The sequence below is a fragment of the Cricetulus griseus genome, chromosome 3 (assembly GCF_003668045.3).
Source record: "Cricetulus griseus strain 17A/GY chromosome 3, alternate assembly CriGri-PICRH-1.0, whole genome shotgun sequence".
Lineage (NCBI taxonomy): Eukaryota > Metazoa > Chordata > Mammalia > Rodentia > Cricetidae > Cricetulus > Cricetulus griseus.
In genome coordinates, this window is record NC_048596.1 from 6483263 (window position 1) to 6555351 (window position 72089).

The window sequence follows — 72089 nt, forward strand, 5'->3', positions numbered from 1 at the left end:
AGAAGAGCAAAGTCCCGTGGGCATGTCCCATTTACCTGGGAACTTCAACACGCCTGAGGAATGGGGGCCATTGTGAGGCAGTGAAGGACGATGGCGGGCCCAGCCTTCGCGGCAAAGACTTCTCCCCACATTCTGAACGGCACTTTGCACACTGCATAAGAAGTTCAATTTGTAAGAATCTGTCTAAAAGATGTCACCACACACGCCAGGCAAAAGTATTCACCTGGGGAAGGAGCTAGTCATGTTTCACATTACAGACAATTTGGAGGACTCGATTTCATATTGCCGGACATGAGTGCAATACGAATGTAATTGTTTGGAGGCAATTTGAAGGAAAATCAAGTGTGCTTGCCTTGGAGTTCAAGGTCATGGAGCACCTTTATGAGCTGGAGTCTGGGGAGGAAGTTCTCTTGGAAATTACATCTGAGTTTTGAGTTGTCACTCTGGAACTGGGCGCCTCATTCTGGGTGAGCTGACAGCTCTCTAGAGGGAAAGTGGCCGCTCTGAAAAATCTCTCATCGTTCAAGAGTTACCTCTTGCAGTGTCACAAAAGACACCTTATTGCTCAGCACTTGACAGTGCTGTGGCCCAGAGCTCTTCAGACTTTTCGTGTGACAGTTGCACTGGTTAATTCTTAATTGTCAACTAGGAACAACCTAGAATTGCCCAAGAAGAAAGCCTCCGCTGTGGAAGTGTTTAGATTAGGTTGGTCTGTGGGCATGTCTGGACTGTGAACTGGTGTGAGAAGACCCAGTCCACTGGAGGTGACATCACTCCCTGCATTCGTTCCTGAGTTATACAGGACAGCCGAAGACTAGATGTGAGCAGAAGCAAGTGGACAGCTGGGTTCATTTGTTTCTCTCTGCTCTTGACTGCACATGTTATGTGACTTGCTGCTTGAATCCCTTGGTGATGGGCTGTCACCTAGAAGTGTAACTTAAATCATCTTCCTTCCTCTCCTAAGTCAATTTTGGTCAGGGTGTTTTATCCTAGCAACAGAAACGAAGGCAGGATGATAGTGTTGGTGACAGAGCATACAACAATGATGGAATCTAGTGGTAGTTTATTAAAATAAAAACTATCCCCCCAATCCTGTTGCCATTGTCATGTGTCTTGGCTTCTTTCACTTAGGAGTGGAGCCTCTATCTTACTACAAGAAGCAGTCTAGTTTTTGACCCACTCTACCCAACAGAATGTAGACAGAGCATGATGTCTTCCCAGTTCCAAGGTTAGACCTCAAGAGTCTTGTATAGGTCTGCCTTCTCTTGCAGCACCACTTCTGTCTTGTGAAAAATCCAGAGCTAGTTCTCTGGAGTGGGAAAGCCCACGTGCACTCTCAGAGACTCTTGGTCAGCAGGCTAATATCCAGCAGCAGGGATGCCTTGCCAATCCATGGTTAATATGTGAAGAATGTCAGTGTTAATCAGCTGTTTGTGATTATGGTAAATGCTTGAGACACTCAACCTACAGGATGAAGGATTTATCTTGGCTCATGTTTGTAGTCCATGATAGCTTGGCTCCATATTTTTCTGGGATGGTAGTGAGAAGTACATTGTAGCAAAGAGGTAGGATATTTAAAATCCAAACTATAACACAGAAAGGACCGGGGGGGGGGGGGAAGCATAACTGAATTTAGCTTTAAATCTCTAAAAGTGCAGAGTAGTTTTAAACTCAGCCATCAGTCCTGTGACCCACGCAAGTTCCCTACCCCATATGATGTGCGTGGTACCCTGAGAGCCACATCTGTGAAGCACTGGCCTAGTGCCACATGATCGCTGGGTAGCTTTGTGGCTTCAGGGTGAGTCACAGCGAAGCTCTGGCTAAGCTTCATCTGACTCAGAGCCCTCCAGACTCTGATTGCCTTGCTCTGGAAGATAAAGGAACACGGGGAGTCAGAAGAAGTCAGGACCCTCCTTCCACTCCTAGAAAAGCAAGATGAAGGGAAGGGACAGCTGTTATTCGGGGGGGGGGGTTGTCTGCATAGTTTGCAGAGGGTGAGGCCCAGGAGCAGTGACAGATGGAGGGAAGGTGGCCCATGTCCTTCTGGCTGGCTCTCTGCAGTGTGGACTTTCTTGCAGTGTGGGGTGTGAGCTTATAGAGTTGCCTGTGGAAATGTTGAATGTGTGGATTTGCAGGAGTCCTGTGGCCGGTGCTTCCAGTTTCACAACTATCAGGAAGGTTGGCTTGCTGTCCTTGTATCCCATAGCGGTCTGTTCTCTGGGGCTGATGTCTGGGTTCCAGGGCAGATCAGCACAGGATCTTGGCTCGTGACTGAGGTAAGGCTATACCTAAAACTCTTCTCAGATCCCCTGCAGCTGGGTTGAAACTGCTGACTTGAGTGGTAGATAGTTTTCAGACAACTAACTCAGCAAAGCACAGTTGTGAGAGTTGCTTGGTTGGCTTATGGCTCATGAGTTATTTCAAGAACTCACACGCTTTCCTTCTGTCTTCCCTGCCATTCTCACCAGGTAGACTCTGCCCTTAGCCTTAGAGCTGCACGTGTGTAGGGGACCATGTTGGAGAAAGCCTTTCCTGAAATTACCAAGAAAAAGTTATTTCTCCCTGTTCAGAGGTAGATCAGCTGCCAGAGCCTTCTGAACCTGCCAAGGACCATGATTGGCTGAGATCAACTCAGGACTCATCTTCTTGGTGCTGGAGAGGAAGTCACCCTGAGGATGTACACACATGGAGAAGGAACTGTGAGCAATTGGGACTTTGCCAGTAATAACTGCTGAGGCAAGAATGGCTGATGGATTGTGTATGGCAGGATAGGAAGAGCTGTGCTGACAGTAAACCTTGCTACCCGAGTGGCTTAGCACAGCACATTAATTCCACATACAGAGTCTGAGGAATGCTAGGTAGAATCTGTTACCCAGCTGGTGACTGGGGCTCTTGCTCCTCTTGGTCCTGCTCTTTGTGAATCTCCCAGGTCTCCTGTGGCCTCTCAGGTCTCCATATGACCTCCCAGGTCTCATGTGACTTCTTGGGTCTCCATGTGACTTCTTTGGTCTCCATGTATGTGGTCTTCAAGTTCTCCATAGCAATGGTAGAATATTTAGTTTATTTTAACAGATTATTTCCTTTTATATTTTGTATCTGTGTCTGCCTGTGTGTGTCTGTGGTGACCATGTCCACATGAGTGCAGGTGCCCGTGCATTCATGGAGGCCAGCAGAGGGCATAGGATCCCCTAGAGCTGCTGTGGTAGGAGGCTATGACCTGCCTGCTACAGGAGCTGAGAACAGAGCTTGGCTTCCCTGCAAGAGTAGTATTTGCTCTTAACGACCGAGGTATCCCTTCAGCCTGGAATCGTAAATTGCCCAGGAGTGACACAGTTCACGTTTGTCATTATGCATCTGTTAGACATAGTCCAGTGGCTCCAACCTAACTCAGGGGCTGATTGTGTGGTATTAGTGGCCACTTGAGAATCTCTTGAACATTGACTGTTTTTCCATAGCAGGCAATCAAGATGCAGAGGCGATAAATAAATCAACAAACAAGCAAGCAAATAAGTATATAAAGGGGAGCTGAACCTAGGGTAACTAAAGGATGCTGTTAGCATTGCAAACACTTGCTGGCTGTGTGTGAGACCCTGCTTCCCATCTTATTGGACTCTCACTGTGTCTGCTCTGGAGATGGTATGTTACATGTTACAGAAAATTCTTGTTTATAGTTTAAAACTATGTAAAGCGCCTCTGAGCACACCGGGGGCAGAGACTATGTAAATATTGGTGTCACTGTCACAGTGTTCTGATGCCCCTCCCATGATCTCCAGTTATTACCCAGCTGCACGTCTGCATTCTAACAAAGCAATAAATAATAACACTTAAATTTGGAGAGAAAAATGACTCTCCACAGAATTGCCTATTTTCCGCATGCCTTGAGTCAATAGCCCTGAAGACCCTTTGGTCTCTGTGAGATTAGTCACTTCCCTCCAAGTCCTGAAATGGTCTGCACAGTGCCATCACAATGACTCATCTGACTTCACAGATGGAGGGTGAGGTTTCTTGATGGATGCAGGCCTGTTTGTACCTTTAAGGGGCTGTGGATTGGATTTGGGATGCAGAGCTTTGGGTATGAATATCCTGTCAGTACAAAAATATAAGCTCTCCTGGAGCAAGAAGTTCTATTTACCCTCTCCACAGGGCCTAGTACAGTTCCCAGCTTACAATCAGAGCCCTGCGAACCTGATTTGATGGGAGACATGCAGACTGTATGGCCTCTGGGCTAGAATGTTCTCAGTTTCTAGGGAACTCTGTGCAGCCGAAGTCAGGGCATGGGTTCTGTATTTCATGTTGTCTTCTAAAAAGTCAATGTCATAGAAACATCTTTCCCCTGGGCAAAGGTCCAGTGTACAGGGCCTCACTCACTAACTTTAAAACAATGTACTCCATAGCCAAAGCCTATAAGGTCACAAAACCAACCATTAAAATGTAGTTACCTCACTGTGAACTTGTAACTTTTCTCTTGGTGTGGCCAAAAGCAACTCAAGGAAGAGAGTTTATTTGGCTTATGTATTCCAGGGAGCTACAGTCCACAATGGTGAGGAGGGTGTTGCAGGGAGAGAGACAGGAGAGAGAAAGAGAGAGAGAGAGAGAGAGAGAGAGAGAGAGAGAGAGAGAGAGAATGGGCACAAGAGTATGGCTAAACTATAAATCTTCAAGGCCCTCCTCCAGTGACGTATCCCTCCAACAAGGGCTCTTCTTCCACGGGTTCCACAACCTCCCCAAACAGATCACCAATAGGTGATCCAGTGTTCAAACACACAAGCCTCCGAGGAGCATTTCCCATTCACCCACAAAACATACTACGCAAGGAAAGACCCTGGGAGCAGATAGAATATTTAAGGAATTTCCTACATTAAAGTTCTTGGTAACAGAGCTATTTCATTCTTACTCAGAGCCCAGTGACTTCAACTGTACCGAGTGTTCTAAAATAGTCCTATAGCATGCCAGAGCAATGGTCAGTGCAAACTTGCAAACCTGATTGAAGGTTTGAGAATTTCCATGCCATAGAAGCAGCTGTTTCAAATGACAACGGACTTCTGTCTTGGGTAACATGGCAATATGCCCACTGTCTAGGCTGAAAAATATAAGACAGTTTACAGAATAGTGTGCAGAGTTTCTCTGTGCTCGAGAGAATGTGAGCAGATAGGTACGGGGCACTTATCACAACGGCAAGTTATGTAGAGCTGCTCTCTGCTTCCAGAGTGTGGAGTCCTGAGGGAGAAAGGGGAGGGAACTTTAGTCACATGGTCAGGGCAGGGAGAGGTGGGAATGTTTGTGTTTGGTCCATGAGAGCACATGGTAAGATCAACTACCCTAGGAATGAGGATGTCGGGGGGGGGGGGGGAAAGGATGTCAGGGCGCTTCCTGGAAGGAAGTAGTTCATTAATTACCATCTAGTGAACCAGGGTTCCATGTAGTTTTCTGTGAGGTGAACACACCAGCGTGTGTGGTGTCATCCAGTGTGGTGTGTGGCAGGTAGAACCGGAGAAGGGGCAGGAAGTGGGCACATGTGTGGAAGAAAGAGGACCCTGCAAAGACAGAGGAATCTGCTTTCGGAACCTTGAGCGTTCAATGATGTCAAGACAGAACCAGCTTGTCCTGATCTGCAGGGTCAGTGTTGCCAAAAGGTAGCTGGTACTCCAGGGTATTGACATTTGCAGTTTTATTTGCTTTTTTCTTAATATATACCAACATTTTTTGGGCACATACATTGAATATACTTCTTTTTGGTTTTTCATTTTTTTATTTTAAATTTCTTTTTATTTTTAGAAGCACTCTTATTTACATACCAATCCCCCCATTCTCTTGCTCTCCCATCCTCCCATGCTCCCCATGGACCCCCAAACCCACCCCCACCCACTCCCCAGGGATAGTGAGGCCCTCCATGGGGGACCATCAAAGTCTGTCATATCATTTGAGGAAGGACCCATGCCCTCTTTCCTGTATCTGGGCTACAATAGTATCCCTCCATAGGGAATGGGCTCCCAAAGTCCATTTGTGCTCTAAGGATAAACACTGGCTCCGCTGTTAGAGATCCCATAGACTGTCTTGGCCTCCTAGCTGACACCACATTCAGAGGGCTTGGTTCGGTCTAATGCTGTTTCCCCAGCTTTACGACTAGGGTCTCTGTGCTCTCACTAGGTCAGGTCAACTGTTTCTGTGGGTTTCTCCAGCACAGTTTTGGCTCATTTGCTCATCCCTCCTCCCTCTCTGCAATTGGATTCCAGGAGTATGGTTCAGTGCTTAGCTGTGGGTGACTGTTTCTGCTTCAATCAGCTACTGGATGAAGGCTCTAGGATGGCAAGCAATCTCATTATAGGGGAAGGGCATCAAAGGCATCCTCTCTACCACTGCCTGCATGCTTAGTTGGGGTCATCCCTGTGGATCCTCTAGCATTTCCCCTGTGCCAGACCTCTCTCCAAACCTATACTGGCTCCCTCTATCAAGGCATCTCCTTTCTTGCTCTCCTCTATTCCTTTCCTGTCTCAGTTCTACTGTTCTTTCTCCCCTCTCCCCTTCTCCCCATCATCCCTTCCCACCTCCTTCCTCCCCCCCTCCCCCCGTGCTCCCAATTTGCTCAGGGGTTCTTGTCCCCCTCCCCTTCTTCAGGAGACCATGCTTTCTTCTCTTGGGGTCCTCCTTGCTTCCTAGTTTCTCTGGTGGTATGGATTGTAGGCTGGTAATCCTTTGCTCTATGTCTAATATCCATACATGAGTGAGTACATACCCTAGCTTGTCTTCCTGTGACTGGATTACCTCACTCAGGATGTTTTCTTCCAGTTCCATCCATTTGCCTGTGAATTTCAAGATTTCATTGTTTTTTCCTCCATTGTGTAAACCACATTTTCTCCATCCATTCTTTGGTAGATGGGAATCTAGGTTGCTTCCAGGTTCTGGCTATTACAAACAATGCTGCTATGAACATAGTTGAACATATGTCCTTATTGTATGGGTGTGCATTCTTTGGGTGTATGCCCAAGAGAGGAATTGCTGGATCTTGAGTTGGACTGATAGCCATTTTCCTGAGAAACTGCCATACTGATTTCCAAAGTGGTCGTACAAGTTTGCACTTCCATTAGCAGTGGAGGAGAGTTCCCCTTTTCCCACATCCCCTCGGCATAAACTGTCATTGGTGTTTTTAATTTTAGCCATTCTGAGCAGTATAAGATGGTCTCTCAGAGTTGTTTTGAGTTGCATTTCCCTGATGGCTAAGAATATTGAACACTTTTTCAAGTGTCTTTCAGCCGTTTTAGATTCCTCTATTGAGAATTCTCTATTTAGTTCTGCACCCCACTTTTTAAATGGATTGTTTGGTGTTTTGGTGGCTAACTTCTTGAGTTCACTGTGTATTTTGGAAATCAGCCCTCTGGCAGATGTGGGATTGGTGAAGATCTATTCCCATTCTGTGGGCTGCCGTTTTGACTTGCTGACTGTGTCCTTTGCCTTACAAAGGCTTCTCAGTTTCAGGAGGTCCCATTTATTAATTGTCAATCTCAATGTCTGTGCTACTGGTGTTATGTTCAGGAATGGGTCTCCTGTACCAATTCATTCAAGGGTAATTTCCACTTTCTCTTCTAAGAGGTTCAGTGTGCCTGTATTTATGTTGAGGTCTTAGATCCATTTGGACTTAAGTTTTGTGCATGGTGATAGACATGGACCTATCTGCAATCTTCTACATGTTTGCATCCAGTTATGCCAATACCATTTGTTGAAGATGCTTTCTTTTTTCCATTTTTTTTGCCCAAAATCATGTGTTTGTAGGTGTGTGGGACCCTATCAAGGTTTTCAATTTGATTCCATTGGTCTGCCTGTCTACTTTTGTGCCAATACCAAGCTGTTTTCAGGACTATAGCTCTATAATAGAGCTTGAAGTCAGGGATGGTGTTGCCTCCGGAAGTTCCTTTATTGTACAGGGTTGTTTTGGCTATCCTGGGTCTTTTGTTTTTCCATATAAAGTTGAGTATTATTCTTTCAAGGTCTGGGAAGAATTGTGGTGGTATTTTCATGGGGATTGCATTGAATCTGTAGATTGCTTTTGGCAAGATTGCCATTTTTACTATGTTGATCCTACCTATCCAAGAGCATGGGAGATCTTTCCATTTTCTGGTATCTTCTTTAATTTCTTTCTTTAAAGACTCAAAGTTCTTACTGTACAGGTCTTTCACTTTTTTGGTTAGCATTACCCCAAGATATTTTATGTTGTTTGTGGCTACTGTAGAGGGTGATGTTTCTGTGATTTCTTTCTCAACCCATTTATCGTCTGTATATAGTAGGGCTACTGATTTTTTTTGAGTTAATTTTGTATTCTGCCACTGCTGAAGGTGTTTATCAGCTGTAGCAGTTCCTTGGTAGAGTTTTTTGGGTCACTTATGTAAACTTTCATATCATCTGCAAATAGTGAAAGTTTGGCTTCTTCCTTTCCAGTTTATATCCCCTTGATCTCCTTTTGTTGTCTCATTGCTCTAGCTAGGACTTCAAGTACAATATTGAAGAGATATGGAGAGAGTGGACAGCCTTGTTTTGTTTTTGATTTTAGAAGAATTGCATTGAGTTTCTCTCCATTTAGTTTGATGTTGGCTGTTGGTTTGCTGTATATTGTTTTTATTATGTTTAGGTATGTTCCTGCTATTCCTGTTCTCTCCAAGACCTTTATCATGAAGGGGTGTTGGATTTTGTCAAAGGCTTTTTCAGCATTTAGTGAGATGATCATGTGGTTTTTCTTCTTCAGTTTGTTTATATGATGGATTACATTGATGGATTTTCATATGTTGAACCATCCCTGCATCCCTGGGATGAAGCCTACTTGATCATAGTGGATGATTTTTCTGATGTGTTCTTGGATTCGATTCGCCAATAATTTGTTGAGTATTTTTGCATTGATGTTCATGAGGGATATTGCTCTCTATTTTAGTTGTATCTTTGTGTGGCTTGAGTATCAAAGTGATTGTAGCCTCATAAAAAGAGTTTGGCAATGTCCCTTCTGCTACTGTTGTTTGGAACAATTTTAGGAGTACTGGTGTTAGCTCTTCTTCTAATTCCTGGTAGAATTCTGCACTGAAACCCTTTTGCTCCTGGGCTGTTTTTGGTTGGAAGACTTTCGATGACTGCTTCTATGTCATTAGGGGTTATAGGTCCATTTAAATTGCTTATCTGTTCTTGATTTAATTTTGGTAAGTGATATCTATCTAGAAAATTGTCCATTTCCTTTAGATTTTCAAATTTTTTGGAGTACAGGTTTTCAAAGTATGACTTGATGATTCTCTGGATTTCCTCAGTGTCCATTGTTCTGTCCCTCTTTTCATTTTTGATTTTGTTTACTTCATGTTCTCTCTCTGCCTTTTGACTAGTTTGGATAAAGGCTTGTCTATCTTGTTGATTTTCTTGAAGAACAAACTCTTTGTTTCATTGATTCTTTGTAATGTTTTCCTAGTTTCTACTTTATTGATTTCAGCCCTCAATTTGATTATGTCCTGTTGTCTACTCCTCCGGGGTGAGTTTGCTTCCTTTTTTTTCTAGAGCTTTCAGTACAGGGTTTCTCTGTATAGCTCTGGATGTCCTGGAATTTGCTTTGTAGATCTGAATGGCCTCAAACTCATAGAGATCTGCCTGCTTCTGCCTCCTGAGTGTTGGGATTAAAGGCATGCATCATATTGTCCAGCAAACATATTTTGTTTTAAAGGGAAAACAGTTCTATGCATGTTATTTTGTTCTGGAAAGAAAAACATGGTATATTTTGTTGTTCAAATGTGAGGGATCCTGGACCAGGGAGATGGTTCAGTTGTCACAGTGCCTGCCATGTTAGCATGAGCCCACCTGAAATACCAGTTGCAGTGGCACGTGCCTATTACCTTAGTTCAGGGCAAGTGAAGTCAGGGGAATGCCTGGCACTCACTGGCTGCTTATATTAGATGAATCAGTGAGCTAGGAGTCAGTGACAGAGCCTGTCTCAAAAATTAAGTTGATACTAGAGGTTGACCTGTGGCCTCCAAATGTGTGTGTGGGCACCTACATGTGAGCACGAATGCACAAACAAGTGTGTGTGCACACGGAGAGAGGGAATAGTGCAGGGTAATGTGGACAGGAATCCAGGTACCTTTTGTAAACCCCACAGGATGCCTGGTCATGGAGAGGTGGCTCCAGTGCTTGGACTGGTAGTAGATGAGTTGTAAATGACACTACGGGGCCTGGAATTCACCTTTCTGCCAAGTACTGCCCCTAGGCTGAAGAAAAAATTGCTTCCTATGTATGTAGGCATATTCAAATGCACTTGACATGTTTCATGCATACTAATCTCTAAGTGAAATAAATTCAGAGTAATTCTTTGTAGATTTTCTCAATCAAACAACACAAAAAGCGTTATTGCCTACAAATGGGACTCTGAAAAGTATATTGTCACTAGAAATACCCACAAGACATAGAAGTTAAGAAGTACATTATTGCAAGGACACAGAAGACACACCACCTGGCCCTGACTCATAACCTGAGCACAACCCAAACTGTTGGTGTTGAGTGGATATCTGTGAAGATCAGGGACATGGCGGGCAGGTGGACTGAACCAAGGCTTGGATGCCAGGTCCCTTGATTCTGCAGGGTCTCTCCATTTAGCTCTTGCATTTCCTCCAGATATTGCAGGTGACTGCCTGGGAAGCCCCTCAGCTAGAGAGGCAGACATCCAGGGAGATTCTCACAGTAAGCCCGTAAAATCTCCTGATTTGATGATATGATGATTCCAGCAGTGGTAACTAACACAAAAGCAATATGAGAAACAAGAAGCTTGACATTTAGGAGCCTTTGAAAATGAGATGGTGGCTGTGGCAAGCTGGCCTGTCTGTTAAGGGCGGAGCATGCAGATAGATCAAGGGAAGACCCAGCTGCTTGTGTGCAGGAAGACGGGCAGGTGGGCAGGAAGTGAACACAGCGTTGTGCTGGAAATCATCAGGACCCTTGAGTCCTGTCTCTTTCAGTCGCTAACTGTGGGCTCACCCTGGGAACTAGGTATTGTCCTTCTTCCTTCCTTATTTTAGTCATTTATACATGTTATATAATATATAACTGTATATATTATATAACATGACATATAATTACACATGACATGCATATATTTATTATAACATATATTAATTACATATATAATTGCACATACACATATAAAGTATTGACCATACTCCCCCATTGTCCTCTATGATCGCCCCCTCCCTCCGCCACTAAACCCCTTCCTTCCAACAACTACCCTTCCTGACTTAATCTCTTTTTTGTGCCCCGATACATTAGAGTGTTTGCATAAGCATGGTTCTGGGGTTATTTGTTGGAGTATGGGGAATTTACCAGTGACTACAGCACAGATGACCATGACTCTCTCCTAGCAACCATTAGCGGCTGCTCAGGAAGGGCGGGACCGCAGAAGCTCCGCCTCCACTCACAAGAACACGTTGGCGGTGCCCCATCTTGTGCCCGTCTTATGCAGGTAACAACTGCAACTCTGAGTTCATGGGTCCAACAGCCATGTCATGTCTACACAACAGCGTTTCGGGATGCTCTTCTTATCTTGTAGCCGTTCCATTTTTTTCTGCCCCCCCCCTTTTGGTGATGTTCCCTGAGCATTGGAATGTGTACTATAGATGCCCTGAGCACTCAACAATCTTAGCACTTAATCAGCTTCGAGCCTTTGCATTAACTCTCATCCCATGTCAAAGGATCTGATCAGGGCGAGAACAGCATTTGTCTGATTGGGGGTCTCCTCCCGTCTCTCTGCAGTGTTCCTAAATGTACCAGGCTTTTTCTTTTGCGCCACCAACCAGCTCCCAAATCATGCCATGGAGACTGTTTATTATTTATAAAGGCTGGGCCTGGCTCAGGATAGCTATTTGAACAGAAAGTGATATGGCTGGGCAGAGAGAGGAATATAAGGTGGGTGGAGACAGGAACTCCCCCACCTCCTTTCGGTCTGAGAAGCTGTTGAGGTAAGAAGTGGCTGTGGCTGTCTCCTCTACTTCTCTGATCTTTCAGCATTTACTTTGCTATCTTCAAGTTTTTACTTTTAGGACCTATTAGAATTCAAGTTACATCTTTGACTAGTTAAAATAATATTCTAAAACACCTTACCTTTCTCTGGGAGGTCCTCTGTCCTTCCATGCCTTCCTGACACTTTTTCTTTGAGGCAGAGTCTAACTATGTAGCCCAGGGTGGCTTTGAACCTGTGGCAATCCTTCTGCATTTGCCTCCCAAGTGCTGAGGTTGTGAGTGTGCTACCACACCTGAACTAACACTTCCCAGCACTGCCACCTTAGTGGAGGTGTTAAACAACCATGAAAGGCTTGTTTAAAGAAAGATAGAGGGGTACACTCCCCCAAACCCCCACCACCAAGTGTCTGGCTCAATTGGGCTGGACAGGGCATGTGACTAAGTTATGTAAGGGACTCCTAGTTAGAGATGGTGCTCTAAGTTCTTAGGCTTAGAATCTCTCTCTGTGGAGGGGCCTGGGAAGGTCTTTCTTTCCACTGTGCCTGGCCAAACTCAAAGATAAGTTAGCAGTATATTTCCCTCAACAGTCTACAACCAAGTTCATGGCAGAACACATGGGTTAAGCAATGGTTCTTCATTGCTTATGTTATCTGGCACAGGAAGATGGCCATGATCATTTTTTCTACATGAACTCTATTCATTAGAGTTGAATAAAGTAAAATCACCCTAGTTATGTGGTAATAAAAGCCACGTAAGGGATGGAAAATACACAGAGAGTCTGCATACTGTGTGTTGTTGTATTTTCTTTGAATTGTTACTGAGGAAGGAGCAACAGGTGCTAAAAGACATTTGATTATAAATGCTGCTGGATTAACCCAACCTATATATTTTGAAAATGCCTTGAGTTCAAAATTTAAGTCTAAGGACCTGTTACTTTGGAAAAGAGGTTCTGTTTTTGTTTCCACAGAGGATGAAAAGCTGTGAATTCCTTCTAGACTGATATGGTTTGATCAGGCAAATTCCCCCTGAAGCAGTGTCCCAGGTGATCCAGCATCCAAGATAGCTGAGATGATGTAGCCTGGCAGACTATTACAGCCAGGATTTGCCCAGGTTTCTGGGTTTTCTCAGGATCCTTTTGGGATTGACAGTACCCCCATACAGCAGGAAGTAGTTTGGAGAGAATGATGCCCAAATTCCCAAATATAGTTTGTAAATGTTTTCATTTAAACACAGTTGGTTATAAATGGTTAATGATCACAGTCAATCTCCTTCTAAATAAAAAAGGGGAATATGATATAGAAATGAATACTTTGTATTGGTATGGATTTTGATTTATTGATACAAATTTAAGGTCAATTTTGTTGTAAGTATATTTCTGTTCTTGTTTAGATATTGTGTTGATACAGATCATTTAGAAATGTAATGTATAATTAAATACAGATTATATATGGTCACCTATAATAGTCAAAACATAGGTATGTTAATTAGCTTTCCTAGATATATAGAGGTGTATTTCAAATGGATAGGTATTCTTAAAACCTTTCAAAGACCTTCAGGATATGACATTTAAATGGTTTATTAGTGTTTTTCATGACAATGAGACACAACTGCTCCGTATAATACCAGTTATGTCAGAAAGGAAGATGGGCATCAAAGAAACTGGTCATGGAGTTTGCCTTCAACATGGCAGAAATAACCATTTCAGCAAGAAACTGCTCTTGCCTGGACTGTTTGACTAAATGTTGTATAAAGTGGACATGCAAGACCCACAGGAAAGTGACTGCTGAATTTGCCAAAACAAGATGGGACAGTCCTTCAGAGTTCCTGCTTCATGGAAGAGTCTGCCAGATATTCTGCAGAACACAGAGAAAAATGACTGACCAAAGGCCAATACAGGCAGGATAGTTTGAAATTTCCTGCTTTACTGAGAAATCTGCTAGACAAAAACCCCTATGGGCTGAAGATGAATGCCCCAATGGGACTTTGGGTGACTGTCCATGCAGCTAGATGTTTCTCAGTTCTAGAGTATATAAATTATCCTTCTGAAGTCTTTGATGGAGTTGAAAACAGAGAGTTGTGGTTAGGGTTTTTCTTAGTTATGATAAAAGATAAGCGACCTATTAAACTTTAGACTCACAAAGATAAGATAGATAATAGAATATTTTCTTTAAATTTTGCCAAATGCTAATGGAACTAAGTATTGTTAACTGTAGTTCTTACTTGATAACTGTTTTGTTATATATAAAATCTTTCTTTTTATTTAGACAGAAAAGAGATGATGGTGGATGTCCTTATGTATGTATGCTTCTCTTATTTGTTGATGAATAAAACACTGATTACCCAGTAGCCAGGCAGGGAGTATGGCGGGGCTATGAGACGAGGAGAATTCTGGGTAGAGGATGCAGAAAGAGAGAGAGAGAGATCACGAGAGAGACACCATGTAGCTGAATATGTTGGAACATTCTCCAGTAAGATAAGACCACATAGAAATACATAGATTAATAGTTATGGGTTAATAATTAAGAGAGAGAGCTAGCCAGTAAGAAGCCTGAGCCAGCCATCAGCCAAGCAGCTTATAATTAATGTAAGTCTCTGTGTGCTTATTTGGGGCTAATCGGTTGTGGAACAAAGTGGGACAGAAACTCTATCTACAACCAACTGTCTACCTGATCTATTTAGCCAGCCTTTGCTGGGCTTGAGTCTGCCTTGGGGGCTGATTTGGCTTCAGTGCTAGGGACTCAGGACTGAATGGCTCAGGGGCGATTCCTTGTGCAATGGAAGAGATGGAGACTTAGAACGGAGTCTGAGAATGAAGCCCATCACTTCTGTGATAAACAGGAGGAAGACCAGTGAATCCTCTGGGCCAATGGGGTGGCACACGATCCTATGAGACTGAACAGGGGATCTGAAGCACAGAGCCCCAGGCCTGCTCAGCAGGCTACATGAATCCCAGCCTTTACACCTGGGAAATGGGAAGGCTAAAGGTTGCACTTGCCTCTGTCTACATTCCAGACACAGCACAGGAAGCGGGTTTTTTTCAATCTCTTTAACCTGGGCAAGAGGAGTTTGCCTTCCTTTACATGGTAGCCTGGACTCTGGGTACCCAGAGAGTTTAATGCGCCTCTGTTTTTACTGACTTCATTGGAACAGTTCAGCTCTACTGTTGCCATCATCTTCAGCAGGCTACACCTAAGTTCATCTAAAGGGCAATGTCTGTCACAAATCCACCTGGTCAAGACAGAATGCTTTCTTTTTCTCTCTATGTGAGCTCTGCACTGTTCTGAGCATCTCCCTAGTATTTCTTTTTGGGCTATAGGATTGTTTGCTTTCCCAGTACAGAAAGTGTCTCTGTGAACTGTGTCTAGCACAGCATACCTACCAAGTCAGGGGCATGTGGAGGGTAGTGTTCACAGATGTCCCTGACGTGATCCCCATCAAAGCAACCTAGTCCCTGCACTGGATCTTCTGCAGGAATCTCTTTTGAAGTCTTGCATGGTTGGAGTGCATTCTTCTAAGAAGGCGAATATTTTGGTTCACTTAGCACAGGTCAATAACACTTTTGAAGTCCATCGAACCCTGGAAAGTACAAAGGGTTGGAATTGGGTGACTTAATTAGCCTGTGCAGGCTAATGGAACGTATTCTGAGGACACAAAGTCTACCTGTGGGTAAGGAAGCCATATGGATGTGTGGAGTAGGATGAAGGGTGATTTGTGTTACAACCTTCTGTATTCCGATGGCTACATCAAAGTCAGTGGAAACCAGGGGTGATGTCCAGGGTGTCTGCATGAGTTGTTAGCATTTCGGAGAATAGAGACGGGAGGCACAGCTTCCCACCGTCACCTGCAGTGGCTTGACAAATTACCTGCTTTTTCAGGACCTCTGCTCAAGCCAAACCTGGGTCCATGGCTTTATTGCAGAAAAGGAATTTAGGATTAGCATATGAAGCCAAGGTGGGGTTGAATAAAGATTCATTAATCTAGACTTGAGCTCAAGGTTAAGAGAAAGGGAGGCACTCAGGAGATAATAAGACACACCTTGGAGCATGGGTGTGAGCATGTGTGTGAGCATGGGTGTGGACTTGTCAAAGAAGAGTCATGGGGAGAAAGACATACTTAAGAGTGAGTAAAGCCTAAGGGGCTGTCACAGTTCACTGTTTTCCAAACTTGTCATATAGAGGATTTTGGCAGGGGTGGAAGTTACCATCTGTACTTGAGGGGTGACTGAAGACTCTAGATGAGGTAATCACGTGATTCTAGAGGTGTTCAAGATAGTATTACAGCTGATAGGATCCTTGGGATGCAGAAAGATATACTATGTACTCTATAAGCAGAGTGGAGAGTCTGTTTGGGGATTCTCAGAAATGTCTGGGGAAAGGAAGGAAGCCCTACTCATGCCTTGACCCTGGTTCACTGTGACCTTAATATAAAATATTATATATGAAAGGAATATTACTTCTAGGTTTGTGTCTTCACAGCAGTACTGTGGTTGGTACTGCTTCAATTCTTGCTGTCAATTGATAAGGGGCTTGAATCAAATTCTGGGATCAGGGGCTGCTTTCCTGTCCCATGTCCCCCTGTCCTTGGCTCTCTCTTATTCATCAGGTTTTTTTTTTTTTTTTTCTTACATTTAAGCTGGGGTTGTGCTATAGTAATTATGCTTACCTTAAAATCGGGCATTGAGACTGCTTAAAACCAGAGGCTGGGTTTCCCTAAAAGATTATGACATAGCATTTCTTGGCTTGGGGTTTTCATGTGGGATGAGATGCACAATGTATTTTGGCCTCTATGGCTGTTGCACCGCTACCCTGCTCACCTACGCTGCATGGCTACGCTGGGACTCCCTCTCTGGATAAGTCCATGCTGGTGGTTCCTCTGTGCTTTGAGATCCGTCCTGGGAACACAAGCCTTCACCACCAAGGGGGACGTGGACTAGGCACACCTTTCCTTGCCTGCTGCGTCTTCGTGAACTGTGAACTGAGAAAACACACACCTTCCCCCCATCCCCTGCAAGGCCAGTCTGCATCGACATCCATCAACCTGCTCCCCTGTGGAGACAATGTTTACCTTGGGGCTCCCTTCATAAACAGTGCGCTTGGGCTGCTGCAAGATGAATGGCTTCCCAAGGAGGCCCAGGAACTGGGATGTGAAAGAAAGGGAGCTTGGGGTGTGGAGCCCAGGCATGGGAAGACGGCTACCGCCATTCGGTCTTTGAAATTTATTCATTGACAAATAATTGAGGGTTACAAGTGATGGATTCTTCTCTGTTTATATGTATTATAGGGAGACTTGGGTTAATTAACATATCCATGGCCCAGTTTATTTTGAAAATGTTAAAACTTCACATAGCCACAGTCTGAGAGCATTAAGAAAGGGCAGTTTCTGTTTCTATCATTAAACAGTACACCATAGAGAAATTCCCATTTGAAATGAAATTAGCCGGGACGTGACCTACTTGGCTCCTACAATGGCCTCCTAGTGCCTGCTAGTCATTAAGCTTGTTGTCACAATGTCTGTCACGGGGTTGGGGGGTGGGGGTGGGGTGTGTGTATGAGATGTAAAGAAACTATTACATTTCTTCTTTTAAAAATTATTTGTCTTTTTATTATTTTTAATCATGTATGTCTGCACATGTCTGTGTGAGATGTATGCAGGTGGTGCATGTCTGTGTGAGGTGTATGCAGGTGGTGCCCTTAGAGGCCAGAAGCCTGCACTGAGTCCCCTCCCTGGAGCTGGAGTTACAGGCTTTTGTGAGCCATCTGAGATGGGTGCTTGGAACCAAACTCAGGGCCTTTGGAAGGGCTGTATGTGTTCTTAATGCGCGAGCCATCTCTTCAATCTCTGATTTCTCCTCTTGAAACAAGTGCTTTAGTTTTTAGTTATTCCAGGTTCATTATTATCACTTCAGCAACCTGCCCGAACAACTTGCTTTACACAACGTGCAAACTTACTCCAAACTTCCGAGGGCTGAACAGTGTGCATGGATGTGAAGCAGCCTCTCATCCTGAAGCGTGGCGGGAACCTCGGAGGATCCCACGGCGGGCGAGGGTGACCGAGGTGGGGGGCGAACACCCCAGGCAGACAGAGCCTAGTGAGACACTATTATTAGAAAGGGAAAGTGGGAGGGAAAGAGAAAAGCGGTAAAGAGACAGAGAGAGGACAGAGAGAAGAGGGAGACAGGAAAAGTCCTGTCTGCCCCAGGGGAACAGTGGGAGAGAGAGAGGGAAAGGGGGCATAAGTGGGCAGGGTCTGTCTTCTAAAGGGTCCTTTGCAGCTGCCTGCAGACTACCCAACCCTGAGACCCTGGGCTGACCAGGGCACTGCCTTAGTGCATTCTGCCAGGTGACAGGGGCAGGCCAGCATATGCAGGAATCCTTACACAACTGGGTTAGCTTATGACAGTATGTAGGACTTGTGAACCCTGGCATTGAAAGAGAAGTTTCTTCCCTTAGATTCTAGCAAGAGTGATTCATACAAGTTTTTTTTTGGAATTCAAATTGAACTCATTTATCAGAACGAACGTCTTGAAAATCCAATTAGAAACCCGTGGAACTGCCGATCAGCTAATTTAATCTTCTATATAATATTTATAACAAAAAGGAGCAGTCCCTGGTCACCCTTCTCTCTGCTCTCGACACTCATTCGCAGAGGTAATTAGTATCTTCAGGTCTTCACTAGCTTCACCTGGACTTCTCTGCTTGTCTCTGAATTATCCACAAATGTATCTTTTTCAGTGTTGGATGAACTATTGATTTCCTCCTATAGACGAAGATGATTGAGATCTCTGTATAGTTTTCCCTGGAGTTACCTCTCGGTAGTTGTTTTAGGAACCATGTAACATACACATTGTCTTAGTTCCTGTTCTATTGCTGTCTACTCCAGGGACACTAGTGCCTATGCTAAGGTAACCATGTAACATACACATTGTCTTAGTTCCTGTTCTATTGCTGTCTACTCCAGGGACACTAGTGCCTATGCTAAGGTAACCATGTAACATACACATTGTCTTAGTTCCTGTTCTATTGCTGTCTACTCCAGGGACACCATGACCAAGGACAACTTTAGCATTGAATTTGTTGTTCATAGTTGTAGAGGGCAGTAGAGATCATGGCCATTGTGGCAGGAAGCAGATAGGTATGACATTGTACCAGTAGCTGAGAGATTTACATTCTGATCTGCAGGCATGGGAGGAGAGAGAGAGAGGGGGGGACAGAGAGAGAGAGAGAGAGAGGGAGGGACAGAGAGAGACGAGAGACACAGAGAGAGCAAGCCTAGCATAGGGCTTTTGAAACCCATACCCAGTGACACCCCTCCTCCAAGGCCACACCTCCTACACAGTTCATCACATATGCAAATATGTGAGTTCATGGGGGCCATTCTCATTCAGTCCACCAGATAGGATATATATTTGACTAAACACACAATCAGTACACACATGTGCATGTGTGCATGCTGATCTCTCTACCATTTTGGTACATTCCCTTCCGCTATGTCCTGGGTCCGATTCCTTTCACTAGTTCCCATGGCTTCCCACTTGTTCTTTCTGGGTTTGGGCGAAGATTGTCCTGGTGTAGATTTCTGAGAAACACGACATGGCAAAGGTAACTGGGAAGGCTTGGCTCTGTTATTCTTGCTGTTCAACCCTTTACAACATGGCCGACTAGTGTGAGGATCTGCCTGATGAAGGACTTTTCCTCAGGTGCTGGGGATGGAGTGCAGGACTTTGCACATGGCAGCAAATGCTCTACCATGGAGTCACAGCCCTGGCGCTTTCCTTGGGACTTTAGAGATATCCCACACTTCCCACTTCTCCTTTCCATCATCTCCACCTGACATGTGGTGTGGTTGCTAGTTAGAGTCTGACTCTCCTGAGTGGTGGACTTAGGGTCTATGCTCATTCCCACTGTTTAAAACATGGCCATGGATTTCTGAGAATTCTCATCTTTCTCTGGACTATGCTTAGTCAGTCTTTCAAATCTGTAATACAAGTTTTCTGGTACATCCCCCTCAAGTGAAATTATGTTCCGGTAACTTTCCCACCAGGCTTTTTTTTTTCAGCCCCCGAGGCTCTCATTAGTTGATTTGTCCTGTGCGGGTACTGATTTTCTAATTTTCTCCTTTTACACCTTAACCAGTTTAAAGATGGTTCATTTAAGAAACTTCCTTAACTTTGTTTTTCTACCCTTTGTTGCATTTTTCATTTCTCTTATAATTTTCAAATTTTTATTTTCTAAATCACACTTATGTGTTCTTTAAAAAAATAACACCATGTTCTTGTGTCACCATTCTGAAGATGTAAATTAAAGCATCCATTAGATGTTTTCCTCTGGTCCCAGAACTAGCTCCTTTTACCCTGTTTGTTATTTTTAATCCTGTCTTTCACATTAGACACTTTTCTCAAGGACCAAAGGATCTTAAGATTTCTGCTGGTTTTCTTTAATTGATGGCTAAAGAAATTACCTAAGGGCTTGGCAGTGTAGGCTTCACTCCTTGGTGGGTGAGAGGCTTGTACCTCAGAGAATTTCCCGCTCTTTCAATGCATGGTCATTTTTCCTTGACTTCTGATTTTCCCAGAGAAAACATCCTCCTTTTCTACCTGGATGATGTGAACTTGACTAAGGAATTTCAGGAATCCCCTAGAAAGGGAAATTGGAAAGGCGGGAAGAGTTTGGGCTGGGGAGGGGCAAGGCTTGCAGTGTTTTCCTGTCGCACAGCCTCCTGAGTCCAACATGGCATTCTTGAAATCCCCCGAGCCTCCAGTCATGTTGGATGAGAATAGAAGATCTTTCTTACCAGCATGTTCTGGGGTGTGGTGGGGATTCCTAGGTCTAAGAACCCCTGGACCTCCCACTTCTGTCCCATGCTTTTGTTTGGGGGCCTCTTCCACTTACAGCTAACTCTCATTTTGGTTTGTTTTCTTTTTCTTGTGTTAGTTTTCTAGCCTCAGATGTAAGATGGTTTCTTCCTTTTGGTTTCTAAATCTTGTTATCATTGGCCTGCTCATCTTGTTAGATTTCAAAATGCTCTTTTAAATCCATTTACTGAAATTGTAGAGAGGGTTCATTTTTTCCTGCTTTTTAGACAGCACAGTAAGCGCTTGCTCTGCGTGTTTAATGGGACCTCCCCACTCTCATTTCTTCATTGCTGGTGAAGGAGCCACAGGGAGGGTGAAGTTCAGTTTGGGTCATGCGGATATTTGGAGGGTGATCTCAAGTTTGTGGCGCAGCCTAGTTTTACCTCTTCTGTTCCTGAGCTGTTTTATTGAATTCACGGTTTACCTCCATGAACCCTGTCTCCAAACTTTTCCTGCTACCTTGGCCAACATTACTGCCAGTAAAAATCTGTATTGATTTATTTAAAGTCTCCCCTTCTCCTTAATTTTATCCAAGAAATTTTGATTCAATTACTTTTCTGTATTGATTCTATTTGTTCTTTGACAGTTTCATACATGGATATGACATATCCTGGTCGCTCTCACCCAGCACCCTCTTTTATTTCCCTTTCCTACATTCTTGCCTTGTTTTCCTTTTGAGATCCACTAAGTTTAACCAGGGCTTTCTCTGTGAGCCTGGGTTTGGAACTATCCAGTGGCACCAAGTGGGCTCACAACTGGGCACCCGGCTGATGACAATGCCCTCTCCCAGGATGCATCAGCAGCCAGTAGTTCAGCTGGGAAGGAGCAGGGCCCATGAACCTCTCCCTGACCCTAATCGACTGATGACAGTCCCCGTCTTGTGCAGACCCACTCGGGGTAGCATGTCTGCAAGTCGGGGGGGGGGGTGCCAAGAGCCTGGATTGCTTTGAAGTCTCTGGAGCTTTCCCAAATATCTATTTTTTGAAGTATTATCTTTTGATTCTGGGGATTGAATGTAAGACCTCATTTAAGCTCAGTGCACACACTACCACTGAGCCTCCAGATATTTCTTTCTTTTGTTTTTTTGGTTTTTCGAGACAGGGTTTCTCTGTGGCTTTGGAGGCTGTCCTGGAACTAGCTCTTGTAGACCAGGCTGGTCTCGAACTCACAGAGCTCTACCTGCCTCTGCCTCCCTAGTGCTGTGATTAAAGGCATGCGCCACCACCACCTGGCTAAATATTTCTTGATTCGATCCACGTGGCAGACATTTATTGAGCAGCCGATTGAATTTATCGTGGAGTAAGGACAATGAATGTCTACCAAACACTCACATTCTGAGGACTCTCACCAGCTGTATGACTACATTCAGGCTACTTACCATCTCTGATCTCACGCTCATCACCTGTGACATAGTGTTAACAAGGCATGAGTATCAAATGCTGTCTGGAAAGGGCTTAGCACTGTAAGTGTGTGTTGTAAACTATGGGCTACTCGTTATCATGGTCATTGTTTCTGTGGAGGAAAAATGAAAACCCTGCAAAGGCTTTAACATGTGCCAGTGTGTACATGTGCCTGTAGGAAAGGCTGACTCAGTCTGGAGTCAACTACTGTGTTGATGAATCTCCTGGTTGCTGGTCAATTATTTAAAAGGAATCAGCAGAAAATTTTCCCACAGAGAGCAATTGTCCTCTGATTTATTGCTTGCATAACTTGTGATTTATCAGGAAGCGTGTTTGTTTTTATCTGAATTTGGAAGCTGAGCCACAGACTCTGATGGCCATGAGAAATTATGGGATGTCAAAAGAGGTGCAGAACCATATAATGAAATTTTATGAGTTAAAGCCGTGCGGCTCTTAGAAGGAAACTGGAGACTGTAGGAGAGGAAGAACAGAAGCGGTGGGTTGCCATGTTTGTGTTAGTTGAGATTCTAATTTGCCCCCTTAAACTGCTTGGGGGCAAGAGGAGAGAGGGTGTATCAGTCATCCAGTGCAAGCAAAGACCCTGGTTGTCTTGAGTCCACTGCAGTGAAAACAAAATCGAGGTTCTTGCCTAAGCTTACCGAGAGTGAGCCAAGCACAGACATTAGCAAACAAAACAACATCACTGGAAACAGATCAGAGTCATGGGGCAAGACTTCCTGGGCACCAGAAGGCTGTGGTCACAGCCATCATGAGAAAAGGAAGGAGAGGGGTGGAGGAAAAGACAGGAATGCGTTTTGGGATTCTGTTTTGTCTGCAAGACATGGAGACAGGGATAATTCTAACTTGTGGAGATGTTTCTGGTTTGTTAGGGAAAGAATTATGAATATGTAAACATGGGAATATCTTTAGATATCAAATGTAAACAACCCCCCCGGGGGCATAGGTGTCTTCTGTCTGAATTTCCGTAGAAGGAGAAAAAACAGGAGTCAATAAAAGATCAGAAGGAACTTGCTGCAAGAGCGTGAAGGGAGGCCATCACCCCAACACTTGTTCCATCTTTCTTAATGTGGCTGGTGGCTTACATATTTTAACTGTGGTGATCGTGGCTTTCTTTTCTGGATCCTGTTCTTTTTGTATAAACATTGCGATGATTTCAATCAGGTTAATCTAGGTGGAGATTTCTTGGCACGTCTGAGCAGTGGCATTCAAAGAGAAGCAAGAGAATGATTAACTCTTGGTTTGGAATAGAGGCTCTTTCTGGAAGAGGATGGAATGAGGGAGGGAAGTGGCAATAAATGGCAGGCTGTGGCCAGGTGAGCTTTACAGAGAGTGTAGAAACCACCTTGGGCTCATTCCACACATCAGTGGCTTCCTCAAGAGAGGGGCTTTGAGTGTGGTCCATCTCCTCTCACAAAGTCAAAGCTGTCCATTTCTGGTCTGGACAATTTGGCCTCCAATTCTTGACCCTATGGTGAGGTGCTTGTGTTTTGGTCTTGTTTGGGAGAAACACTGTGATGTCTCATATTCCGGTCTCTTCTTTGTGGAGGAGCACAGATCATGTCCCAGCAGGAGGGGGTGTGGCTCAAAGCTGATACTGAAGGGGCCATTACAAGATGGCACTGAGAGGAAACTACAGAGGAGAGGCTTCTAGTATTTACTAAGAAAAACAATTGGCTGCCCAAAGTCACACTGGATGAGGTCATCACGATCAAACACCGTGCCCGAGAGAGGATAGGACACTAGATACATAATAGGAATACCTTTAAAATTATTGGATAATACTTTTCCCGCCCTGTGGTTTTTACTTTAAAAGGACTCACTGCTAAAAAATAAATGAGTTCTCGCTTTGACCTGATGCCCTGTTGCACCTGACTGTCTCCAGTTCCGGAGACAGGCAAAGAGAGCACTCCACCCTCTCCAACTTTTGGAGTCACAGAGTCTGGGACTTAGTTCCTACTTGGGATACTTCCCAAGTAGTCATTTTGAGCTCTTAATTCTTGTCTGCTGACTAAACTCACTTGCATAGTAGGTACAACCCCAGTCAGGAAGGATGTTGTCATTGTTGGGAGTAAGGACTGGCTAACATTGCCATGGCTAAGAATCTTAGGGGTGACTCAGATTGTTGGCTTTTCTTGAGAACCATTAACCACCATTGAATAACCAATTCTGATAGAATTCAGCATGATGAACACACAACATTGCTCTGGTAAGAAGCTATTCACTTGTAAATCACCACCTGTAAATTTGGTCTATCTTCCAAATAAAAATGCAAGCTTTATTTAGGCATGTCCTTACCTATGACATTAACACCTCTCGCTTATATTTCTTGATGGTCAGACCTTCTATCGCATCTCAATTTTGGCTGTGAGAGTCAGAGTAAATTTCATATAAAACCGTGTTTTAATGTGGACTGTTCCAAACATGTCTTTCAAATTTGTGGAGAAATCAGGTCAGCAGACTTTTGTTTGTTAGAAATTGAATATTATTCCTCTCATGAGATACCATTCATCTATGCCATTTCCGGGACTCGAAGAGTCCTTTAATGCCAAAGAGTCCCATTTTATACTTTTTTATGTCTCCAGTGCCCAACAAGGGACTCTTCTGAATTGAATTATGTAGTCATTTATGCAGTGAGGCATTTTCAGGATGCTCAATGCATAGGTATTTCTGGATGCCAGGATCAAGTCCTGACTCAGACAGGATATGATTTTACAATGAGGGAAGGGAGGAAAAGGAGGAGGAGGAGGAGCAGGAGACAGGATGTCTTGTGTTTGGGGGGCTGATCTTGGTGAGCTGGATTCATTCAGGTTCCTGTCACCCTGGTCTAGATCCCTAGGAGTCAAGTGTTGGACTGAATGTTTGTGCCAGAAAAGATGAGCATAGGTTAGGTGCTTACTCTACACGTGTTCACTGTAACTCCGTGTGTCTGGTGGGTTACTGGAGTGGTTAGGGTCAGAGCTTGAACTCTGGCAGCTCTAACAAGCAAGGCACTGCCCGATGCTACTGGATAGGCCAATTCGAGAGACAAGCAATAGTGAAGAGTAGAAAAGAGGGTTTGTCCAATGAGACCTGTGGCGTCGACTAAGTCCAAGTATCAGGCGAAAGCCTGGAGATTTAGTTAAACACTGAGACATCTGGCCACTTGTGGTATGTGTGTCTTTCCCTCTTTATTTGTCTGCTGTTTTCCAGAAAGAGAGAGAGAGCAGCCTCATATACACTTCCAGCACAGTGGAAAAACCCCAGGTGCAAGAGCTCGTGGAAGAAGAGCTCGTGTTTTCCCAGGTGTAGTGGGGCGAGGCCGGGGCTGTAAGTCAGGACTAGAACACAGGATGCACCTGTGGTTATTGGCTGACAAGCAACTCACAGAGACCTTGTGGGGGCTGGGACCCAACAAGACCACCCTGGGAAGAGGACCAAAGGGGTCATGTGACCCCCTGTCAGACACCCGCCATTAGGCTGTTTAAACAGAGGGCCACAGGTGGTAACTAAGCCATCCTCCATCAATGTAGACCCACCCACCATTGACCAGTCTTTGTCCCACCATTGATCCAGTCTCTCTAGCATGGTGGTCTGGCAAGCTGTCAGTTTCTCCTCTGGCTGGGACCAGGCTTCAGCCTTTCTCTCTTCTCACTGTGAGATTCCTATGGAAATTCCAACTTCTTGGGGTTCAGTGTTTCAAGAGGATGATAGCTGAAGCAGCCCAGGGGACGGGGGACTTGAGGTCTTCATTCCTCCAGGATACTGCTGACAAGGGGAAACCTGAGCTGTCCAGAGAGCCCCACGTATCTAGTCTCCCTTAGGTAATACTAGGCTAAGCCTGCAAAATACCTTGCCTTCTGGTTCCAAACAGTCCCCTGTCTACAGTGGCTTGCTTTTCTTTTTAATATTTTTAGTAATTTTTTTTTCTTGAGATCAGGCCAACATAAAAGCTGTCATGGAAGATGCGCTGCCTGAATGGGTGCTGGAGGATTAGTTTGATAGCTGCAAGTTTCTCCTTTGCTACCCTCTCCTACCCCCAAATTACTTTGGAAGGATGTAAAAGCTGCGTGCAGCTTTGATTGAAACCATAATGCCACGCTGTATTGCGTGTCTCAGCTCACCTCCTTCCCGCATGGCTTAGTTACTATTGGATGAGCACAATTAAATGCCAGCAGTCATTATAGCTCAGTGACTGCAAGGGAGACCTTGCTACACCAGCTAATGAGCAACTCCTGCTAAATATTCATGAGTGTTAATATCAGCCAAGTCTCCCTAATCTCTGGCTCAATTAGATTTTCACCTGTGAGGCTTTTTTTTTTATGTAAACAAGGAAGCAGAAATGGCCAGGGAAGCACGCCTTGAAGCCAGCAGGTGTGCCCACACCAAGGGTTTGTTGATTTGACTCCCCAGGGTGGCCCCAGGCAGAGAAAATATTTGAGCAGCGTAGAATGAAGAGTGTGCACCTCCCTCCCAGGGATCTAGCACAGGTGTAGACTGTCTGACCATGTCCTGGTCAGACACTTGGCAAGGCACTTGAAGCCAGAGCGTGTGCATTAGATAAATTAGATAGAACCTCAAGAACCAGATCATGTACCACTGACTGGTGCTCTGAGAGGTCAAAGAAGAAAGATTAACAGGAGGAAAACGGGATAACAGGGGTTGACAGGAGAGCCAAGTAGTGCTTTCTCTGGGTCTTAACACATTGATAGGAATTGCAGAGTTTGAGAGGAAGGCGAAGGCAGCCATGAAAGTAAGAAAGCAAGAATCATTGTGAATATCCAGAGGAGAGAAGAGAATGGAAGTAAATGATTCCAGGAGCCTGCATTATGGAAAAGACAGGAAAGGACCAGGTTGGGTATTTATTGGCCAGTGAAATACACCTCCTAATGCCGGACGTAATCACACAAACCAGGTGCAGTGGTAACTTGTTCCAGCAAGGCACAGAGCCGGGGTGTATGAAACCTGACCACAATAGGGAGCTATTCCAGGCTCTCGTGGGGAGGAGTCATATTTTGGAATATGGCTTTCCCAGCAGCCTTTTGAAAGTTGAAAAGATGCCATTGCTCCTTTGAGTACTTCCCATACTTGAGGCTTCTGACACTTGCAAACTCACAGTCTTTGTTACTATAGTGAAATACTGGAGGCAGGGGACTTTATAAAGAAAAAAAAATGTTTACTTAGGTCCTAGAGCTGAGCAGTCCAATCTGGAGATGACCTCTTGCTGGCAAAGACCTGAGCTGGAGAAGAACTTCTCATAGCAAGAGACTGTCTGCTTGCTCTTCCATCAGACTGTCATCATGAGGGCTCTTTTAACGTCATTAGCATATAATCTCAGATGTTAAACTCTGTCGTGAGTTTGGTGGTTAACCTATAGCACAGTCTACTGATGGTGACCTCATGTGTTGGTTTCAGAAAGTTTTTGATGATGACTTCTCATTACTTAGTGATGATCCTCTTCTAGAGCAATGGTGATTTCCTTCTAATAACATCCTGCGCTAACAGTTTTACAAACATGGACATTGAATTCAACACACTGAACTGTTCTGTCAGACATGTATCAAATCTGACCTCTGTATCCATGACAGTAAATTCCGTGGCTAAAGAGCAGATAGATGGCATTTCTCCACCTCAAATTTATTTTATAACCTACAGGCTGGGTCTTCACAATCTAGAAGGAAGACAAGATTAGTAGGTCCCTCAGATGATCTGTCAATTAGTCACCAAGTTTAAATGACAATGGCAAAGCTGATTATCTCTGTGCATATATAATGTGTATGCATTTTACTAAATGTTCAACATCTCAAAAATTTTAAAAATACTAATAGAATTATGTTTAAAAATTGAAAAAAAGCAGAACTCAATAATCTAGCTTCAGTATGTTTTTTTATTGCAGAAACTAGGTGACTTGTTCTTTGAGAGACCACTGACCCTGCCAGCTGCATGGACCTCTGCTCTATACACTGCTGTCTGATTGCCTAAGAAGTTTTACAGCCAGACAAGGCAACCTTCTGATGGACAGAAGGTCACACGGTGGTATTTTCCTCCTTGCTTGTTTGAAAAAGACTTGAAAGACACTACTCAGTGTTTCAACTGGCAATTCAATATACAGGGGCTTTCTAAACATGCCGATGCCATTGTCTTTCCATAGTTGGATTGTTTTCTTGTATTTTCAAAAAAATACATACTGGTGTGAACTATAGTTGCAGGGGGGAGTCACACCTGTGTTAAAGGTTCTACAAGGCTGAAGGATTGAAATGTGTGATTGTGGAGAATTAAAATGTTCTAAGCCAGAGCCAAATTATCTTGGGTTAATTTTAGTCCCTTGGAACGTCTTCATTGCTGAGTTCTACATCTGGCCTAACATCCAGAGGCTACCAAAATATTTCAAATGTGTTCTTGATAAATTACTCACATCTGAGACCTAAAGCAGATTTCCCCACTTTGATAGAAACCTGCCCAGCTGTGGTTCCCACCAGTGCATTGGTAAATCCCTTGACTTATTACTTCCTTTGTTCTGTAACTACTTCATAATGGAACATGGTATTTGAGGCAGCCTGATTCTGTTTCCCCAGGTCATGGTCACTCATATCTGGCACTAGAATAAACAACTATGTTACTTATTTTAAGATGAAAGCTGAATATTTCCATACTTTTCTTTCTGCTCTTATGATATCTCCTTTTTCATGTGACCCTCCTGGGAAGTCAACAAAGAAAGCTTAAAAGAGTACATCTTTTTATTTTGTTCTTTGTACCCCACTTCAATTCCTTTGAGGGTGATCTTCAGGCTCGGATTCAGGCCTACCTTAGGTAGAGCACTGCCCCTGACTCTGCTGGTCTTAGTGGGATTGCCCACTGGGGTGTGATGGATTTAGCATTATCACGGGTTCCAGTTCTGCACCTGTGAGCGGAGGAACACAGATGCTCTTGGTTTTGTATCAGCTGCCAGGGCAATCGCTCTTCAGTGGAGAGTGGAAGCAGAGATGGCATCTAGACGGAAGACACCATCTTCAAGGGACCTTCGTCATATTGATTCACTTCAGTCTTGACCTTTGGCTCTGTCTTACTTTTTTCCCCTAATGGTTTCATCCACAAAGGTGATGCATTTTTAAGGTGTATCGATGTGTGGTGAGTTTAAGGGGTCCTTGTGAAGTCTGTTAGGCTTGCTGACAACTACGGAGGCTGAAGCATGGCCGTGGGCATGCTCTGAAAAGGAGGCTGGTGATTGGGTTGCTGTTGAGTGAACTGCAGAATATTCTTGAAAAATAGTTTCCCCCTCCCATCTTGTGACACCGAAGTAGGCAGACAAGCATGTCCAAAGGCAAGTTATAAGAAAGATTAAAAATTTATGAGTGGTTTTGCCTCATTTTTGTACTTATTCTTAATAGATTTTTCCTTTTTAATACTGTATGTTGTCTTCATTTCCTTTCATCTTTTGAGTAAGAGCACAATGAAATGGCCTGCAGACTTGTGAGATGGATTTTGTGAACCACTAGCCCATTTCATCAACAGGGAACTGCAAAATAATTGAAAGAAATGGCCTTGGATCTGGTTCAACCTGTTAGAAGTGGGTACACAATTGAGAAAAATGGAAAATGATACTTAATTATGGACATGTTCCCTGGAAGACCAGATTCTGTGGAGCCCCAATGTTTATACATTAATAGCATCCATGTGTTCATTGACTGAGCAAATAATTCTACCACATGATTGACATGGCTTTAGATACGAATGTTTAAGGATACTTCAAAAATGATTTCTTTCAGTGAAATAGTCAGTCGGATAGGATCATATATAAAATAACTGTCTTAGTAGTGTAATGTGAAAGTATAGAGTGTCCCAGGAACAATATTGAACAAAGGAAATGCATCTGTATAGTGCTATCTATCTTATTATAAGAGATTGTGGGGAAGCCAGGTGTGTTGGTCCACGCCTTTAATCCCACCACTAGGGAGGCAGAAGCAGATGGATTCTGAGTTTCAGGCTATCAACTTGGTCTATATTGTGAGTTCCAGGAGAGCCAGGGCTTCCTAGTAAGGACCTCTTTCCTATTATACATAGCAGAGGAATATGTTGTTTTCTCCTCAGGATTCTACTGTCGAGGATTTCTGTATCACTATAAATGACAGGAAAATTCTACAAGGGGCATTTTCTTCCCTCCCTTCTACGTTCCTACAGAGTAGGTGAGTGTTTACCCATGATAGAGAGCTTGATCTGCCCTGCACCACTGTTCCCCGCCACATCCCACACCCCCGAAGCCCCTGGAACACTCCTAATCCTTCAGGGCCCCATTCCTAGGTCTCCCATGTTCTTAATCTACTAGGTAGGGCTAGACTCGAGGGCAGGCTGATAGGGCTTTCATATTGGTGTATATTTGCAGAACTTGCCCTGGTATAGAGTTGAGGAGTATGCCAGTAAGAAATTTGCGTTTGGGGCTTGAGTATGTGACTCAGTAGAGGACTGACTAACATGCATACTGGGCTCCATCTCTGGCACTGCATAAAAACAGGTGGGGTGCCACATGTCTATAACCTTAATTTGGGAAGTGGTGGCAGGAGGATTACGTGTTCAAACTCATCCTAGGCTACTTTCCTAATTCAGTTCTCCTCTGGGCTATATGAGACCCAGTCTCAAAAAGAATGGTTTACCTTTTGGCCTTGGAGCTGAGAAAAGTTCTATAATTCCTCTTTACCCAAGGACCCTAGTTCTCCAGTGACAGTTAACCATGCTTATGTATGAAAATTTAGGGGTGTTTCTTTACCAGTTAGAATGCAGAAGGCAAGCAAGTTATCCATATCCCTGGTGTGTAACTATCTCATTTGATACTTACAAAGATCCCATGAGAAGGTTGTGGCAGGGTCAACTCTTCTTACTTTGCAGGCAATGAGGCAGGTAGAGTGTGTAGAATAATAGAATGCCAGCCACATGGACATGCGTTTGAATTCTGGTTCTGGTGCCTATGCACCAACTCTCCTAAAGAGGCGTTCCCTAGCTTTATGGGCCTCCGTTTCTTCCTTTGTCAAACTGAAGCAGTGTCACTATCTTTACAAGTTCTTTGTGGGAACCAGATGTTGAATGCAGAGACTGTCAAGCCAGATGTCTGAGGCAGAGAAGCCAGTGGTAGGTATGTGACTGGATTTGGAGTTGAGACTTGAAGCCAAACCAGAAACCTGAAGGCTCCAGGATAGTTGAGACTTTGAAGTATCTCAGTGAACAGTGGGAAGTGGGGGTGGTGTGTGAGTGGCTCTTCCTCCGAGGGACATTCCACAATAGAGCACAGCTCTTTGGGACAGTCTTAAGGGCACACTGGCAAAGCCTAAGGTAAGAATACTGTTTTTCTTGGGAGGCAGAGGCAGGCAGATCTCTGTGAGTTCGAGGCCACCCTGATCTCCAGAGCGAGTGCCAGGATAGGCTCAAGCTACACAGAGAAACCCTATCTCGAACCCCCCCCCCCAAAAAAAAAGAATACTGTTTTTGTTCACAGGAGCTGAGGAGGCCACAAGTCTTTAGATTGTTCATTCCCTGATCAGTGGCACTTTTCTCCTCAGGAAAGATCGTAATTCTTCTGAGGGGCCATTAGTTGCATGCTAATCTGTATGGCAGAGGCAGCCATGCCTTTAAATTATTTCACTTTTTGTCTATGTGTGTGCGCATATTAGCACATATGTGTAGAGGTCAGAGGTCAATATTAGGTGTCTTCCTCTATCGCTCTCCACCTTTTTTTTTTTTTTTTGCATCAGTGTCTGTAATTGAACCTGGAGCACACTCATTTGTCTACACTGGCAGCCAAGCGAGCTCCAGGGATGTTTCCATCTCCACATCTCCATTGCTGGGATTACAGGCATGAACCGGCACATTGGGGTTTAAAGGTAGAATTTGGGAATGAAACTTAGGTTCCCTTGCTTGTGAAGAGAGTGCCTTGCCAACTGAGCTGTCTCTCAGCCCTGACTGCTTTTCTGTTCATGGAATTTCCAGTGTCTACGTTAGAGCCATGCATCTTCTGTTGCTCAATGGAGATTAGTAAGCAATGCATAAATGAACCCAGGAGCAGAATTCTTGGAGCTCCAACCAATGAGAAGACTTGTAAAATGTGGCATTTGAGAAAGACCTTGATGCTGGAATGGTTTTGTAAGCTAAGCAGGAAAGGACCCGAGTTAGCAAAACTAGCAGCATTTATTTGTGTACATTGAAAGTCTAGGAGAGAGCGGTCCATCTCAGAGCTATTTAAGTCACAGCTCGATGTGTCCAGCATTAACATTTATACCTCACAGGGTAATGGCGGAGACAGCCAGAGTGTCTCTGAAGTCTCTTCATCAGCCACATAAAGTCCGGCTCTGACTTGGGATTTTCCAGGTTGCTGGTGGCAACAATACTTCTGAGGAGCTTGCTATTTAGAGTTATTTCTTCCTCGCTAAGAAAGCTGGTGGGTACATGTGGGAGGAAAAATGGCAAAATAAAGACCAACTTTGATGCATAGACAGGGCCCTCCTACAAATGCATCCGAGTCATAACTGAGCAGTCATGACACTCTCGATTAATTTAATGAAATTAATTTTTTCCATACCCCTCTTTCTGTGCTACAAAGCACTTTACAGTGAGAGGCAAAAGGAGATAATGAGATAATGCTTTATGGAACTACACAGCAGCGAGTTTCCCATCATTAGCAAGACAGAGGAATAAGTTAGAAATGGTTCGGATAAGCGAAAACTCTGAATAGCAGCCAGAGAGACAGGCTGAAGCAAGATGAGGCTGCTAAATCTGTTTCTTACTACAGAAGTAGCTGGGCTGCTAGTGGGATTCTGAATGTGACGAGGGGCTAAATACCTGCTCTTTTTATTCTGTGCCATCTATGGAAAACTGTCCACCATCTTCAGTTCTGCAGTCATAAAGGTCTGATTAGAGTGTAAAGATTACCAGTGTGGTTATTTGAATAAGAATGGCCCTCATAGTCTCATGTATTTAAATGCTTAGTCACCAGAGAATGGAACTCTTTGAAAGGACTAGGAAGATTAGGAGGTGTGGCCTTGTTAGAGGAAATGTGTCAAGGTGGGTGGCTTTGCCAGGCACAGTGTCATCTCTGTCCCCCTGTCCAGTGTCCCCCCACCCTTCTGCTGCCCGTGGATCAGGATGTAGAACTCTTTTGCAGTCACTTCTCCAGCACTGTGTCTGCCTGCCTGCTGCCATGCTCTCTGCCATGGAGACAATGCAGGAAGCCTCTGAAATTGTAAGCCAGCCCCAATTAAGTGCTTTCTTTTATAAGAATTGCCCTGGTCATTGTATTGTTTGGCTTTATGTGTCAACTTGACACAAGCTGGAGTCGTTAGAGAGGAAGGAGCCTCAGCTGAGGCAATGCCTCCATGAGATCCAACTGTAAGGCTTTTTCTCAATCAGTGACCATTGGAGGAGGGCCCAGCACATGGTGTGTGTTGCCATTCCCACCTGGTAGTCCTGGGTTCTATAAGAAAGCAGGCTGGGAAAGCCATGGGGAGCAAGCCAGTAAGGAGCACCCTTCCGTGGCCTCTGCATCAGCTCCTGTCTCTCGGATCCTGCCCTGTTTGAGTTCCTGTCCTGACTTCCTCCAGTGCTGAAGAGCAATGTGGAAGTGTAAGCCAAATAAACCCTTTCCTCCCCAACTTGCTTTTTGGTCATGGTGATTACTGAAGCAATAGAAACCCTGACTAAGACAGTCCTGGTAAAACACTAAGACAATGATTTTTGACAGCCAGCTAAAACTGACTTAAGGCTCATTTCTGCCATCATCAGCTGGTTACTTTGGTTGCTGTGTGGTCTGGTTTCTTCATCCTTAAAGTGGGTGTGGAAAGATGTCTTAGGGGCCAGCACCACACTGACAAACATTAAAGAGACCTGACTCTAATCAGGTAAAAGGCAAAGCCTGACACCCAGGGTCTCCTCTAATCTCCATATGTGTTATGTGTACTACACTCAGACATACACAAACATGTGCACACATTATATACATATAACAACAAAAGAAGAGGAAAAGCAAGCTAACTTGTCTCATAGAGTTACTGTGAGACTCAGGTTTGCAAATTGTTTTAGCACATTACTCAGTACATAGTAGGTGCTCAACAAATGTTATCTTCACCTCTGTTTTTGTTAGCAACAAGACTGTCAGGTCAGCTGATCTCATGATTAGATGTTTTTCCCCCCTGTAGCCATGGGCACATGGGGACAGTGTTGTGTGACTGTCCTGTTGAGAAGGAAGTCCACCCCTCCTTTCATTTGCTGTATATGTATTCTACCCTTGGTGTGACTAATTGCAAAAAATAAGCTTTTCAATAATCCTCATATAAACATACCAGATTCTCTGTTAACAACAAAAGGAGACCAAGTTTAATAAGATAGAGTGTCAAAGCATACCTAACACCCACCATTCTCTCCTTCCATGTTGGCAGAGCTCTGATTTTCCCACGTCTCCCACTAAGTGACCTGGTCACTGTCCTGGAATGGTCCTGTTCTCTCAACAGTTACAGGTTTCAGTGTGTGAAACCTTCCTTGGCTAATGTGACACCATGGAAATTTTATTGGGAGATTGTTGGGCAAGTTTCTTTGCTCTTCAGTAGAGATGTGGATGGAAATGACTGGCACTTTTCTTTACATGATATTGTAGCATCTGTATAGCATGTGTGGACTGACAGCTACAGTGAAATCCAAAGGAAATTAGGTCTTAGTGAAGTCCAAGTGAGTGTACTCTGTATTGGCCCGTCATGCAGCGCCCGGGTGTCCTCACTGCTGTGGCTGGACTTAGGTGTGCTTTCCCCTGCTGTGGCCGAAGGCATCTTCGCTGATACAAGCAGTGAGGTGGGAATCCAGTTTGACTCCAACTTTTTTCTCTTTAAATTTAGAGGAAGGTCCTTACATTTCTTTAGGTGTGCAGTTTCACCTGAGGTGGAGTATTAATAGTGGTTTCCATGGCAGCCTGTCCTAAGCCACCCTGTGAGGAGACATGTGGAACCCAGTACCTGCCTGCTCTCAGGTGTAGAGATGGAAATACCTGGGTCTCTAGAGGACTCAGGACTACCCAGCTGGACAAGAAAAGGGCAGTGACATGTCACTAATGAGACACTCACTCTGTGCCAAAGCCTGCACATGTATTCTGACCCCCCCCCCAGTGTGTTAGCATCCCTTAAAGACGGGGACACTCAAACGTTAAACAGTTAGTGAAGGTCTGCTCTTGAGGGGTAAATCTCATAAGAGAACACAGGAACTGTTGCTGTTTTCTTGATGAAGAGATGAAGGAAGTCCAGACTGACTTTCAAGATTGGCCTAGAATCCAAGCTTATTTTCTTTTCTAAAGATTTATTTACTTTATTTCATGTGTATGAGCGTTTGCTTGCATGTACAAATGTGCTCCACGTGCATGCCTGGTGTCCACAGAGAAGAGTCCATCAGAGTCCCTGAAACCGGAGTCACAGATGGCTGGGACTGCCATGTAGGTCTGTAAGAGCAGGCAGTGCTCTTAACTGTGGAGCCATCTCACCACCCCGAATTCAAGTTTCTTGGTGTCATGTCATGAATGTCTTAAATTATCTGTAGTAACCATGAGTCTCCAATGGCTCTGATAACGACAATGAAAAGATTAGCTGAAATTGAATTATTTGGCATTTATTGTGCATTTACTAATACACTCTACTGTGCTAGGCACTGGCTGATATTAAGCTACTGATATGATGTCTACTGGTTCCCATAATAAAGGAAAAACAAAAAGAAACAGTATACCTTCAGGAGCCAGTATGAGGTGTCTGCCACCCGATTCTAGCAAATGGAGAGAGAGGCAAACCTGTCTGGCCGTGCAGTGGTTAGCTTCTTGGTGTACTAGGGAGGGAGTGTAAGAGAGCCATGGGTGACTTTCTGGGGACAGGGTGGGGTAGTGTCGGTGCGGACACACCCCCGGCTTTGCGTTCACTTTCTCTACCGTTAAATATAGATTGCTTTCTGGCCATCTCTCTTTTTCCTGCCTCTCGTTGCAGTCTGCTTTTCTTTTTCCATTGACTGGAAAAAAATATTTAAGAAGGTTAGAGCAAAAAATCTTGCTTTCTGTTTAAACAAGAATAGTTTCTCAGGCTTGTTATTGATTTTGCTGTTATTCCCACAATGCATCAAGTTAGAAAAAAGTTGTTGGCTTTGTTTTCCCGTGAAGGAAAAAGAAACAGCCTCTGGGTTTCTCTCACCATAAACCCATTCCTTCTGGAAAACAATGAGAAGTAAAATGCCAAAGCCAGCATCCCAGGGCATAATCTCAGGGAGGCGTCCCAGGGTGGCATCCCAGGGCATAATCTCAGGGAGGCATCCCAGGGCAGTATCCCAGGGCAGCCCAAGAGGGTTCTTGTCTGCAGACTTGGAGTTCCCAGTGCTGTTCACTTCTCAGTATGATTTAGAATTTTATATTTTCAGCCTGGAAAGGGGGATCCTATTAATGAAAGAGCATTAAAATGAGAGCATTGCACTCTTAGCCATTCTGTCAGTTTAGATTAGTTATAATATTCTGAGCATCCTGTCTGATCAGAGGCTCATTTTAAATAGCAAATCTCATGTGACTAGAGAGTGCAATTATTGGTTGCTGTCTTCAGTGGACAGTTCCAGGGCAGATTTAAAAAATGACTTATAAAAGCAATTAAATGGGTGGGAGGCCAACTCTGGAGATGGGATAAGGCAAAGAAAAAAATAATAAATGGGAATAGAAAGGGATTTGAAAATGAAAAGTCGAGCTAATTTGTCATCTTTGTGTAGGAATCTCCTAGTGGTGATTGCCTGTCCTGTATTACTAGGGTTTTAAGATTATGTGGTGGAGATGAGTGACTTGTCCTGTTGCCCTGTCTTAAAGAGGAAGCATTAATTGAAAATCAGCAAGCCCAAGGCTTTGAAGCTGCCCCACCACATAGAAAGGCTTTGCTAAAAGCCACACTTCCCTGAAAGAACATGTTATGGTTAGTTTTTGTTGTCAGTGTTATACAACCTTCAGTCACCTGGGACAAGGGAGCCACAGCTGAAGAATTGCCTTGATCCAACTGGCCTGTGGCAATGTCTGTGAGAGACTGTCTTTATTAATTGATTAATTGATGTAGGCGGACCCAGCCCACTGTGGGCAGTGTCATCCCTAGCAAATGTGCCAAATGCTAGCTGAAATGCTAGCTGACAGAGTTAATGAGCAGCTTTCCTCCTGGGTTTCAGCCTCTGCTTGAGTTCCTGCCCTGACCTCACTCAGTAATGGACTGTCACTTAGAAGTATAAGATGAAATAAACCGTTTCCTCCCAGAGTTGCCTTTGGTCCTGGCATTTGCCACAGCAACAGGAAGAAGAGTAGAACAGAGCATATTAGGAAGAAAGGAAAGGCCAGATGCTTCTTAGAATAAGTGGAGAAGCTGAGAGAGAAGTGTGGGGAAGGACAGATAGGGTACCCCCCACACCTTGGGTATCTCAGAGCCCAGATTGATTGCGTGTGTTTCGCTTTTCTTAATGAGCTTAGATTTCCCCATGTGACCCATGGGATGAAGTCACCTCTATCAGATGAGCCGGGTTAAGTGATAAAGTAATAGCATGCACGACACACACTCGAAATGTCTTTCCTTCCCAGGGCATCTGAGCCTAAACACAGGTGATAGCCTAGTGTATGGAGTTCTTGTTCCAGGCCATGGCCCAGGCTGATGTCCTGTGGTGGGTAAGAAAGCCCCTGGGATCTTCCCAGCCCTCCTGGGTGCCCAAGGTCTGGAGACCCATGGGTACTAGAAACCTTGTCTGAAGATGGTCAATAATGCTCACTTGAGTCCTGACCATGGAACTCTCCTCATGGGAGCTGGCCTTACTCTCTGCAAACAGGTAGTGTCAAGAGGGGATAGGCAGCTCATTTTACTTTTTTGATAGAATTACTCTTTATTATTTCTTCTATAAATACAGTGCTGACTCATTTCAGGAAAGAGAAATCAGCAAACACAAAGAAACCCACAGAAGAAAATACAAAATACTAAAAATTTCCCACCTACAAGAAGATACTAATAAGTGATTTAATTTCAACTTTTCATTTGTAATTAGTGAAATTATTCCCAAAGGAAAGGGTTCTACTTTACTATCACCCTACATTTGTTCCCATATCAATATTTTGCTCTTTAAAAACTATCATGCTTTTATTTCAATATTGTCCCCTTATTCCAGATTCTTGAATACTGCTGACTCTTTGGGATGACTTGATGGCTCACTTCATGGTTTCCCATACCAGTGGATAAAGTATTTTTCTAGTTTACTGTATGTTTTCTCAGCCTTTTCCTCTTTTCCTCTGCAGATCCATGCTACAGTCCTCTACTGTGGCAATCCAGGAGGCAGCATTAACAGTTCTCTACTCTGACCAGCTAAAGTGGTAAGTATCTTAAATATTCTGCTCATTTATTTATAATAAAACATACATTGCTTCATAGAAACAAAATAAGTATATAAAATGTTATAGAAAATATTTTGAAGCTTGCTTTCAAATTGGTCATTATTGGATATATAGTAAAGGCATGTACATATTTAGGCATATGTAGAGCTGTATATTTACACATATATGTATATTTAAAATATATAGTCATGTACATGCATATGTTTTGTAATAATGTATCATGAACATATCTTCATGTCAAGTATATTTTACCACATACATTTATTGGTTATCTAGTGCATTATTATGCCATGATAATATAGCCAACCCTATATTAACAATACTTGGTTTCTGTCAATATTTTACTATTGGATGATGCCTTGTTGAACATTCTTTCATATGTTCCTAGTTAGTTGACATATTTTGAAAGTGAGGTCATTAATCATGCACTGATGATGAAATTTAGTCTAAGTTTCAGTGTTAAGAGTGGTGTTTTGGTTCCCAGGCTGCCTCACAACCAATTTCATGAATAATGCACTTAACTAGGGTCTTGTAGTGGGTTCAATCAAACCTTCCTCATGTCCCCAAATATGCTCAAGCCCTAAATCCTGCATCTTTGTAGACAGATTAAGGTGGGGTCACAGTGGACTAGAGTGGGTCCCTGATTTTTCAAATGAATTGTAGATACAGAGACAAGGAATAGTAACCCAGGGGAAAAGACAAAGTCTGTAATTGTGCTGTCACAAGCCAAGGACTACCAGAAGTCACCAGAAGCTAGGAGGAACAAGGAGAGCTTATCCCCTAGAGTGTTTACAGGAAGCACAGCAGCCATGTTGTCACCCCAGTTTTAGAATTTTGGCCACCATAATGACAAGAGAAAACATCTCTGTTTTTCAAAGCTTCCCATCTGTGGGACTTTGATATGGCACTCCTAAGAAACAAACACCTTTGGTAATATAGTTCTCCAAAGTGAGTACCACAAAGGACAGGCAGGGTTCTGGTGTAGTTCACAGAAATACCTACTGCATAATACAGGCCAATCACAGTACCCAGGAACTTTTTTTTAAATCTGAGGTTTTTGTTGATGATTAGTTTACAAAAATTACACCACAGTAAAATAAACAAACACAAAACTTGCTCTTTCCTCCCATCTTTGGATAGCTGATCTTTGCTCTCCATCAGAGATAGCCATAGCTATTGGATCAATAGTTTACTTCTGTAAGAGCCTAATTCTAAATGTGTGTTTTCTTCTGTCCAGTGAGAGGGTTTCTACAACCCGTTTGTCATTGTTTCTGTTTTCTTCCTTTTTGAGACAGTGCATTGTGTAGCCGGGCTGGTCTTGAACTCCTGATCTTTCTGCTCTCTCTACTGAGGAGATCACAGGCGTGTGCCACCATACCTAGTTGCTCCAACCTGTATAGCTTTTGAGTTGACCTGCCTGGGGTGATGAGAGAGCAGACAATAGACATACCTACTGGAAAGCTAGGATGGGGTGGGCTGTGCAATCTGACGGAGGTGCACGAGCAGCCCGAGAACTCCGTGTACTTATTACATACCACGGAATGAGGAAGCAGGTTTATTGTGTGCAGCTGGAGGAGGAGAGTGGTTAGCTCATCGAAGTAGGCAGTTTCTGTAGGGGAGTATTCTCAGGATGCAGACATCTGAAGGAGGCAGCTACTGACCCAGGAACTTTTGAAGGCGACTCTCATGTAAAGCCCAATGGCTGGGCTGGAGCAATGCTGCTTTCTTGGGTCCCACATGGACAAGCAAGGAGGCAGTGACAGATTGTGCCACAAGGTGCTACTTTTAGCATCTGGGTCTAAGATGGAAGAGCATCAAACTAACTCAGTCAACAACAGATGACCACTTGTCCTGATGGTGCAGAGTGGTGAGCCATCCCCACCAGGCTCTCCTTCTTGAGATGTACTCTTTGTTGGTGGATAAGGACATCAGGGTGTTAGATGGCGAAGTGAACCGTGTAGAGTTTGGTGGGACTGATGAGCAGCATTAGTGGGGACTACACATCAGAAGGGAAGGGAACAGTTGTGGTGGCTCACTAGAGTGATGGCGCATTTTAAATGTCAACTTGCCACAGTCTACACAGTCTAGAATCATGAGAGAGAGAGAGAGAGAGAGAGAGAGAGAGAGAGAGAGAGAGAGAATCCCAGTTGTAGGACGTTGAGATCAGGTTGTCCTGTGAGCAAGTCTGTGGGGGATTGTCTTGATTGTAGGTTGACATGGGAAGACACAGCCAGTTGTGGGGGCACTACTTCCTAGACATGGAATTCTGAACTCTATAAGAGTTAAGACAGCTGGTTGAGCTGAGCAGTGATAAGCATGCCCCGTGAGTCCATTCATTTCTCTCTGCTGGTCACTGTGTGGATCTGGTGTGACCAGCTGTCTTAAGCTCTTTTTGATGTGACTTTCCTGCATTTATGCACTATGGCCTGGAATTGTAAGCCAAATAAACCCTTTCCTCCCCATTGTTGATATTGGTAAGGGTATTTTACTACAGCAACAGAAATAAAAGTAGGGTAACAAGCAGTGGCTTTCATGGGCAATACCATCTTGGGGGAAGTTCCCATCAAAGGAGTGGGGACAGTGATGTAGACAGGGGTGGGGAGGGAAGGGGAAGTGGTATGGGGTCTACTGGATGAGATCTAGTGTAAGTAGATGACATCAAAGGGTTTTCTTTCCATGTACACAGGAGAGGGATCTATGTATTTCATCTTGCTATTTCCTATTTTTATCAGGCAACAAGCAAATAAACAACAAAACAAAAACACCAACCAACCAACAAGCCAACCAACCAAAACCAAAAACTAAACAAGACCATTCTGTGGCTCAGTTTCGTTTACTATAGGCCCTGTGGGCTTTGCAGAACCATGTTTAATTGCTCTAATCCATTCAAGTTTAGTAACCAAGGACCAGCCAAACTTGCATGCCAAACTAAAGGCACAGGCTCATGTTCTAGGAGGATGATTGATGTAATGTGGCAAATTAAGGCTTCAGAATCACCAGCTAATTTCCTTTATGTCCCACGTGTTAATTACCAGAGGAAACAATTTCGTTCAGAACAAGATACTGATTGTCATGAGCAATTACTTAGATGTGAGAAACACTGGGAAGGGGGTCAGAGAGCAGGGACTTCGTTGCCCCCCCCCCCACAGGGAGGCAGGTGTGTATCTGCCTGATGTCTTGGAGGGGAGAGTGTTGGTGTTCTGAGGCCATTGATGGGGCATCTGGTACAGACAAACCCATGCAGTGTTGAGAAAGTGCTCACATCTTTGTAGGGGATTGTTCTCAGGTGCCATAGCACCACTTATCCAAACTTGATGACTCCCAATGCTGAACTATTTTCATTACAAAGTTGCTGAAATAAGCACAAACTTGAAGCTTTGTACAAACATTTTAATAGCTCATTGACAGCTATCAGACCCTATCACACATCCATATGAAAATATGTATAAATGTTCTTCATTTCTTTTAGCTTGTGGCCTTCATTTGTATTTAATGTGTTGGACAACATTTAGCTAAAGTGAAAGCATCACCATCCACATGAGTTTAGATAACTTTTATGTCTATATGGATGTGTATGGTATATGTTTATGTTTGTGTGTGTGTGTGCACATGTATGAGTATATGTATGGGGGCCAGAGGTTGATGAGTCTTCCCCAGTCACCCTTTACTTTGCTTTTTGAGACAGGGTTTATCACTGAACTTGGAGTTCATCAATTTGTTGAGACTTACTGGCCAGTGAGCCTCAGGGAATCCACTTGTCTACCCTGCCTTTCCCCCATCCCCAGCACTGGGGTTACAGTGCCCAGCTGTTGTGTGATTCTGGAGACATGAACTTTGGTCCTCATGCTTGTAAGGGGGAGCATTTTATGAAGTTGGCCAACTCTCTGACCCTAGCTTGACTTTCATGCTATTGCTCTGGTGTCCTTTTGCCCATATGTCACAAGTATTTATCGTCACATTCACCACATTGTGTCAGTCTTGGCTGTCTTTCCATTTTCAGCATTTGTGTCATGTTTATGGTGGCCACATTTATCCCATTATTAGTATTTTTTTTGTGGCTGGCATGTTAAAGAGAGGGCTTTGTCAAACTCAAGCTCAGAGCTCACACAGTCATTGAAAGCTCTCAATCAAAGTCTGAGGCACTGTTGGTTCTTGTAGAAAGGTTTTGCTGTGGCGGAGTTCTAGACCGAGCTTCCCGGAGGCATGTACCCTCACTCAGGTGCTGCCGGCTTTAGCTGGGCACAGCTTTGCTTAGATATTCTCCTTCCCTACTACAGCATGTTGGTGCAACCAGGGGTGAGGCAGGCAGAGTTGAAGGAAAGGGACAACTGAGCTAAGAAGGGAAGACAGGATGTTGTGAGCCCATTTGCTCTTGCCATCCAAGATATGAGTCATATACAACACTGACTTCGACCTTGCAGTTGCAGTGACTGTAATATAGCAATGTCATTGTAAAACAGAAGGTTTTAGAGTAAGGTGAATATGAGATGACTTGATTAGGAATTCCAGTTCTACTGCTCACAACTGCATGGCCTTGGGCACAGTCATGGAAATACATGGAAGTCCACTGGGACAAGCTTCCCAAACACAATGACCTAAGTAAGGTAGACATTTTCATCTTCTCTCAAGTCAGAGTCTTGTCTTGGAGTCCAGGAATGGTGCATTTGAGGAATTGATAGCATTGGCAGTCAGGCTTTCTGTCTGGTCTTCTCTAGCCTTGACTTCATGTACACGATTAGAGACATTAGATACTATGCTTGTATTTTAGCCTCTGGCAGAGTGAAGTGATAAAAAGGGTCTTGGTGCATAGTCTGGGGTTGGCATGCTAAGGGACCTTGACAACATTTGTGGGTAGACTTCCTCTTCTGTTGTCTTGTGCCCGTCCTTATGCCACATGCATGATCAGAGAGGCTAACTATCATGTCTGCATTCCAGTCCTAGGGAGAGGAAGAGGAGAAGGGCAGCCTTTATTAACTTAGTAAGTGGGAGTCACATTGTCAGTAAACCCAATGTCATGCCTGCCACAAAGGAAGTGTAGAGAAGAAGAGAACTCTCTCTCTCTCTCTCTCTCTCTCTCTCTCTCTCTCTCTCTCTGTATGTGTGTGTGTGTGTGTGTGTGTGTGTGTGTGTGTGTGTATGTGTGTGTGTGTGTGTGTGCAAGATGTGCAAATGACAGGATAGAAGGGAACTGGCTGTCTCTAGTCCCTCAATCTTAGTCCTTATGCATTTAAAATTGGGGAAATGCTTGTTTACTTCACAGACAAGAGCTGTGACTACTCAATTGAGTTTTGAAAGAGAGCTGTTGACATAACACCTGTTGTTTATCAAAGCCTGATATGGCACGGCTTTACCCATGACTATGGCTGTCCATATAGAAAACGATGCAAAGTGTCTCTGACACTCAAATGATAAGGGTAGTAACAGTGACGATTGGTAGTGATGACAAGCTGATACTAGGCTGTGCATGGTACCTTCTCTCTGCCCCTAGTCTCTGTAGGTGACACTGGATAGAAAGCCATCCTTGCTCCTTAGAGCTGTACTATTCAAGGCATGTGACTTATCGCTTAATACTTCCATTGCCTTCTTGCTAAGTGAGGAGAAGCAACATGAGCCACCTGGTAGGGTAAGAGGGTTTATATATATATTTGGAACATATCAAATACACAGTTCTCCTAGCAGTATGCTTCTGGGGCACAGCATCAATAAACCTTCTCCTTAATAGGGTTATCAACATTAGAGATGGATTCTATCCTTGCTTTCTAAAATGAAAGATCCATTGAGGGAAGGGGGCTTATCTCTCTCTGATGCATATCTAGTGCCTGGGACAATACCTATAGGTACTTAATGGGAAACTGGATTCTGCAAATTTGACATCTGACTTCCTAGTTCCTTATTGCATTATCTGCTACTAAATAGACAGTGCTGCAGCAACAAGGGGCAGCCACAGTCTCCCAAGAAGCCTGAGAGTCGGCTGCAACAGAACTGAGCCTGAGTCCCACCCATGGTCCACTACTAGTTACCCTACCCGCAAGACTTTGGGGACATAGGACATGAAGGCTTAGTTTCCTTATCTGTGAAATGGTAATGATGCTTACCTTATTGAGCATTTGGAGGACTGAAGTGTGTGAATTCACTTTAAAATACAGGGAATGTTTTTTTATTCCTTTAGGTATACCATGTCCATCCCTGGTAGGAGGGGTTCTGCTCAGCATGGAAAGCATGGGTATGGAGGATAAACAATCCATGAAATGAGGGAACTTTGGTCATACCAGGCCACACTTGAAAGCAGAAGGCTTCCAGTTGGGCACAGGAGTTATAAAGAGCAAGGCAGTTTTTTGGGGGTACAGCGTTTGCTTGCAAATGAGCTGTTTTCTCTGATGTAGGAAATGCCATATAGCATTTTGAAAAGCCCAGCAGGCCCTGATGAAGAGGCTGTGGTGTGACGGACTGTCCCACTGGAGGGCAAGGGGACTGTGTGCATCAGGAAGATGAGACTTCAAACCCTGGAATCAAATAAAAGAACCCTGGGAAGCAAATAGAAAATGACGGCAAACACGGAAATGAAACAGGAGTGTGGGGAAGGGGTAAAATATGGGCGTGTGTGTCGGGGCGGGGGAGAACAGGAGGACTTTCCACTTCGAATGAGCTCAAATGGGACCTTGAATATTATTTTGTTGAGATCTGTCTCACCTTGGAGACATAAAGGCAGAAGCTTTTGTTGACAGTGCACAGAATAGAAATATTGTCCGCTACTGAAGGCAAAAGGAACAACAGGCTTTGATGTCTTAAAATCAGTTTAGCTGGGATTATTGCAGGGGTGTGTGATGAGCAGTGAGCAAAAAGGACACACAAAACTGATGTGCCACAGAAGTCAAAGACAACAAGTGCTGTCTGGAAAGTCTCCATGAGGAACCCAAAGGCTTCTGAGTCAAGGTCACCTCCAAGACAGGTCCCCTGTCCTTGTCACGATGTACTACACACAGGCTCACATGGGCTTTATTCACAGTGGTTCTCTGCTTGCTAAGGCTCTATGAGCCGAATCTCCCCGTTTCTCCACATGGACGTGGATCAGAGCAGTTGTTCACAAAAATGCACCTGTGGCTTTAACCACTCACATGTTATAGTTCCTGCCCCCAGGACACGAGGTAGGAAGTCAGGTGGTCTCAGTCACAGACTGGCTGCAGAGGTGGATGGGGTTAGAGTGTAAGGGGAGTGTTTTAGAATCAGCTCAGCTTTGTGCCTTCTCTAAAACTGTACTGTGTGGGTAGCTGATGATGTAATCCATCAGCATGAGGAGGACTCTGCCAAACAAAAATTGTCAATCGTGATGAAAAATGAAGATGCACAAGAAAATATGATTCAGGAAGAAAAACAAAGCTCTCTAAGTCTGGGAGGTAGGGTGGGCACTGTAGTGTCTGCTGGATAGCAAGATTAGCTAGAGGCAGAGGAGGGGGGTCCCACATTTTTCTGGGATACTGGGCTGGTGTTAAACACTGTTAAAATCTGTTAAAAATCATCACTGATAGTGTTTAGGATAGGGTCTTCAAATGTATATTTGTAAGCACTCCTGATTTCCATTTCCCTGTTTCTTTGCAAAGATGTTGGGGATGGAAGAATTTGACTCCCTAATTGGCAGTCATTGGATTCTCCATAGGTGCCTTTGCTGCCTTGAGTAAAAGCACTATATAATTTTAACACCAACTAACCTCCCCTTATGATAAGTGGTACCATGTGCCATGAACACCAATGGATGCCTGAAGACAACTTGGAACATCTTGAGAGCAAAGATTTCAGCTGATGGCCATGGATGCTGAATGTACAACCCATCTGGGGCCCTTTAACATAGTTTGTACTGGACTCTACCTTTCCACTTTGGCCAGAGGGAGACCACTTCCCCTTGTGGCCTACCAGGACTGGTGTGAAGGGTGCTAAGAAGCCAGATTCTGGTGGCTGTGGCACGGCAATGAGACTGCAGCCATCTCAGTGAGTACTGAGCCTAATCAGTCCTGGTGGGAGGGTAACACAGGAAGCAATCGGTCTGGGTGCTCTGAGTTGTGGGAAGGGAACAGGCTAAGTAGTTGGCTATTGGGCCAGTGAAGAAGATGCTAGACTGTTCAAGAATGGCCAGAGCAGGAAAAAGGGCAGGGAACAGACAGACAGAAAGACAGACAGACAGACAGATAGACAAAGAGAGAGACACACAGAGAGACAGAAAGAGGGACAGAGACAGACAGAGATACAGCAAGAGACACAGAGATATAGAGACACTCAGAGAAAGACTGAAGGAGGGACAAAGAGACAGAGAGAGATACAAAGAGAGGGAAAGAGAGAGGGATGGAGAGAGACAGAAAGACAGACAGAGACAGACAGACAGACAGACAGAGAGCAGTGTACAGAGAGATACACACAGAGAGATACACAGAAAGAAATACCCACACAGAGAGATGAGATAGAGACACATAGAGATAGACAGGGAGAGTGAGAGTCAGCATCAAGGCTTTCAGAATCCAGGCTGAGGGCTGTACTCCAGGTATCTGCCAAGGGCTGAGGAATTTCAACTGTCTCATAAAAGAGATGTAAACTTGTATGCCAAGGTCAGTATGAAGGGTATAATTCTGAGGCGAGTCACTTGCTTCTGCCTCTGCCTGCCACCCACCATGCTTGTTTCTATCAAACACTGAGGAGAATTAGAGCTGATGGAGACCAGAGACTGGAGGGTTCCTTCCTGCCTCTCTACAGTTTCTATCAAGGAAGAAAATCCCTTGCTAGCTGGTCAGTGACATATTCACACAGTTGCAATAAAAGACTTGTATTAGGGTTAGGGAAAGAGTTGACATGTATTTGTTTACTACCTGCCTATCCATCCATCCATCTAGCCATCCATCCATCCTGCATCCATCCATCCATCCATCCATCCATCCATCCATCCATCCATCCTTTGGCCATTCATTTCTTGAACAATCTTCTAGTTAGCCAAGAACTTTGCCAGGACCTAGGGATACAAAAATGAATCTTAGTAATAGTTCTGCTAATAAAACTCTAGTGGGGTGGGGGAGACAGGCTTGCAAACAAACATGCATCATGTAAGAACTGGCCCAATGGGCTATGTGGAAGGGAGCTTAGAAGTTTCCTTTCATGATTTCTCCTGCTTTCTGTCTGGAATGAGCATGATGGCTGCCCTAACAGACTCGTAGGAACTTGACTTGTGTACACTTGACTCTACCTGGAATTGCTAGAAGGCTGCACTTGACAGCAGACTGGGTCCTAGAATTCTCTGAATCCTGCCTTCAAATAATGAGGCTCTTAAGAAAACACTCCTAACAGTGAGAAGCCTGAGTCACCAGATGGGAAGGAAGATTTATTCATTCTGAGAAAAACACTGAGTGTACATTTCTTTCCCATGGAAACTTTGGAAGGTGGAATAGATAAGATGAAAAGCGTTCAAGACAGAGAAAATGGGTGAAATACTTAATAACCTTGCAGAGAAGGTGTGGAGAGAACCATTGGGAGGTGAGTGAGAAACTTTTTATGTTTATTAACATAGGGGTGTCTCATTTTTCCCAAAACAGCTGCATCAAGAGGCTATGTTGGGAATCTTAGTTGATGCCTCTGCAGCCTGAGGGTTTGTCTTCATGACAAACAAAGCTGCTTGGCCATGATTCCTCACTAAATTTCACTCTTCAGCCTCCTGCTTGGTGGCAGAGCAGCACCACACAAGCGTCTTCTAGCCCGGGGCCTTTGCATGGACTGTTCTTTCTGCCTGAGCTTTCCTGCTCTCCCTTCAGCAACCGCATTCTCACTGTTTAGGTCTCTGCTTAAATGTCTGCTCTTCAAGGGACTTGTCCTAAGTATCTGACTCTCTCTCTCTCTCTCTCTCTGTGTGTGTGTGTGTGTGTGTGTGTGTGTGTGCGCGTGTGCTTGTGTGCACATGTGTACATGTGTGTACATATATATATATATGTATATATATATATATGTGTGTGTGTGTGTGTGTGTGTGTGTGTATGCTTTATTTTTCTTTTGTTGAAAATAGATTTTCCCCTTGTTACGTAACTCTTTCCACCAAAAGCCACTGAGCCCCCCCTCCCCCGCCACATGTGAGCTTTACACCAGCCGCCCACCCGAGTTAGGCCAAAATGAATACACAGAAACTTGTATTAGGTTCAAAGCTGCTTGGCCAATGACTAGGCTTCCTCATCTGTTAGTTCAGTCTTAATTATCTTAAATCTATATGCTTTATAAGACTTATCTTATTGGCATCCCTCCTTGCCGGTGGATCACATTGTGCCACTGGAGCAGGAGCGGAGGGGAAAAAAGGGGCCCTTCCTGTTTCTTCTTCGCTTAAATATGAGTCTCCTTGCTATGTCATTTCCTGCCTGGATCATCACTTCTCTACTACATATCCCAGAATCCTCTTTGACTCCTAGTCCCGTCTACTTGCTGTCTCATTGGCCAAACAGTATTTTATTTAACAATAAGATAAACATACACAGTACATTCCCCATCAATTATTGACCTACTATATGAACATACTCTGGATAGTACCCACCTGCCACATAGAAAGTGCTACCCAAGTGCCAGCTGTGACCAACTGAGGGAGTTCACATATGTAGTAAGAAAATTTGGGGGCTAGAAAGTAGGTTTTAGCACCCACATAACAGCCAGGTGTGGTGGCATGTGCCTGCAATCTCAGATCTGCAGAGGGGTGGACAGAGTCCTGGGACTTGCTGGCTGGCAGCAGCCTAGCCTTACTGGTGTCCTGAAGCTTCAGGCTCGGTGAGAAACCTGTCTCAGAATGAGACAGAAGAGAAGGAGAAGTGCTTGAAGAATGTGCTCACAGTGTTGACCTCTGGCACACTCACACACGCACACATGTGCACACATGTACACAAACACTGATGTGTGTATGCACACACCCTTGCCCAATACAAAACAGAAAACAAATTCCCAAGGGCTTTCAAAGTGTCTATATTTTATACATCAAATGGCGTCCTAAAGGCAAGGATGTGTGTGCCTATTCCTGTGGTGCCAGAAATGCCTGATAAAGGGAACATTTAATTCTTCCTTCATTTGAGAGCTTCCTGACAAATCAATAAGGAGCTATAGTCCAGGAAGAGTAGAGCTTCATGCCTGGAGGTATGGACAGTCCTATTTTCGCCTCTGTGAGCCCGAGGATGTTAAACTGGAGTGAACCTAGATGCCCACCCCCCCCCCCGCCCCCGCCCTGCTGCCTTGGCTTTAGGGATGATAAGACACATAGGAAGCTAGGCTGTCCTGAGAAGGCACAGGCAGGACGAGGCAGAGGTAGATGGTGGACAATTATCTTCCCAGGGCTTCTTAAGCACTGGGAAGAAGAGGTCTGGGAGACCCCGCTGTCAGGTCCTGACTCACTAGACTAGACCATTGAAGGACACCAAGTCAGGGGCTGGCTATTAGCATATTAATTAAGGATTTAGGGTCCAAAGGCCACTGTGAGCCAGAGAAGCAGACAGGGAAAAGTGCCCTGGGCTTCCCTTGCCTCCACTTTCTGCCCTTATTCTGGAGGTCAACTCTGCTGAAAAGATGACTGGGTGGTGGTGTTGGTTAGGGCGATGCATTTCTAACCCTCTGATAGCCCCGTGGCCTCCAGACAGCGATGGACTGCTGGCCCAGACTGTGCAACTTACAGGGAGCCTCTGCCTCTGGATTCCTCTGCAGCTCTCGGGCTCAGAAGTGCTGGGGCTGTTTCTGTACTCTCCCTCTTGCTTCTCACCCCTTTGAAAATAATCCCTTCAGAGAATTTTTTCATGTTATCCTCTTTGAATATTGTACATTTATCCAGGAAGAAGGAGGGGGATCTCAATGAGTGTGGTACAGGGTCGTGTGAACTTTAGATAAAGGGAATGCATTGGTGCATTGGCGCATTGGCGCATTGGTGCATTCAGAAAAGGCAGAGTGTCTGAGTGCAGCACCCACTCAATGCGAGAGTGAGCATCTCTCCAAGAACCCACGAGTAACGAGATGTATCTTCTATATATACGTTTCTTTTATTGGTTGATGAATAAAACACTGTGGCCAAAAGGGCAGCAACATAGGCGAGACTAGGAGATGTGGAGGATTCTGGGAAGTATAGGCAAAGGAGTTGTCATGTGATCCCAGGAGGAGAGGATGCAAGTCAGGCGTTCTCTGGTAAGATAAGACCATGTAGAAATACTTAGATTAATTAATAGAACTAGCTAATAAGAAGCCCAAGTCATTGGCCAACAGTATTATAATTAATATAAGTCTCTGAGTGTTCATTTGGGGCTGAAGCAGTTGTGGGACCAGGCTGGCAGGAAAGAGTCATTGTAACACACGAGGGAGGCCCAGGGCCCGGCTGCCTCCTGGGACAAAGCTGCTCTAGTAACTGGTGCTCAGTACAGAGTGGGTGAAGCTGGAGGCAGCAGTGCCAGTTTAGAGGCCTCTTTCTTTCTTTCTTTCTTTCTTTCTTTCTTTCTTTCTCTTTCTTTCTTTCTTTCCTTTCTTTCTCTCTCTCTCTCTCTCTCTCTCTCTCTCTCTCTCTCTCTCTCTGTGTCTCTCTCTCGTGTGTGTGTGTGTGTGTGTGTCTGTCTGTCTGTCTGTGTGTCTGTCTGTCTGTCTTTCTGTGTTTGTGTAGGGAGTGAAAGGAAGGAAAGAATGGAAGACAATGATGACTTGGGATATATACAATATTTACAGTTTTGGATTTTAGGACTGCTTGGACTTAGTTCAGAGCAGATAAGGAAAAGGTCAGGGAGTAGATGGGTCAGGTACTGGGCTTAGATGACTTTATTAATGAGAAGTGGATGATGGAGTGGGACAGGTGACAAGGGAAGGTGGTGACCCGTAAGAAGTGCTGTGAGTTTGAATCTTGTGGACCAACATCTGGACAGATTCAGGAAACCTTTCAGTACAAAGCTCTGGAAACCAGGCAAAAGGTGTTAATTGTATTTACTTTGCCACATTCAACCATCACCTACCATGATGGTTTTGTAAAGCGTCACTGTGGGTAGTTGGGTAGACTGAGTTTCTTAGAATCCCCCTTTCATTAGATGTGTTGTTTCCTTTCAGGGAGTGCTGGTCTTTTCAGGGAGAAACTCCAGGGAGATTGGTAGGATAGCAGCAGCTATCCCATGGTTCCCTCTGATCTGCTGTATCACCACATTGGCCTGAAGCAAGGTCCCCATAGCTGCCCAAAAGCATCTCTGACATTTGTATCCTGATGTCCCCTTCAGCTCTGAGCTCTGGTGTGTGTTCAGCTCAGTGACAAAGTGCTCTGGTTTCCACAGGGCACTCACACTGCCAAAGTGAGAAGCACTAAGAAGGACAGATGTCCTAGTCCATGCTTCTGCTGTGGGCTCCAGGCTGCTCTTGATCTCCCCCACCTTCCCTTACCTGCTGCCTTCCCTGTGGCTTCTAGCCCAGCTCCAAAGAGGACTGACTGCCTTAGAGAGTCCATGGATGAACTGCATAGCAGTTCTGCTTGAGCCATGGAGTATGGTGGAACCCCGACAGATGCAAGCTCCCAAAGAAAGAGACGGACAGTGACTTGAGGAATCATGGATGGGCACTGCCTTCTGCCTGCCGTGCCCGGGCGAGGGCTCATGAAGTCTGCGCTGCTGGTCATCTTTATGCCTGCCATGGAGGAAGCAATCCCTCTACCTCAATGTAGAAGCTCAAAGCTCATTTTGGAACTACTTGTGCTCTGTCTTGATTTCTGATGTTTTGTCTTGATTTCTGATGTTGGGTTCCAATGCTCACATAAGACACGAGTCCACTACTGGGTGCCAGTAACAGGTGACACTCTGATAAGTTTGAAAAATGGGAAGAAAACAGGACCCCTAAGATAAGTGACTTCAGGTTAAATATGGCAACCAAGATAGTTATCCAATCTTTACCAAAAATGTGTTTGTACTCATGTGAAAAGCACAACACACTATATTTAGCATTTAATAGAATCCTTATTGAGAAAACGGAATATCTAAACCAGGATTATCACAGAAGGCTGAGGCTGTGCACTCTCAGGCTCATTCCCGAGTGTGTTGCTTGAGAATAAGGGGTGGTTTTGACTCTGGGTTTGGATACTTTGCTATGCTCTTGCTTCCATTAGATGCACATATTGCTGCAGGGTAAAAACAGCAATTTAAACCGCTGACAATATTTACGCATTTCCTGTGTGCCTTGGGGTGTCTGAGCTCCCCATTAAAGTGATTCAGTGACTTGAAAGACAGGAGAGAATATGTCTACAGCTCTACTTCACAATTGGATTCAAAGAAAATAGAACTATCCCACTTCTGCTTTCTTGCAGCGCCAGCACTTTGGGGGACTCAGAATGCCTGGGAAGAGGAAGCAGCTTGTGTGTGGTTGTGAGACCTCCATCCAGGGCTTAGAGGAGGCTGTTTTGAAATATAAAGAGTTGCTTTGGGCTTGAGTGAGAGAGAAAGAAGTTCCTTTCCTCTCATCTTTGGCCAGCTTCTTTGAGCCAGTCATTGACCTAACATTTTGATTAACCGAGGTATTAGGCTCCTTTTGAAGGTCAAGCTTGGCCCACTCATGGGAGGAGGGCCACAGTTTCCTGAATTAAGGTTTTCCTGAGGAGTTTGTCATTTCTTCAAAGGGCTGGGCTGGGCTTGTTATATTTCCTGGGGAGGGCAAATGCAGTGTGGTCCTTGGCAGCTCTCACATTCCAGGGACCTCTGATGTATCTTCTTCCAAGAGCCTGCCCCTAACATCTTAGATAACCTCTGTACGGTGTCTTCCACTTGTGGCAGCAGCTCAGGCAGGACTTCCAGACCTATGGATTTTGTAACCCTGGAGCCAGAGCTCAGTTTTCAGTAGACACAGGATCTGAACACAGCCTCTGCACTCTCCGTCTACTTTGTTAAAATCTTCATTTCCCCACTGCCTGATTGTCAACAGTGTGTCGGCTGCAGACAAATAACAAAGCTCTGGATCTTGGTTTGGCTCATCTAACATGACTTCCCTTAAGCATTTTGTTCCAAGGCTGAAAAATATTCTGCACATGAACAGCTCAATTAAAGTGCCCTTGAGAAGGTTCATTGGGAGGTTGCTTTCATCTTGACCATAACTAATCCCAGGAGAGGGGAAACAGGCCAGAAGTGGCCAGAAGTAGTCTTTGAGATATTGCATTTGTGAAACTGGCAGAGTAACTTTAAAAAATACATTCAGTTCTCATAAGCAGGTTTGGGATCTAAGTGAAATAGAATTTGAAATATAATAAGGATAGGGCTGTAAAAGAATCATGAAATTGGCTGTATTTCTGTAGTCAGGTCTCTAGAAACATAATGGATTGATGGACAACCTCAGGCAGTGGCAGAGCACTCCTAGTTTGTCCTCCTCCCATCTCCTCCTCCCCCAGCCTTCCTTCCTAGCCTTCCGGAGCTCAGACTGTACCACAAAATGCTCAGGACAAAGGAATCCTCACCCACATAAGGTGTATGTACAGGCAGGAGAGATAATTAACAAACAAATCACTATGTATATAATAGACTAAGTAGTGCCTACAAACAGACAAGAAAATGGCTAGACATTGGGGCGCATGCCATTTTAGTGAGGAAGCCTGCATGGTGAAGACACATGCAAGCAGACACCTGAAAGGATCCGGGCATTTAGCCACAGGTGGGTTTGAGAAAAGGTTCCCTGTAAGAAGGAAATCGTGAACACAGAGATCTTGAGGCTGGAGTGCCTGTGTCCTTTTCAAGGAACCCCAGAGGTCAGGATATCCAGAGTGGGTGGGCAATGGGAAGAATGACTAAAACAAGGCTGTGCAGTTTTCCAGAGGAAAGACAAACAGTGGGCAGGGTTGTTGGTTATTTATTCTCAGAATCATAGGCAGTACCGGAAGGACTGAAGCCATGGTGTTACACTGCCTGGCTTGCTGCTTCACAGAGTCACCTTGGCACAGTGAGAACAGTGAACCAAGGAGACAAAGTCTCAGCAGAGAGAAAATAAATCTGGAGAGGGCTGTGGTTATGTAGGCAAGGGGAAGGGTGGCTCGGGAGCCCATGGGCTGCTGGAGTTTTGTGCCAGTGTTTCTGGCCTGCATGGGGTGCTCATCAAAGGGCAGCTAGCTGCCAGCAATCCCTCCTCTTTTAACACACACACTGCTTCTCCCTACCCAAGGGTTTCCTGCCACCCCCTTAGACCCAGATGGCCTTGTGCTCAAATGGCTTTGACCAATAGCAGTAGATAGCATAAAACCAATACCAATACTGTGACATCTCTAGACCCATCCTCTAAGAAGCCTAGAAGCTTCCAAATACCCTTGGGGGAGTCTGGTTACCATGTAAAGACCAAGTACATGCTATGGAAGGAGGAGATGCTGCCATGGAGCAGGGGGAAGGGAGAGAGGATGGAGGAGAGGAGAGAAGAGAGAGACAGACTGACGGACAGGTGAAGTATGAGGAGGAATTCTGGACAGGGAAAGAAGCATCCTTAAATTTCTGGACCAATCTGGTGGCTGGATGAATGAGTCAAGCTGTGTGAGTGGCAGCAGCCATGCCAATCAGAGCAGAGGAGGCTCCCAGCTGAACCCTGCCTAACCTCTCCACTGTGAAACACTTTAAGCCATTTAGTTAAGAGGTGGTTTGTTACAAGACAATAGAGATTTGAAGCTATTGATGTCATTATGCATGCCTAGGTCACAATTGGGGCAGATAAATTGTAGCCACTGGACCAATCTGTTCGTAACTTTGTTTTGTAAATGAAATTTTATTGGAACACAGTCAAGTTTGTGTTTCAAAACACTGCTGTCTTGCTTTCACACTATATAGCAGTGTTGAGTTATTGCAACCCAAAACTATACAAAGTTTCCTGGAGAGCAAAAGGCAGCAACAGGATTTGAATTCAGGCTCTTTGCACCATTACAATCCAACCATCCGTAAAGCACAGGGTATTTTCCATCCTGCCCATTTTGGTTTTCCTAAGTAGAACTACTGCTGTCTATACAGTAGTTGTTCTCAAAAGAGAACTCCCCCAAGCTGGCAGAACAAACCTGTGACCTAATTCACATGCAAACTTTCCATTCACCCCAACCCACTGAGTCAGAATTCTTGGGGCTCAACGCTCCAGCAGTCTGGAATTTTTGAGCATCCTCAGAGAATCCTGACACATGCCTAGGAGTGAGGACTCTGTGGTGGCTTTCTTTTGGAATAGACTCGTTATCTGGACTGCTTTAGGTGTACCTCAGAGGGGCTGGGGACTATGTGTGTGTTTTTGCCAACTTTGAAAGCTACCACAGCTCATGTACCTTTAACTGTAAGGATACGTCTCGTGTCTTCTTTGGAAACATCTCAATTTTCCCCCTGTGTCTCATCACAGCCCCAAGTTGCTTTTGGTCTGGCTGTGAACCTTGCTTTTGTCCAAAGCCCAGTCACCACCTGACAGATCGTATGCTAAGGAAGGAAGCCTGACACAGAAGAACACATATTAAATAATACTTTGTAAAGTTTAAGATGAGAAAAAAGGCAAAATGACCAAGCAGTGGTCACTCTTGGAGGATGGGTATAAAATGGGAGATGACAGCAGAGGACCTTCTGGAGCTGTGCAACATTGATAGAAGTTACCAGGGTGTTAATGGATGTAAAATAGCATCACAATGAATATAAACATTAGCACACATTAATCCCTTTTTACCTTGGTGAAAGTTAATCTTCTAATATAAACATAAAAAATGAAACTCAATAATGAATGAGCCAAATGTGTTTAAACACAAACATGCCCAGTGCTGCATGTTTTGGTACCTAGGGGAGTGTCTGGGGCAGTGAAGCTGGTTTATACCTGGTTTAGGAAGTATGAGGTAGTCTTTCTTGGCTTATATGCAAACATGTGTACAAATACATTTCCCAGCACTATACACAAGCACTTTCAAGGGAATCACTTCTAAGGCAATTGCATCCCACTGTTAACAGCCAATTAACAAGAAGAAGATAATTCTCACTTGTATGTGGGCAGGTAGAGCAATGTAAAGGCAACTAATTAACACCCATCCTTTTAAATGCACTAATTAATCTAGTCAGGCAAGAGCAGTTTATTCAGAATACATTGAAGGCTGTATGTCCCCCAAATTTCATTTTTCTACCGAACCAATAAATAATTGAAGCCCACATCTTTCATTTATCCTATTCATCCCCCTGCTTTGATGCCACTCGGCTTTGAAGTGCCATCGCTAATAGAGGCAGAAAGCTATTTATCTATTTCGTTAATAGACTCATGAATATTTCTTCCTTATTTCTAGACAGAACTTGCACGTTCTTGACATTTCGGGTTTCTCTCCTAAGTTGTTTTCTTTCTTTCCTCCCTCCCTCTTTTCCTTCTTTGTTTCTTTCCCCCACCCCTCTCTCTGTAAATGTGTGTGTGTGTATGTGTGTATGTGTGTGCATATGTGTGTGTATATGTGTGTGTGTGTGTGTATGTGTGTGTGATTTTGTGTGTGTGTATATGTGTGCATGTGTGTGTATGTGTGTATATGTGTGCATGTGTGTGTATATGTTTGTGTATGTGTGTGTATGTGTGTATATGTATGCATGTGTGTGCATGTGTATGTATGTGTTTGTGTATGTGTGTATATGTGTGTGTATGTGTGTTTATGTGTGTGTATATGTGTGTAAATGTGTGTATGTGTGTGTGTGTATGTGTGTGTATATGTATGCATGTGTGTGTGCATGTGTGTGTATGTGTGTATATGTGTGTGTATGTGTGTGTGTGCATGTGTAAGTGTGTATATGTATGCATGTGTGTGTGTGCATGTGTGTGTATGCTTGTGTATGTGTGTATATGTGTGTGTATGTGTATGTGTGTGTATATGTGTATATGTGTGCATGTGTGTGTATGTGTGTGTGTGTGTGTGTGTGTGTGTGTGTGTATGTGTGTGTACATTCGTGTGGGTGAGCTCAGGCACATTAGTACCACGGTGCAGATGTAGAGGTTGGAGGACAACCTTGGGTGTTTTCCTTCCCCCTGTTCAAGACGGGATCTTGAGTTCACTGCTGCACCAGGCTCACTGGCCCGGGAGCCTCTGTGGAATCACTTGTCTCTGCTTCAGTATCATTTTAGAAGTGCACTTACAATCATAAGTTCACACCCCTGGGCCCTCGTGCTTGCATGGCAAGCACTTTCCCACTAGGCCATCTTCCCAGCACCAAGTCATAGTCTTCAGTCTCCTATTAGTCCGCGTAGAGGGTTGGTTAGTCACTATATACGTCACTTGGGGGTTTCTCAATCATAATGAGTGCTTTTAGGAGTTTGCCTTAATATCACCCCTGGCAGCGAACCTGAAATGGGGATTCTACGGTCCTGTCTCACTTTCCTTTTCTTCCTGTGATGGCAATTAAAAAAAATACTGTTAGGTATAAAATCTGCAATTTAACTGTTTCATCCTTTCATGCCCATTTTCTTGTGGCTTGGAGACAGTTAACCTCTGGAGAAATGTTGCTTGGGTAGAAACTGAAATCTTTAGTAGTTTTTGCCTCCTTAGGGAGTAAAATCTATGAAATAATAAGATAACATCCCATGAAATGTGAACCACCCACTGGAGTCTCTCATCTTCCAGCCCAAGCTACAAACAGTTGAGAATAAAACAAGAGGCAAAAATGGTGAGCTACAATAGTAAGCTCCTACTTACTAATAAGGGCAAATTTATGAAAAAAAAACAACCAACCAACAAGCCAAAGAAACAATGGGTTACCTGTGAGAACCAGGTAACCCTCTGGCCAGTTCACAGGTCAGGGAAGCCTGTCCTCAGCACTGACGGCAAGGCAGGACACCTCATACAACATGAAGGAATAACTAAGCTTGTGTCTAGGACGAGGACAAGAAGGAGTGAGTCACTTATGCTTCCCAGATGTGCTGATCTGTTGAGAGATGTTGCCTTCTGGAGAATGCAGAGCACCTCAGGGCTTCTAGCCTATGAGGAACCAGCAGGTATAGAAGAAACAAGGTCCTTCATTTTCACCCACCATCAGACTTTCTAGTGGGAATGCTATACAGTGGAATTTTATTCATGTGCAAAGAAAAATGAAATTTTCAAGTAGATGGATGGAACTGAAAGCAATATTCTAAATGAGGTAGCCTGGACCCAGAAAGACAAATGGCACAAGTTCCCTCTTATTTGTGGATCCAAGCTCTGAATCTCTAGTTTTGTGTGTTTAACATAGAGCTTTTGTAGAACCCAGGGAACTAGAAAGGGACCATGTTTGGCATCTTAAGGCAGGGGGAATTGTAGAGCATAAATAAAATGAAAGCAGAGAGGGGATAATGGTTTAATGCAGGGATGGAAGTGGGGTCATGGGGGATAGGGGAGGGTTAACCTAAGGAGGATATATGAAAAGGCTACGTACTGTCCTGTAAAGCCAACTGAAAATATAGTTTGAAAAAAAAAGTAGGAGATATATGTGTGGACAGACAAGGCTGCTTCTGGAAGCCATAGGTTATGAAATAAGTCATTGTGCCAGGTGTAGGATTCCTCCATATGTGTGATTTAGTGTAGCGCTCACAGAGGGTAGCAACCTGGGAGATTTCAAAATTGCAAATGCTTTTTTCACTTATGTTGTCTAGATACAACCATGCTGTCCCTAATGATTGGTGGAATGACATGTGGGGTGGGGGGCAGTGATGGTGCCCTAGTGATGGAGTTCTGTGTGAGGATATGGGGAGCAGAGGGACACATCTGGCTCTTCTCAATTATTTGTCTTTCTCCTCTGAGAGAAGGTCTCCCACTGAACTGAAACATCACTTCTGGCCTAGGCTGGCAGCATCAAGCCTCAGCAATCCTCCAGCCTCTGCCCTCCACCCCAGTGCTGGGCTTCCAGGTACACAGCTTTTCACTAGGTGCTGAGGATCTGAAATCAGGTCATTATGCTTGCACAATTGCTTTTACCCACTCAGCCTTCTCCACAGCCTGATTTTCATTTTTTAAAATATCTGAATGCTATTTAATATATATATATATATATATATATATATATATGTGTGTGTGTGTGTGTGTGTGTGTGTGTGTGTGTGTGTGTGTATGTATATCATACTTTCTTTAATTGTTCATATACTGATGATTTTGATTTTATTCACAGAGTAACAATAGTCAGTAATACTGTATATTTCAAAATAATTAAGAGACCAAAGTTCAAATGCACCACAAGTTAGTGTGGTGGTTTGAATGAGATGCCTCCCTGTTAAATCTCAGCCATTTGAATACTTATTCTTTAGTTGCTGGAACTGTTTGGGAAAGATTAGCAGGTGTGGCCTTGTTGGTGGAGGGGTGTCACTTGGGGCCAGATTTGAGATCTCAAAAGACTCCTACCTTTCTTAGTGTGCTTCCTTACAGACCAAGATGTGACAGGCTGTTCCTGTCACCAAGGTTTTGCTCCCTTGTCATGGACTCTAACCCTGTGAAACCATATGCCCAATTAAACACACACACACACACACACACACACACACACACACACACACACTTGTTGTTTTTAATGAGATACAGTTTCTCTGCTTAGCCCTGAATGTCCTGGATCTGGCTCTGTAGACCAGACTGGCTTCAAACACAGAGATCTGCCTTCCTCTGCATCCTGAGGATTGGGATTAGTAGCACATACTACCACTCCTGGCTTAAACACCTTCTTTTATAAATTGCCTTGGACATGGTGTTTTATCACAGAAAAGGAAAGAAACTAATATAGTCAGGTATTAGTATTTTGTATAGATGTTTCAAAACATGATGTGATCATTTATGAATGTAATATTGTGATTAATGTCTAAAAACAACACACACACACACACACACACACACACACACGTGATGCACTTCATGACTTCCTCCTTTTGGCTTCTTAGTCTCACTAATCAGAGAATTTAGGACTCAAATGGAAGCATAAGGACAATTTTATTCGAGTTTGAAAGAGAAACCCCAGGGCAGGCAAACTGAATCTCCACAGCTTCCTGGAGGATGAAGGAGAGAAGGAAAAAGCCACTGAAGCTCGCACGGAAGGCAGACACGGGCACAAGTAGCCACAGGAGGGAAGGGAAGACTTAGAGGACAGAAGGACATGCTGGGGAAGTGTTAGAGGCGCACTTAGGAAGGAGAAGAGAAAGTGCAGTGGGAGAATTGTTCACGTTGTCCATCTGTTGTGCTAATAAAGTTTATCTTGAATCAGAGGGTGGAGCTATCTATACAGGTTTTTGAGGACCAAGGAACTTATATAGAGAGACATATAATAGGGAGGGGCTTAGAAAGATGTGTGGCTGTTTAGATGGAGGAAGGAGACAGAGAGAAGGTCACTACTGGTCACTTCTCTGATCAATCAGGTTTTAATCCCTTATCTGACTCCTGAGGTTTTCTTAATCATAGAATAATTTAGATAATTGTTGCATCTAGACCCCAATGAGGGGCATTATTAAATCACAAAAAGCTGGTGGAACCTGCCACCTTTCTGCTGCCACAGCACTGGCTTTGTCTCTCTCACCGCAGGCACTCTGCACTAGCCTGGGTGTTTTTCTGTTGCAGACTTTCTATAGCAGCCTCTAACTGTTGCCTGAGCCAGCCTCAAATGCTGCTGGGTTTGGAACCTACTGACTATTAAATTCTGAAACTGAAGATGAGTGGCCCAAGGTTGTTAGAAAACCAACCTTAGTTTATCTAGTTTTCATATAAGAATGATTACTAGATGGTAGGCATCCCCATGGCTATGCGGAAGTTGACAGGAATCCTGTAGAAATTTTAGACTTGACCATTAAAGAAGCTGTTGTTTCATATGGTGTGCATTCACTCTGTGTGAAGGAGATGTTACATTCATGGACAGCTCAGGACATAATTATCCCTCAAGACTGGAAAGATTTAGCTGCAATATTATTGGAAGCTGGCCCTCAGTTACAATAGAAAATACAGTAAAAAGAGGAAGTTAGGGTCAGAAAACAAAGAGGTGGGGCTGGGGTATGGAAATTTCCCAAAATCAGCCTCTCGGTGAAGTTCAGTATGCTGATTTGCAAAGACAGCTTAAATTTGATGATCACACCTTGATGCTATGTTGTATAGCAGCACTGAGTGCTTGGAACAGGGTTGAAAAATCAGGAAAGATATCTGGTCCAGTTACTAAAATTATTCAAGACCCCAAAGAAGCCTTCATTGAATTACTTCAGCTGCAAATAGGATGATATCAGATCCAGAAGTTAGACAAATATTAATTGCATCTTTGGCTTTTGAAAATGCAAATTCAAAATGCACAAGGGTGATTAGGACTTTAAAGGCCAGACTGGCACCAAGAGATGGATAGATTAGAAGCACAGCTAATATTTAATCTCATGCTTATGGTGCTGCATAGAAAGGAGAAGCGATTTCTAGAAATTTTAAGAAAAATCAAAATGTCAGAGGTTTACTTGTGGTAAACAAGGTCATTTGAAAATGCATCGTAGGCAAGAGATCCTTAGAAACATGTTTTTTCTAGAGATAATCCAAACAGAAGGCCCTAGCCTTCTGGAATATGTGAAAAGTTTGGCAAAGGCCAGCATTGAACTAGTGAATGCAGATAAAAAAGGAACAGAAAAGGAAACACCCTGGGGTGGGATGTGGGGGGTGCTCCTGCAGTTACCAACTAAATTTGACTCAATCATTCCCTGTCAGCATTGGGGCGCCCCCTCCACAGAGCAATTAAAAGACATAATACCTGTTGTTAAAAATTGCACTACTCTGAATATGACCCCAAAACAGAACAACTTCTGTTCTGAAGAGACTAGAAAACAAGTATTTTGACAAACTGCTATAAATGATCAGAGAACAAAACTTAAAATACATATAAATGACACTTGAAATTTAGGGTTTGTACACACAGGTGCAGATGTACCAATAATTTCACCAAAATGTTGGTATCCAGATTGGCCTCTTCAGGAGGTAAATGTTCAGCTTCTTGAGACCTCAGGTAAAATGGCATGCAAGATGGGTCAAGTGTGTAGGGCCAGAAGGATAGATGGGAAAGTTAAAAAGCCCTATCTTGTGTCAATATTTTGTACAGCATTCATTGGAAATAATTCATAAAATTTCTTCAGTCTATAAATTACCATTGTATGGATGATATCTTACTAGCTGATTCAGATGCAGATACCTTAGGAAAAAATGTTTGAAAAGTAAAGAAAATTTTGTCTTGTTGGAGAGTAAAAATTATGCCTCAGAAAATACAAATAGAAGACTATTAATTACCTGGTACGTTTACAAAAAAATCAACCACAGAATGTACAAATCAGGAGAGATCAATTATAAACTCTTAATGGTTTTCAAAAATTGCTGGAAGATATTAACTGGCTATGACCCACAATAGTATTAACTACTTAAGAACTAAGTAATTTATTTTAAACCTTCCAATGTGATAAGGACTTAAATAGTCCAAGGAAATTATCATCTGAGTCTAAGAGAATTGGCTTTGGTAGAATTGAAATTACAGGATGCACACATGGTCAATTGGATCAAGAGCTTGATTGTATCTGGGTATTCCTATTGTCTATGAATCCCCCTCAGGAATTCTTATGCAAAGAGAAGATAATATCATAGAATGCATATTTTTACCGCATAAGCAGAGTAAAAAAAATAAAGACCTATGTAGAAATCAATTTCTGAATTGATTCTTAAAGAAAAGTTGAGACTCCATTAAATAGCAGGAATAGACCCAGAAGAAATTGTGGTATCTTTTACTAATGCTGATATTGTCTCATGGTGGACAGAAAAAGAGCATTGACAAAGAGCTTGCAATAATTTTTTGGTAAAGAGTAGCAACAAATATCCCCCAAACAAGAAACTCCAGAATATAAAAAGAACTAATAACAAAGGTTTGAAAAAAGGTTTTTTTCTATCCCTTGGCAACAAGCCACGGAAATTATACAGAAAATGTTCTACTTGTTCTTTTTTTATAACCAAACTCCACTACCTGCAGGAAGTAACCCAAAGGGTACTCAAAGAAATGAAATTTGACAAATGGATGCGTTTCATTTTGCAGAGATTGGAAAATTAAAATATGTACACCATATCATTGCTACTTATTCAGGCTTTTAACAGGCAACTGCTTTAAGTTCTGAAAATGATGATTCTGTAATTACACATTTATTGGAAGTTGTAGCTACCATGGGTACACCTGCACAAATAAAGACTGATAATACTCCAGTATATGTCTTCAATAAAATGAAACTGTTTTGCATATTACAATAGAAAGCATAATATAGGTATACCAGACAATTCTACAGGATATGCAGTTTAAGAAGGATCTAATCACACTTTAAAGGATATGCTTAGTAAACAGAGAGGAGTAATAAAGACCCCCTGATATGTATTGCACAGCACATTATTGACTTTAAATTTTAAAATGCTAATGAGAAAGGAATGACAGCTGTGGAGAGACATTGGATCCTAGAAAAAACCGCCTAATTACATCAGCCTGTATACCTTAAAAATGTGTTGACCTCAGAATTGAAACCAGGGCACATGCTAATTGGGGAAGAGATTTTGTTTTTGTTTCCACAGGAGAAGAAAACTATAGATACTATCAAGATTGATAAAGATTAGATTTGAACAGAAAAGTCCCCTTAATTAGGAGATATGGAAGTTCATCAAACAATGTGGCCGTTCAATCTAAACTAAATTATGAGACTAGCGAATGTTTTTCATTTGATCATATGTAACCTGCCAAAAAGGAAACTCCTCAAATTTAGGGTTGGGGCAAGTTAGTGTGGGTTATGAAAATCTACACTGAGTTTTTTCCTTTTTTAAATTTAAATTAGAAACATTCTCATTTTATATCCCAGTTCCCTCTCCCTCTCATTCTCTCATGCCCACCACCTGCCCCCATCCCCTCCTCCTTCTGCTCCATAGAAAGGGTGAGGCCTTCTATCGGGGATCATAAAAGTCTGTCACATCATTTGGAGCAGGGCCTAGGCTGAGAGAGTAGCCCTCTATGTGGAATGGGTTCCCAAAGTCTATTTGTGTACTAGGGATTAATACTGATCTACTACCAGAGGCCCCATAGATTAACCAGACATCCAAACTGACTTCCTTGTTCAGGGGGTCTGGAACAGTCCTATGCTGGTTTCCCAGCTATCACTCTGGTGTCCATGAGCTCCCCCTTGTTCAGGTCAGCTGTTTCTGTGGGTTTCTCCAGCCTGGTCTTGACCCCTTTGCTCATCACTCCTCCCTCTCTACAACTGGATTCCTGAGTTCAGCTCAGTGTTTAGCTGTGGGTGTCTGCTTCTGCTTCCATCAGCTACTGGATGAAGGCTCTAGGATGGCGTAGAAGATACTCATCAATCTCATTATCAGAGAAGAGCATTTAAGGTAGCCTCTCCACTATTGCTTCGATTGTTAGTTGGGTGTCATCCTTATAGATCTTTGGACATTTCCCTAGTGCCAGAATTCTCTTTAAACCTATAGTGGCTCCCTCTATTAAAGTATCTCTTTTCTTGCTCTCCTCTATTCTTCCTGACTTGATCTTCCTGCTCTCTTCTGTCCTCCTCTCCCCTCCTCTTCTCCCCTTCTCTTTCTCCTAACTCCCTCCACCCTCCCCATGCTCCCAATTAGCTCAGGAGATCTTGTCCCTCTCCCTTTCTCTGGAATCATGTATGTCTCCCTTACAGTTGTTTCCTAGCTTCTCTGGTGGTGTGGATTGTAGTCCGGTAATCCTTTACTCTATGTCTAAAAATCTATATATGAGTGAGTACATACCATGTTTGTCTTTTTGTGACTGGGTTATCTCACTTAGGATGGTTTCTTCTAGTTCCATCCATTTGCCTGCGAATTTCAAGATTCCATTGTTTTTTTTTCCCCCAATGAGTAGTACTCCATTTTGTAAATGTACTACATTTTCTCTATCCATTCTTCAGTTGAGGGGCATCTAGGTTGCTTCCAGGTTCTGGGTATTACAAATAATGCCCTATGAACATGGTTGAACATATGTCCTTGTTGTATGAATGTGCATCTTTTGAGTATATGCCTAAGAGTGGAATTGCTGGATCTTGTGGTTTTTCAGTTTGTTTATAAGGTGGATTACATGATGGATTTTTGTATGTTGAACCATCCCTGCAATCCTAGTATGAAGCCTACTTGATCACGTTGGATGATTTTTTCTGATGTATTCTTGGATTTAATTTGCCAGTATTTTATTGAGTATTTTTGTATCAATGTTCATGACAGATATTGGTCTGTAGTTCTCTTTCTTAGTTGTATCTTTGTGTGGCTTGGGTACCAAGGTAATTGTAGCCTCAGAAAAAGAGTTAGACAATGGCCCTTCTGCTTCTATTGTGTGGAACACTTTGAGGACTATTGGTATTAGATGCTCTTTGAATTTCATGTAGAATTCTACAGTGAAACCATCTGGTCTTTTTTTTTTTCTTTTTTTTTTTTTTGGTTGGGAGACTCTTGATGATTGCTTCTATTTCATTAGTGGTTTTAGGCCTATTTAAATTGCTTATCTGTTCTTGATTTAATTTTGGTAAGTGATAAGTATCCAGAAAATTGTTTATTTCCTTTAGATTTTTGAATTTTGTGGAGTACAGTTTTTCCTAGTATGACCTGAAAATTCTCTGGATTTCCTCAGTGTTTGTTGTTATGTCCCCCTTTTCGTTTTTGATTTTGTTAATTTCATGTTCTGTCTCTCTGCCTTTTGGTTAGTTTGGATAAAGGTTTGTGTATCTTGTTGATTTTCTCAAAGAACCAAATCTTTGTTTCATTGATTCTTTGAAATGTCTTCCTAGTTTCTATTTTATTGATTCATCCCTCAATTTGATTATGTCCTGACGTCTACTCCTCTGGGGTGGGTTTTCTTCTTTTTGTTCTAAAGCTTTCAGTTGTATGGTTAATTCTCTTGTGTGACTATCTTCCAGTTTCCTCATGTGGGCACTTAGTGCTGAGAAGAAGGTATATTCTCTCGTGTTTGGATGGAATGTTCTATAGATGTCTGTTAAACCCACTTGGTCATAACGTCTGTTAGTTCCTTTATTTTTTTGTTAAGTTTCTGTCTGGTTGTTCTGTCTAGTGGTGAGAGTGGGGTATTGAAGTTTTATGCTGAGGTTTTATGTGTGATTTGAGTTTTAGTAAGGTTTCTTTTATGAATGTGGATGCCTTTGTATTTGGGGTGTAGATGTTCAGAATTGAGACTTCATCTTGATGAATTTTTCCTGTTAAATATATGAAATATCCTTCTTTATCTCTTTTGATTGATTTTAGTTTGAAGTCTAATTTGTTAGATGTTAGGATTGCTGCATCAGTTTGTTTCTTAGGTCCATTTGATTGGCCAATCTTTTTCCAACCCTTAACTCTGTGGTACCATCTGCCTTTGAGGTTGAGGTGTGTTTCTTGTATGCAGCAGAAGGATAGATTCTGTCTTTGTATCCACTCTGTTAGCCTGTGTCTTTTTATAGGTGAGTTAAGACCATTAATATTGAGGGATATTAATGACCATTGATTGTTAATTCTTGTTTGTTTTGGATTTGTTGTTGATGGTGGTATTATGTGTGGATTCCCCCCTTTTCTTTTGGCTGTTGGTAAAGTGACATTATCTATTGCCTATGTTTTTGTGGGTGTAGTTAACTTCCTTGGGTTAGTGGATATCTATTGTTTAAATCTGGCTTTGTCATGGAATATCTTGTTTTCTCCATCTATAGTGATTGAAATCTTTGCTGGGTATAGTAGTGTGGCTGGCATCCATGGTCTCTTAGTGTTGGTAGACTATCTATCTAGGACCTTCTGGCTTTCAGAGTTTCCATGGAAAAGTCAGGTGTAATTCTAATAGGTTTACCTTTATATGTTACTTGGCCTTTTTCCTTTGCTGCTCTTAATATTCTTTCTTTATTTTCTATGTTTTGTGTTTTGATTATTATGTGGTGAGGGGATTTTTTTTTGGTCCACCTTTTTTGGTGTTCTGTAAGCTTCTTGTACCTTTATCGACATGTCTTTCTTTAGGTTGGGAAAGTTTTATTCTATGATTTTGTTGAATATGTTTTCCACACCTTTCAGGTGGGTTTCTTCACCTTCTTCTATACCTATTATTCTTAGGTTTGCCCTTTTTACAGTGTCCCCTATTTCCTGGATATTTTGTGTTAGAGATTTGTTAGACTTAAGACTTTCCTGTGGTCGATGAATCTATTTTTACTAGTGTATCTTCAATGCCTGAAATTCTCTCTTCCATCTCTGTATTCTGTTGGTTATGCTTGCATCTATAATACTCAGATTTTCTATTTCCAGCATTCTCTGTTTTTTTTTATTGTGTCTATTTCAGCTTTCAAGCCTTGAACTGTTTGATTTGTTTCCTTCACTGGTTTCCCCCCTTGGCTTTCCTTGTTTTCTGTAAGAGATTTGTTAATTTCTTGCAATTTTTGGTTTGTCTTTTCCTCAATTTCTTGAATTTTTTGTTTGTTTTTCCTTCCATTTCTTTAAGGGGATTTTCTCATTTCCTCATTCAGAGTCTCTATCATCTTCATAAAGCTGTTTTTAGGGTCGTTCTCTTCTGCTTCATCTGTGTTGGGATGTCCAGGTCTTGCTGGTGTGGAGTCCCAAGACTCTGGTGGCGTCATATTAAGCTTTCTGGTGCTGAATGTGTTCTTATAGTGTCGTCTTCCCATCTCTTCTTTCTTCCAGTGGGAGCTGGTGGGGTGTCTCCCTCTCCTGGTGGGTACGGGTCCAAGGTTCTCTTCTGGTGTATGCAAGCATGTCCAATACTCCAATGGTTCTCCTCTTCCTGTGTGTGGAGGCAGGACTAGCACTGTGATGTTGTCAGATTCTGGATGGCCTGGTCTGCCAGGATGGGTTCCCCCATGCACAGTACCCAGACCTCAGGAGGCTGTGAGCAGAGCACTGGAAGGTGGGCTACAGTGCATTTTTTAAAAAAGAGTTATTTATTTATTTATTTATACAGTGTTCTATCTGTATCCTTATTCACCAAAAGAGGGCACCAGATCTCAATTGTAGATGGTTGTGAGCCATCATGTGGTTGCTAGGAATTGAACTCAAGTCCTCTGGAATAGCAGCCAGCAGCCAGTGCTCTTAACCACTGAGCCATTTCTCCAACCCACTAATACTTTTTTTGTTGTTTTGTTTTTCGAGGTAGGGTCTCTCTGTGTAGCCCTGGCTGTCCTGGAACTTGCTCTGTAGACCAGGCTGGCTTTGAACTCATGGAGATCTGCCTACCTCTGCCTCCCAACTGTTGAGATTAAAGGTGTACACCACCACTGCCTGGTGGGTGAGGGTTTATCTTTGTATTTGCAGGAAAATAAAAGTATCCAACTGAGGAATTTGAAGAGCACTGGGCAAATGAGACATATGAAGAAAAATGAGGAATCATCCAGAAAAAATGTCCCGAGATAAAGAATAAATTCACCTAATGATACAGCACACTTCCAATAGGATAAAATCCTCATAAATCTTCTCAGATGTTTGTTTCTACTGTTTTCTGTAGACATATAAATTAAATGGTCTTTTTGTCATCCTAATTCAACTAAAAATTAAAGCTTGCCCTGGAGTGGAGTGTGGCTCTCTCCTTCTCTAAATTCAAGCATACCTGTTAAAGAAAAATTAAAAATCTCCATCTTATGTTGGAAAAGCCACTTGGTATGGGGCAGAAGAAAAACCAAAATTAAGGTTCTATTCTATTGCCACTAATTTCATAATCCTTTGGTCTTATTTCAATTCTTTAAAACGTTTCTTAAGGTATAAATATCTCAATACATACACACATATCTTCTGTTGTAATATTGATGGTCATATAAAGTACTAACTAATTATAGAAATAGGCTTTATCTAGCTTCCTGTACATGATGTCAGGCTTGAGTCTGAAGCAGGTAATTAAGAATTAAGTTTACATATCCCAGATGTACTTAATAAATTGTGCCTCTTTAACCTCTCTGAAATCTGTTGCATATGACATTTAAAACATTTAAGTTTTCTGCAGTGAGCTATGACCATTCCTAATAAGGACATTTGAAGTCTTCAAAAGGATGATGGGACGCCACAACAATGATGTCACCTGGATTGTGATAATGCCACCAAGCTGACAAACACCACCCAAAGATCAGCTTTAGATTACAAACTGTTCAAGACATTTCAAGGTGGTTAGCTAAGATGGTCTAGTATTATAGACAACTCCAGCCAGAACTTCAGATAAACTTTGTACTTTCCCATTACACTGAGACTGGACAGCAGCTAGCTCTCCTAGGACTTGATCTTTATCTCACTTTTCTGGGTCCCTCAAAGATGTTGCCACCCCTAGACAACAGGAAGTACTTTTAAGAACATGATGCCACATTAACAAGAGGTGGGGTGAGTGTTTTTTTTTGTTGTTGTTGTTCAGTGGAAGTTTGTCATCATTTAGGGGGGTTGGTTACAAGTTAGATTCAGGGATCTCTTTCTGAAAAGAAAAAGGGGAATATAAAAATGATTCGATAAAAGCATAGTTTATTGTATCTACTTTCAAAGTATAAAAGTAACCACAAGTCTTAATATTTTACATAGTTATGGATTTTTTATATTGATACACATTTAAAGTTATTTTTGTTATTCTGTTTTATATGTTTCTATTTCTTGTTTAAGGTATTGTACCTATGTAGCTCATTTAATAACGTAATGTAAAATTTTAGTTCTTGAAAGCTATTTAGGATAATAAAGATAGGTTAGAAGTTAGTTATCTGTAACAATTAAAATTATAGTCATGTTTTCAAGGTCAAACAGAGATATATTTTAAGTAGATATATGGTCTTCAAACACTTCAGAGACCTACAGAATATGGAATTTAAAATTTTTTTAATAACATAAGGCTTTTCATAAAGTGAGACACTTCATGAATGTACTTCAAAAGTACAGCACCAATGTACTTCAAAAAAGGATGTTGGGCCTTAAAGAACCTCCATATGGAGATTGCTTTCAATATGGCAATGTTAATAATCATTTGGGTAAGAAACTGTTCTTGCCTCAACTTATGACAGTATGTTGTCCAGATTGGATAAGCAGGACACAAAATAAGGCAATCGCCAAACTTTGCCAAGACAGGGTAGGACAATCCTTCAATATTTCCTGACAATTCAACAATTATAATTCCAGTATTCCCTCAGACTGTGTGTGTGTGCCCAACATTGCAAAGGAACCTTGGGTTACTGTTCAGGCAGCCAGATGTTTCTGTCATTTTTATAGTTTTGCAAGTGACTTGCTTTGTACTTCCTGTTTTCTCAAGTAATATTATATCTTCTTCAGGTCTCTGATGGGGTTAAAGATTAGATAGTTATAGTTACACTTTTCTGTAGTTATGATAGAAAGTGCATCAGGTACAAAACTTTTGAGTCACCAAGATAGTATAATGGAGTATTTTCTGTGAATTTACCAAATATTAATGGACTGGACATTGTGAATGTATTTCTTACTTGATATTGTATATAGTTTTACTATGTGTTAGTGTTAAAATCCTTCCTTTTTATTTAGACAAAGGGGGGAATGTTGAGGGAGACTTGTTTTCACTGCCACTCTGCTGTGCCAATAAAGTCTACCTTGAGGGTTGTGATAGCTACTGGCTCTTAGTCATAGAGGCTTTGGAGGACTGAGGACATACATAGAGAGACAGGAAGTAGTGGGGAGGGGCTTAGAAAGATGTGGGGCTGTTTGGACGGAGGAAGGACACAGAGAGGGGCTCACTGGTTGCTTCCCTGCTGCTTCTCTGATCAATCAGGTTTTGTCCTCACATCTGACTCCTGAGTTTTTATTACTCATAGTGTGATGATATATTATTTGTGATTTAATAAAGATTACCTGAAGTATCAGAATGTAAAACCAGCCACACTAGTTAGCTATAGAAGTGAGGTGGTGGTGGTACACACCTTTAATCCCAGAACTCAGAAGATAAACAGATGGATATCTGTTAGTTCAAGGCCACACTGAGCTACACAAAACTGATCCTGTCTAAAAGAGAAACAGCTCACACAAAGGTGATCTCAGCACTTGGGATCACATGCCTTTAATTCCAGAACTAGGGAGGTGGAGATGGGAGTGATATGGCTGTGTGGAGAGAGATATTTAAGGAAGACGCAAAGTCAGCCTCAGGGAATTTGTCTCCAGCCACACCGAGGAAGAGGCAGCAGTCTGGATTACACTCTGAGGATTCCTGGAGACAGCATCACCCCTTTCCGTCTGAGGTAGAGGTAAGAGTTAGCGGCCTGGCTGCTTTGCTTTTCTGATCTTCAACTTGAAGCATGAAACCCAATATCAGTCTCTGGATTTTTATTAATTCTTGTTACATTATAGAATAATTTAAATAGTCATTACAGAAAAGTTAACCTTTTCTGGATAATTCAGAAAAGCAGACTTTTGACCTTTGTGTAGCTGTGGTTCGTAAGCTGCTGCAGCAGGAGCAGGGATTCTGGGAGGGAAAAGTGTAGCCTCTCATTAAAGACCCAATTATTCTGCCCATCTCTTTAGCATGACTGAAGGTGAGCCTCCTTCCTGGGCGTGTCCCCTTAGTCAGAGTGG

At 43.2% G+C, this 72089-nt stretch overlaps 1 long non-coding RNA gene across 2 annotated transcripts; it reads left to right on the plus strand.

Moving 5' to 3' along the window:
- The first annotated feature begins 1866 nt into the window (after positions 1 to 1866).
- On the plus strand, positions 1867 to 33759 carry LOC103163594. 2 transcript variants are annotated; one of them, XR_003483634.2, is made up of 3 exons: positions 1867 to 2276; positions 2469 to 3636; positions 28112 to 33759. It is a non-coding gene; the product is annotated as an uncharacterized LOC103163594 (long non-coding RNA). The 2 variants fall into 2 exon arrangements; XR_004768937.1 differs by lacking the exon at positions 28112 to 33759 and having other exon boundaries at positions 2469 to 4450.
- Positions 33760 to 72089: the final 38330 nt, after the last annotated feature.